This window comes from Lynx rufus, unplaced genomic scaffold (genome assembly GCF_022079265.1).
Source record: "Lynx rufus isolate CCGP_SWC_20201006 ecotype Redwood Valley unplaced genomic scaffold, mLynRuf1.p SCAF_38, whole genome shotgun sequence".
NCBI lineage: Eukaryota > Metazoa > Chordata > Mammalia > Carnivora > Felidae > Lynx > Lynx rufus.
In genome coordinates this window covers 2,318,634-2,385,907 of record NW_025814854.1, presented here as the reverse complement: position 1 = coordinate 2,385,907, position 67,274 = coordinate 2,318,634, and the positions used below count along the sequence as shown (strand labels likewise).

Here is a 67,274-nt window from a genome sequence, read left to right as displayed (position 1 = left end):
TGGTCATAATGCGTGATACAGTCACGGTTCGCGGGAAAAGCCAGGGACAGCGCGGCTCAGGACGGCGACCTGGCCTTGCGGACACGTGTGCTGCCCTCGGGAAAAGCACGAGACAAACAATGACCGCTGGAGGCAGGTGTGGAGAAGGAAGCAAGCAGCAGGGCAGCCGTTTCCGGGGCTCAGAGAGGCTCAGACAAGGAAGCCGAGACCGACACTGACTGGGAGGTGCCAGGAAGAGGGAGGCAAAGCCCGGACACGGCTCGGGGCCCACACAACGGGTGCCGGTGAGAGAACCAGCCGGCTCACGGACAGACGGGGGCGAAGCGCGGGCATGGGGCTCCAGCCCGAGAGCTACGAGGACCGACGCAGGACGCTGTCTGGGCTCCTGGGCACTTCTGGAAGCACCCGTGAGCTCCGACACCCGCTGTGGCTCCGCGTGCTGGGAGCCGTCCTTTGTGACCCCGCGTCCTCCCTTAACCGTCTCACCCCTGCAGCCACACAGCACCCGCCTTAGAGGCGCTGGTCCTTCTGTGCAAGCAGACCACTGATTGGGGTCCCCCACCGCGCCCACTGCACCCCACCTCTGGGGGCCGGGCTGTCCCTTCCCGGCACTTCGCGCCCCCCAACCAGCCCAAAAGGAAGCAAGCCGGAGCCCCAAGCCCCAGAAACCCCCTCCGTGGCCGGAGGACAGAGGCCACGATCCTCAGGCTGGCCCGCGGCGCGTCATCTACACACCCGGCTCCCCCCTCCGTCGCTGCACGCGAGGTGCTGTGGGACGCGCCCTCTCCGCGGACTCGGCCCGGGTGCAGACGCCAGCCCCCCGCCTGCACTGGGACTCCTTAGCTGGCTTCTGCGGCCGCTCTCATTCTCTGGGAAGCTACCTCCGAAAAGGGCACCCGAGCCGGCTCTATTTCTGTTTGTCCGTTTCAGTTGATTAACAGAGTCAGAGGCAGCACTCGCAAAGGTACACGAGTGCCCTGGGGACGTCGTATCGGAGCGCCACGGAGGAGGCGGCTCAGCACAGCGGAGAGCTTCGATGTCGCGGCGCGGAGGCCACAAGCGTGGGGGTCGAGGCGCGGGCAGGACCACGCTCCCTGCGAAGACGCTGGGAGGCCGTGACCCCCGCCCTCCGGGGGTTTCTGGCGGCTCCAGGGCCAGTGGGGGCAGGACCCTGTGTCTGTGGCCACACCCCTTCCTCTAAGGCCCCGCCCCGTCCAGTACCGGCTCCTCCTTCTCATCCCACGTCTGGTGCGGCGCCCCATTTCCCAGCAAGGTCACACTCGGAGACACTGGAGTGAGGGCGTCAACATCTGGACCCTTAGGTGACACAGTTCAGCTGCTAATAAGCCACAGATGTTTTACCATGGCAACGCGCGGTCTAAACACCAATCCCGCCGTTTCTTTCACCCACGGAGGGTCCGCGCCACCAGCTCCGCTCCGTGGCCGCGTTCACCCCTCAGCGCCGCACTTACTTCTGTCGACATCTAATAACCCGTGTACCATGGTACCCAGCACGTTCCAGAACATTCTGCAGACGGTGAGGAAGAAGAGGGTGCAGATCTTGGCAACACGTCCCTCCCTATACCAGGTCCCACACGTCCGAACCGCCCCAAATGGCTACATGACCCCTTGACTAGGCCGTCACTCCCAGCTCAGTTCCCCAAAGTTAATAACCCTGCTTTCCTCACACACAGTCCCTGCCCCGTGCAAACCCCTGCCCAAACCCCCCCAAAGAACGATGAAACTCGACCAACACGCTTCGTTTGGTCAGAGGCCTGGGGCCACCCTTCAGCCCTTCTGGACCCCCAGCCCCGCTCAGGTGTGGGTGGCGGCTTCCTGAGCAGGGCACCTGGACGCAGGGGACACCCACACCCCGCCCCTCAGCAGCTACTGCTGCACCGGCTCAGCTCCCCCATCCTCTCTGCTTGTTCTGGTCTCTGAGATCAGGGTGGAGGCTTCCTCCGTGCCTGTCACCTTGGCTCTCCACTCACACGGAGAGGGAGAGGGGACTGCCTCCCCGCAGGGGGCCTCACACGGCCGCAGTCCCCTCCAGGTGGCCCCCAGCAGCGGGAGCCCGGCAGACGGACCAAGCCCCTCTCTGCCTCCTGAGTCCCAGGTAGAGGCCTAGCTGGCACCCCACCTGGACCCCCTACTGGCTGCAAGTCAGACACCTGAGCTCAAGTCCGGGCTCTGGACGGCCCACCCCAGCTCCTCCAGGCTGGCTTCCAAAGCACAAAATCAGAGAACAGCCGAAGTACCTGCCTAGCCTGTCGTGCCCGGAGCCTGCACCAGAGTTCACGGTCAGCAACCATCCCCAGTAATGAAAGGCTAGGGCCGGGCCCATTCTACAGCCCCAAATCACTAGGTGCCCAGGGTGGGTTTTCACAGAAAAAGACAACAGTCAAGCCCACCGATACCGTTCGGCGGCATGCATTCCTAAAGGAGCACCCTGCAGACTCAGGAGCTCACCGCTCACACAGCAGATCCAGGCCCAGGTCTCGAGTTTTCTCTCAGAGAGCACACGAGCAACCTCGCCGCTGCTCCCAGCGCGGGTCCCCAGGTACCCACGGGAGCGGGGACACCCTCAAGGGATGCTCCAGCCCCAGCCCCCCACCGACCAACCCGAGCAGAGGCTGCCACACAAGTTGTCTGGGAATTCTGGGCCCCTGACACCATGAGCAATAATGAACGATTACTGTTGTTTGAAGCCACCGACTCTGGAGGCTTTGGTAACGCTGCGAAAATAAGTAAAGCAGTGACACTTAACCAAGCGAATGGAGCCAAAGTTTGGAGCCAGACCTAAGCCTCACTCCTGCGTCACCCAGATGCTGGGCAGGAAGGGGAGAGGAAGGTGCTCACACTCACGCTGCGGGGGGATAAGCCACGCAGGCGGTTACTGCGGACCGCGAAATCACAGCTGTCGCCATCGGTGGAGCAGAGGGGCAGGGCTCCGTCCCAGGGGCTCGGCGCCTTCCTGAACGGACACATCTGGATGTCGTATCAGCGGCTCCTAGAAAAGCCTCGGCTAAAGCTCTGTGTTGGTGCCACAAAGCTGGTGGTGTTGATAAACTGTGCAAGACCATTGAAACCTTTTTGTAAAGACTTCAAAGCAAAGAGAGAAAAAAGTCATCCGTCCTAATGAAGCGACATCTTGCTAACATTAACACCCACAAGAGGGTCTGGACAGCCGAACGCATAACTTAAAGGTGCACGAAAACGTCTTTGAAGTGATACCTTTGCAAATCAACAAAGGAAAGAAAACTCACATCTGAAAATAGAGATTACCGTTGTCCCCTGTCTACCAATAGGTGGGAACTGCCCCACGTGGAAGAAGAAAAGCCACAGCAAGTAACTTCATTCTGAGAGCTAGGCCCTAAGGAGGGCTCCAGTTGGTTGGAAGAAAGACCATGTTCAGACTCGCTGGGATCTCCTAAGCAGGTGACTCCACCTCTCTGGGTCTACTTTTCTGCACTGAAAACAGTAAAGAATCACCCGCTTGATGAGGCCACAAGGAATTAAATGACATAACACATGTGAAAATGCCCAGGTCCCTGGGACACACTTAAATATGGCCACTTAAGACAAATGCTCAAAAGACTGTGAAACTCAACTTTCCTTCAGGAAATATCACTCCAGAAAAAGCCAAAAGGGTGTATATAAAAATTTCAATTTGCTGTTTTTTAAAAAAGTTGTTTTCGGGGCACCTGTGTGGCTCAATCAATTAAGTGTCCGTCTCTTGATCTCAACTCAGGTCTTGATCTCAGGGTCATGAGTTCAAGCCCTGCATTGGGCTCTGCCCTGGGCATGAAGCCTATTTAAAAAAAAAAGAAAAAAGAAAAAAAAAGTTGTTTTAGAATTTTGCAAGGCACCTGTGAAAACTATCTCTAAGTGTTCTCCTGGCCCCTTTATCTACCAGTAAAAGGATGACAATCTCCTTGTGTAACTAAGAAAGGTCCCAATAGATCCACTTAAAAAAATATATGACAATAACTTTGGTGTTTTCTCCATTACATGTTTCCAGTAACAGTGAGAACCTGTTCTCTTTTCCATGGTGCCCAAATCCAACGCAAGCCAAGAAAATATAATGATCCATCCAAAGGGCAGAATCGTTTTGACGGCTCCCATTCCCACCACACGCTGCCCCCCTAGCAGTATGACCCTCAAAGTGCCATCCCAGGGCACGACAGAGGGACAGAACTTCGGAACCAAGTTCTAAGCTCATGGGGCAGCGAGGAAAGCCAGGGGAATCATTCAAGCCACGGGAGGGCGCCACAACTGACCCCACCACTGCTCACGGCACAAAGGGGACTTAGGAGGTGGACGATGGCACCAGACCTGGGAAATAATATGAAGACTGGAAGTAGGAGAATTGTCTGAAAGAATCACTGTCTAGAATTCCTGCACAAACTGCCTCAATTTTCTTTTAAGCCACTGTTTCTAAACAATTGCTACTTTTATTTCTCTTTCAGGGCAATTTCACTTCCCTTCCTGGACCTGCTTTGATCGGGGACACACTCAAGAGGCCGTGAGGTGACAGCTGACTGTCTGAAGCAGAATGTATGAGCTCAAATCCCTTAACGTGGTGGAATGAACCCAAACTAACCCATCTTCAAAAGCTCTTGGTGCCCAGAGACCTCTCTAAACGTAAGGGAGGGGTCGAGTTTGAGTTTCAGAAAGAAAATCCAGAAGTATGTCACGTGGGGGCGGCTTTGGGACCAAGCAGAGGCACCCCATGAAATGCAAAAGCTCCCGAAGCCCCGCTGGAGACGTGATCGGGTGGGACACAGGTAGGGCCCGGCAGCACAGTGACCCGCCCAGGCGCCTTGCTCTCACCGCGCAGCCTCCGGACTCACACCTGGCCAGTCTACGCAGGGCAGGCGGCTTTGGAGTCCGCTCGGGTGGCCGTCCAGGCCCCCGGGGTCCCCTCCCTTCACGGGTTGGCACGTCCACCTTCCTGCTCCCTCTCGCTCCAAGACGACCAGCCCCGGGGCGCAGGACCTTCCGGAGCCGCGCGTGTCCGGTCCGCAAGAGGCAGCGCGGCCCCTGACAGCCGGAGGGCGGGGTGGGGGAGGGACGCGGGGGACCCGGGTTGGCCTGAGGGCCCGTGCGCAAGGCAGGAGACCCCACGCCGGGTCGCGAGTCCCGGAGGCCCCGCGCTCTCGCAGACCGCCCGCCTCGCTCTCCGAGTCCAGCCGCGAAAGCGCTCGACGCTGACGCGGATCTGGGAAAGCACGGGGCCGCGCCGGCCGGGATCTGCGCGCTGACAGCGGCGGGGACCGCGGGGCGCAAGTTCACGCGCGGGCGCGCACACGCGGGCGGGCGCGCACAGCCGGTAGGAGCCTCGCCCGCCGCGCTCCTCCCGCAGGGAACCCAGCGCCTCAGCCCCGACGGAACACCCGCGCGACCGGCGCCCCGCCCCTCCCGCCCATCTCATTGGCCGCCGCTGCCCCTGCCTCCGCCGCGCGCCCGGGGGGCCGGGCCTGCACGCAAGGTCAGGGCGGACCTGCGAGGAGGGCGGGAGCGGCCTCTCGGAGCCCCGCCCTCAGCTCCGCCCGCCGCCGGCGAGGACACCACCCCGGCCCCGCCCTCAGATCGGAGCCCCGCCCACCGCGCGCTCGCCAGCTTGCGCTGGAGGTGAGGTCGCCGGACGCGGCCGCGAAGCCTGGCGGCGGTGGCGACCTGCGGCGGCGGAGGAAGGGGCGCTCGATCAGGGCCAGCGGGAAGGGTCTGACCCCGCCGTCAATCTGGCCATTTAGGGTCCCCACTCCCGGACCGTACGCCGCCGAGGCCGCAGCCTGAGTACCCATCCCTGCCCTGCCTGCGACCCGCGGTGTGACCTTGGGCAAGGCGCTGGCCCTCTCGGGTCTCGTCCAGATTTGCCCCGTGTGAGCGGCAGAGAGAAACGGGGCTCCCGCCAGCCTGAGCACAATGGCCCGCTGTGTCTGGACCCCTGGGGGTCTCTAGGGTGTGAGGCTGGGCGGCCAGCAAACGCCTACCCTCCCAGAAGGGGTCCCTGCCTGGTCGGAGGCGGCCCCTGACTGCCCCAGGCCCCCATAGCAGGCGCTGTATCAAGCTTCAGGGGCGGCCGGGAGCTCCTGCCCTTCTGCATAGGCGATGCCTCTGTGGGTTTCATTCAAAGGGCACAGGCGGGAGGACACTCCTCACCGGGAGGAGTCACTAGGGCTGGGAGAGGCCTTTGGGACCAAGTGGTCCAGAGCTTAACCTGGGGCTGGTGAGGAGGAGAGGAGAAGAAGCTGCCCGCCTGCCACTGGTGTGCTCACCCCGGCCTGGGGGCAGGGGCGGAATTGAGGAGGGGGCTCCACTGGCCGGGCCCTGTGCAGGCCCTGAAGCCAGACAGATGCAGGAGGCCCCAGGGCAGAAGAGGGAGCAGCATTTAGGAAGTCCCCAAAGGAGGTGGAAGCGTGAACCTCCCAGCAGCGTGGGACTGGGCAAGGGGAGGTGCGGGTTCTGGGCCTGGCGAGGCAGGGCCTGGCCTGTACAGGCTCTGGGGCCAAGCCGGCTGCTGCCAGGCTGGGAAAGATGCAGCCTGTGGCCGTCCGGAAGAGCAGGAGTGCCCGTGTGGCTGGTGCAGGGGCAGCACCGGCGACACCGGAGGGCCGTGGGGTAGGTGCTGGCACACAGGTGCCCAGGCCATCTCCACTGGCAGGCCTGCAAAGCCACAGGTCTGCACTGCTGTCCTTCTCGGCCCTCCGACACTCAGCACCAGCCAGGGTGGCCAAGGGCCAGTGGCTGAGTGACCCAGGCCAGAGCAGGGCTCAGACACCTGAGGGCACCTGTGCCGGGAGAGGTCTTAGCTTGCCCTGACCCCTGACGACCACCTCGAGTCACCGAGGGCACCTTTGTGTTTATCGAAAAGGCTGCCCCTCTCAGCCCTTATCTGGATAAACCCTAAAGGCTTCCAGCGGAACAAGACAGTCTGTGCCACATTAATGTCTCTCACCGGCTTGGTGATGTCACGTAAAACTCCTGCAGCCAGGGACAAAGTTGTGGGGAAGGAGTGGCAGCCTGGAGGTCACCACTGGGTCTTGGTGCCCAAGTGTGGGAGTCCAACGCGATGGGATGTGTGTTCCCACGGGCCGTGGGTTTTGTGTCATGGCAGTCACCTGTCAGGCTCCCACTAGGCATTAGCCACGGGACGGTATTAGACCGTCCCCGTGTTACAGATGAGTAGGCTGAGCTGGGAGCAAAGGGAAGTCCCGAGAAAACTGAAACTTTAGGTCAAAGAAAAAATTGTGTGCATTGTTGGTAGGAATGCAAGCTGGTGCAGCCCCTCTGGAAAACAGTATGGAGCGTCCTCAAAAAACTAAAAATAGAACTACCCGACGACCCAGCAATTGCACTACTAGGCATTTATCCAAGGGATACACGTGTGCCGTTTTGAAGGGACACATGCACCCCCACGTTTATAGCAGCACTATCAACAATCGCCAAATTATGGAAAGAGCCCAACTGCCCATCGATGGATGAATGGATAAAGAAAATGTGGTGTATATATATACAACGGAGTATTACTCGGTGATCAAAAAGAATGACATCTTGCCATTTGCAACTACGTGGATGGAACTGAAGGGTATTATGCTAGTGAAATTAGTCAGAGAAAGACAAAAATCATATGACTTCACTCATGAGGACTTTAAGAGACAAAACAGATGAACATAAGGGAAGGGGAACAAAACTAATAAAAAGCAGGGAGGGGGACAAAACAGAAGAGACTCATAAATATGGAGAACAAACTGAGGGTTACTGGAGGGGTTGTGGGAGGGGGGATGGGCTAAATGGGGAAGGGGCACTAAGGAATCTACTGAAATCATTGTTGCACTATATGCTAATTTGGGTGTAAATTTAAAAAAATAAAAAATAAATTGTGATATATAGTATTAATCTATTTGTCTTTAGACCAACGCTGCCATAAAATGTGATATTTATTTTGTTTTGCTTTTTGGAGGAAGGGCCTTTGAATAATGTGGCCCTGCTGGGGTGAAGCCAGAGGAGGGGCTCCCCTCCCTTCACCCCCGTGGGGCTGGGCCTTGGGGCCTGGCTTCCCCAAGATAGGGGGAGGGCTGCAGGCTTCTTGTGACACACGTGCCACGCTCTGTGGCCACAGCATCACCCAGGGGAGACACAACAGCGTGTGGAGTTCTGCAGACTGGACGGAATCTGGACCGCAGGCTAGGCGAGGGCGCTCCAGGTTTGGTGGGCGGAGTTAGCCCGCTGGCCCCGCTGCCTGCCTCCTGTCCCGTCGGGGAGTTGTCGCTGATGGAAAGTCCGAGGGGAAGCAGCCAGCCTCAGCCACATTTAAAGTGACTTTTTAGGCCGTCGACTTTCTCCGAGAAGATAAATGTCCTCACAGGTTGACACGGTTTCGTAATTCTCTCCATGCTTAAGGGGATGGCCTCTCACTTGACCTTTGACACAGGAATTAAAAGCCCCATTTGAAGAGGAAGCCAGGACCCTGCAGGCGGGGGTCCGAGAGGAGCCGAGTGGGGCCGAGCCCCCGTTTTCAGCTGAGCCCCCACACCCCGCTGCCGCTGCAGCCGCCGCCAGGACGGCTCCCACAATCCCCCTCCCGTGCCCCCTCTGCGCAGCCCTCAGCCTTCCTGGCATTCAGCTGCCAGCTCGCCCACCTCTCAGCAGCCCTCACTAGGAGACCCCTCAGACAGGCCACGGAGGCCTCGCCAGGCGAGGAGATGTCCCAGCCTGCCGACGGCTCTCGCCGGGCTCCATCGCATGCTCAGACTGCCGAGGCCATGACTCACCCGGAAGCAGGAGTCGGGTCACTTTCCTCTGTGCAGCCTACTTCTAACAGACAAGTCTGTGACGGACTCGGCGGGAGGTGCAGACGGGGATGTGAGGCCCAGTAGCCTTTCAAGTGACTTGCCCCCTCTTCTCCCAGGGTGAAGACGCACAGTATTTTCAGGCATTCATTCCACGTACTGTCCACAGATGTTCACAAAAGAGGTCCTGCCGTCCAATAAGTGCGGGGAACACTTGGCAACTCCACTTTATACCGACTTCCTTATTACAGGACTTATCAGAGCCTTCAGTGTGCTAATGTCACCGGGCAGCTCTAAGGAGATGTGGAACACAGCTTTGCCAGAGTCCTTTGAACTTGTGATGCCAGAGCGCCTGTCAGACCAGACTCTGAGGGAAGCTTGTTAGAAATGCCACAGGGGGGCGCCTGGGTGGCTCCGTCGGTTAAGCGGCCGACTTCGGCTCAGGTCGTGATCTCACAGTTCGTGAGTTCGAGCCCCACGTCGGGCTCTGTGCTGCCAGCTCAGAGCCTGGAGCCTGTTTCGGATTCTGTGTCTCCCTCTCTCTGCCCCTCCCCCGTTCATGCTCTGTCTGTCTCAAAAATAAATAAACGTTAAAAAAAAAAAAAAAAAAAAGAAATGCCACAGGGGACCTAAACGGTTTTCTGACCGGAAGGCAGAAACAGAACTCCTCATTTGAGCCAGGAGCAAAGCTCCAGAAGGGAGAGGCTTACCCGGGGAATGCCCTGGCCTACCCGCCCTCCTGTGCTGTGGCCGGTGCTCACGGGAGCAGCCTACCGTGCTGATGCAAGCTGGTGGCCCGTCAAGTGTCCTTGCGTCCAGTCTTTCCCCTCAGGCTCACGTCAATCCTGGGCATCCCCTCTTCCCATTTTACAGATGGGAAAACTGAGGCTCACGGAGAGGTCGCAACGTGTGTGCCCGAGACGGGCCCGGAAACCAGCCACTCAGAGCCTGGGTCTGGGTCCCCCTCAGGCCCTGCAGCAGCCTCGACGGACACCAGGGTGGCCAGGGAAGCGGGCCGTCGTCCGGACCGCGAGGGGGCTCGGGCGGGTCCGGGGCACCATGCCTGCACCTGCGCCTTTGAGACGCTGGGGCCTCCCCTCCCAGCCCGCTGCCCGTAGAGCTTTGGGCTCTGGGCCTTTTGTGCGTCGTTGGTTTGCAGAATGCGTCCTGTGCTCTGGCAGAGAGTGTGGGAAGGCCCTCCTCCGGGGAAGTGCGCACGGGCTGGGTGACAGGAGGACCTTCGTGGGGACAGGGACACCCAGGAGCAGCAAGCGTCCCCGTCTGGGAGCCCGCAGGGCAGGAGCTCCGCCAAGGCCCTCAGGCAGGTGAAGCGTGGGGCCCAGGGCTCAAGGGGAAGCTTTCCGTGACAGTTTTCACCTCTTGCAGTAAGAGACGGCTGGACAGACAACCGTCCAGACACCTGCAGCCCACGCGGGCTGCTGGTGAGCGAACGGGGGGCTTTGCCCCAGCCGGGCCTAGAAAGGGGGAGGTCCTCCACATCGCACCCGCCACTGCAGGGTCCCCGGCAAGTGCCAGCCGGTGACCCCCGCCTCACACAGCGCCACGGGATGCACCCTCGGCCAGCCCGCTTGCGGGAGCTGTGCGGGAACACGCACAAACCGCGTGCACCAAGTAAAAGGCCGAGATACACCTTGTCAACACACAGAGACACCTGGAGAAGCCCGGGCGAGTGGGGAGGGAGCCGGGCGCAGGTATGGAGGTGAGGGGAGCCGAGGCACCTGGGGGAGCGCCAGCGAGACGACTCCCAAGTGACCTGCACACACCGTCACACCCGGTGGACCCAGCTGGCGGAAGGCACACGGGGGGGGGGGGGGGGGGTGAGCAGATCCATCGGTTTGAACGTCAGTGTCCTTGAGACCCAATCTGTGTGGTTTTGCTCATCTCGTTAAAGATGCTCGCTGTAATTAGTTTCCTTTGATTTTCTCCCAGGCTTGTTCAGGAATGCTATTTAAAAAAAAAAACAAATCTAGGGGAGCCTGGGTGGCTCGGTTAAGTGTCCGACGTTAGCTCGGGTCACGATCTCGCGGTGCGTGTGTTCGAGCCCCGTGCCTGCGGAGCCTGCCTGGAATTCTGTCTCCCTGTCTCTCTGCCCCTCCAGTGCTCGCTTGCGCGCTCTCTCTCTCTCTCTCAAAATAAATAAACTTAAAAGAAATTATAGGGGCACCTGAGTGGCCCAGTTGGTTAAGCGTCCGACATCAGCTCAGGTCATGATCTCACCATCCGTGAGTTTGAATCCCACGTCGGGCTCTGTGCTGACAGCTCGGAGCCTGGAGCCCGCTTCGGATTCTGTGACTCCCTCTGTCTCTGCCCCTCCCCCGCTCACACTCTCTCGGTCTCTGAAAAATGAATAAACCTTAAAAAAATTTAAAAAAAGAAAAAAGACATTATCAACACATCTGTACTCCTCCCCCCTTATTTTGTCCTGCTAAGAACTGCTTTGCTTTGGTGAACTTGCCCGGCATGCCTGCCTCACACACGCAGCCACTGCGAATTGTCCTCATCTCAGTGAGTAGCTCGTCTGTGCTTCCCCCTAATGACGTTTTATCCCCCCCCCCCCCTCCTGTGAGCAACTGAGGTAGGAAAATACACTGTTCACCGTGGTGGGAAAAGAAGAAAAGCTCAAGTAGATACATCAGCATCTAAGTAGGCTTCAGAGCAGGGAGCGTGACCAGGGAACAAGCAAGCACTTTCCAAGGATAAGACAGGTCCTAGTATCAGGGCTTAAAAACCTGCGAGGTACAGAGGCAACAGAACAGCCAGACCCACGACCTTACCCGCAGGTCTCCGCACCCCTCAGCCTGTAGACCTTACACCCCAACGCCGAAGCAGCGCACAGACAGCCCCATCAGCTGCTTTCACCCGATCGACAGGGCGGCCACGGCGGAACGCGCTGTCCAGTGCCCCTGGAACATTCTTCAGCACAGACCGCACACGAGGCCACAATCTAACACTCCTAAAAGGACAGAAATCCACAGGGCGTACCCTCTGACGACAACAGGAATAAACAGGGAGTCAGTAACAGACACAGATTTAAAAATACACCAAAGGCACAAACCATAAAGCAAAAAAAATGGTAAGTTGAACTTTTTCAAAATTGAAAATGTGGCTTTTCAAAAACCACTGCTCTCAAAATGAAATGGCAGGGGCGCCTGGGCGGCTCAGTCGGTTGAGCGTCCGACTCCGGCTCGAGTCACGGTCTCGCGGTCCATGGGTTCGAGCCCCGCGTCGGGCTCTGTGCTGACGGCTCGGATCCCGGAGCCCGCTTCGGATTCCGTGTCTCCCTCTCTCTCTGTCCCTCCCCCGCTCACACTCTGTTTCTGTCTCTTAAAAAATGAGCAAGCATTAAAACAAATAAGTAAAATTGCCTAGTATTAAAAAATAAAAGAGAAAAGGCAGCTGCAAGGAGCAGCAGGGTGGGTCTTCAAAACCCGAAAAACAGAATTCGCACACGACCCAGCAAGTCCACCTCTGGGTACAGAAACACAAAAGAACTTAAAATTGGGTCTCAAAGAGGTATTTATTTGCACCCTATTCTTGGCATTATTCACAACAGCCCCAAATGCCCACTGATGGGTCGATGGATGGATGGATGGATGGACGGACAAAATGTGGCCCATCCATACATCAGAATATTAGCCTGAAAAAGGAAGGACATTCTGAGACCTGTCACGACACGGATAAACCTGGGGACATTGTGCTCAGTGAAATAAGCCAGTCACAGAAGGGCAGATTCTGTCTGACATAAACACATATATATCTTCTCGCACGAAAAAGGGGCAGATATTGGAATATATGTACACGTCTCCCCATGTCCTATCAGTCCTCTTTCTCTTGAGAACCCTAACATAGATGCTAAAAACAATGGATGGGCAGGATATTTACGATTTCAAAGTACCCGCCCCGGAGACCCCTGCCCCTGCCGGGAGGAAGAGAGCAAGTTTGGAGCGGGCGCCCCGGCTCACTGCTGGGCGGCCGGCTTGGCCAAGGCAAGCGCCCCGAGCCCCGCGGCAATGCCCAGAGGGCCCGGTTCAGGTGTAGATGGTGGCCACCTGGCCGGGTGAGAGGACCTCGCGTGCCCCCGGCGTCCCCTCCTCCGGGCGCCTCACTGGCCGGGTTTCTCTCACACAGCTTTTTAGAAAGCAGCCTGGAGATGCTCTTGGCGGATGAGGACGACGGGAAAAAACAGCTTATACGCTGTGGGTGCCCCTGACCTATCGGCTCCGGCTTTTCTATTGTGTCTAACGTTCATTCACTTTTTTTCTCGAGTATTTTGAGAGCAGATCTAGGCTCACAGCAAACGTGAGGGAGGCACGGGGCTGCCCCACGCCCCCTGCCCCCCCACAGCCTCCCCCGCGACCCACATCCCCGCCAGGTGGTGCACCTGCTGGAGCTGATGCGTCGTCATCGCCCCGAGTCCACGGCAGGGTCACCCTTGGTGGTGCACGTCCCGTGGGTCTGGACGAGCGCGTGATGGCAGGCGCCCACCACCCTGGCGCCACACGGAGCTGCGCCGCTGCCCTAAAAATGCCCCGGGCTCCAGCTGGTCACCCTCCTCCCCCCTCCCCTCCCGCCGTAGCCCCTGTGGTTCCGCCTTCTCCAGAATGTCCCACAGCTGGACGCCCGCTCATCTTTGATACTTACGTAGTAAAGAAATGATGTGGCTTCTTTTTCTTTTTTCTTGGCTTCCGTTTCTCCCGTTTTACGATTACCGAATCATAAACAGGAGGAGCGGGGATATTACCCTCAGACACAGATGTGCATTAGAGCCCTGGGAAGAAGGGCCGGGTCTTGGACCCAAGCTGTGCGGCTTCCATCGCGCTCCAGTCCCGACAGCTTGGTTCCTGCCTGTTCCTCTTGCCCCGCCTTGGGGCTCAGGGTTCACCCCACTCCCTCCGCCCAGGGTGGTGCCCCTCCTGCCCAAACCACCCCCCACCCCCCCGGCCCAAGGCCGTCCTCAGAAACTCCTTTTAAGTTCACTCCCGCCTTGCGCGTCTCCCTTCCCCATCCCAGAGGTCATGCGAACTTTCCCCAAAAAGCGCCTTCTCCCATCTGTTTTACACTGAAATCCGTAGACATCTGAGGCCTCCTTGGGCTAGCTGCTCCCCGGGCGTGAGTGAGCCAGCCCTGCCCCTGCACCCCCCGCACGATCACCCCTGCTTTCCTTACTTGCACCCGACAGCCTTCACGGGTCACCGCGTGCCTGGTGAGCGAGCAGCGTGGGCCTGCGCAGGGGCCGCCGGCGCCCAGACCCGAGGGGGAGGCCGGGGGCTGCAGCGCCCTGAGCAGCGGGGACGGGGGACCCAGGCCACACGGAGGCGAGGCAGGGGCCAGGCCGCGCTGCTGCACCCCCAGTCCTGCGTGTGCTAAGAGCCGCTGAACCGTGCGTGCACTTGAAACAAGCAAAGTGCACGGAGCGCGGACTCAATCTCAAGGCTGTGTAAGAGGCGCACACCCTCCACCTCGCCAAGTCGCCATCAGCCTGGCTCCAGAATCCTCACTCCCTTGCCTTTACAAACAGTTGGAGGGCCCGGAGGTGACAGCCCAGACACTGCCTGTGTCTGTACCTGATGTCGCCCTGGGGTCTCGGGCCCGCAGAGGTGCGATCCGTCCCTTCTCTTGTACCGTGACGGACCGGGACCACAGGGCCTGTCCCTGGAGAGGACCACGGTCAGCACGTGGCTGCCGCGTCCTCTGGGCAAAGGCCGGCACGACCTCCTTCCCCGTGACTTCCTGCCTGCTGGCAGCTGGGTCCAGGGCCTGGGTCGGCCTCCGCTCAAACCAGGGGCGGCTCGAACGGCAGGCCGGCACCCGCCGCAGGGTCCGAGCAGCCAGTGACGCCGGTGCCTGTGCGAGTCACACGTGCTGACACTCCAGGTCCCTTTCCAACCCGTGCGCCGACCCCGTCAGAAGGTGGGGGAGGGCCACTAGAGCGTCCCCCAAACTGAGAAGGCACTTCGAGACCACAAAGGAAGCAGGCCACTCCGTGCCACCTGGTCTCATTCAGGGTAACTTCCTGACGGGGCATCGGATGGACGATGCGTACAGCTGTGGTCACTCCCTGAAAACCCAGACCCGAGTCCCAGGTGGTACAGAGCGAGGGGACACGCAGAGGGGCAGGGAGTGAGACCCAAGGGATCGCACGCACCCCGAGAGCTAACCTCGTATTAGATCTGGCGGGGCCGCCGGTGCCTCAGGAGGGGGACGACTGTCATCTGTAAGATTCACAGAGGCAAAAGCAAGTGTCCCCGCATTCTGGTCTTGGCGGGCACGTTTCGAGGGTGTGTCCGTCTCCAAGGGGCCCCGAGAGAGGTCATCCAGTGGACACATGCACAACGGAGGGCCAGACCCGGTCAGGAGGGTCAGCAGTCGGGCAGACCCCGTGGCACAGCTCAATTAGGTCGGGCCGGAGACAGGTGGTCCCCCCCCCTGGGGCCCTCATCATCTTCCAAAAGGGACCCATTTCTGGCTTTTCCCAAAATATCGTTATGAGCTCTTTAACTTAAAACATTTCGATGGGTTTTAATTCGTTGCGTCTCTTGTCCCCACTGGAGATCAAACTGTCCCAGTTTGGGGCACTGGGGGGTCGCTTCAGATCACTGCTGAGTCCTGTGGGTGTGACCCTCCTGGACTTTCAAACCGTGGGGCGGTCGGCGGGACGCAGGCCCGGGCTCATCACGGACACCCCGCCCCGCACCTGGGATGAGCCATTTTTCCAAGAGGCCCTCAGAGTGAGCGATGGTATTTCAAGACCACGGTACGGGGGCAAAGGATGGTCACTGCGCTGGGTTGGTCACTGTCTCTAGAGCTTTTCGGCAGAAAGAGGTGGAGGGGAAACAAAGACGATACAGAGGAGATACAGACTACGGACATGTGGCCACGTACGCCCAACAGACTGGTGGCCGGTTACAGATAAGATACGGAGCAGAGGGAAGTATGGGTTGGACACAGGCTGCACGACGCCTTGACGCACAGCGTGCCCAGAACCCGTGGGAGGACATCTGGGTCATTCCCAGCTGGCCGCGACAAACACCACGGTACTTCCTGACGCTTTCCGTGCACACGGACACCACAGAGCCCTTCTGGAAGCCCTTCTCCTCTGGGTACCTGTGTCTCTCCTCCCACACGGAGGGCACAGCAGACGTGGGGGCCGGAAGACCCCGTAACGTCTCCCTGGGTTTTCCCAGTGGTGCGAGGAGTGCCGACACCCACGATAGGATAGGATCACTACAAACGTGAAACGTTTCTCTGCGTGGTCCGCCTTCCCCGCTCCGTCCGGTCAAGCGGCTGTCAGAGCAAGGACCCTCCACACCTGAGCTGAGGCTCCTCGCCTTGTGTTGGCACGCCAGCCAACCGCACGGGTAGCACGCTGATCGCCAAGAAAACCACATCCCTGATCGTGTCAGCCGTTGGAGCCCATCTTCCAGCACATTCCTCGGGAAGGGCTCCCAGGAGCATGTTCTCGGAATTCGGCCTTCTCCCACGTGGGTGACCTTCTGCACCCTTTACGCCAGAAAGTTTTCTGGATATAAAATCCTTGGGACATGTTTTCTTTCTTCAAATCTCTTAAACATGCTACTACTCCATTTTCTCCTGGCATAAAGCATGTTTGTCAAGAAGTCTGATCATCTAATGCTTTCCCTTGTAAGTAATGTGCTTTTTTTCCAAGATGTCCAAAGGTTTTCTTTCTTTCTTTCTTTCTTTCTTTCTTTCTTTCTTTCTTTCTTTCTTTCTTTCTTTCAAGTCTAGTAATTTTACAAGCATATGTCTTGGGGTTGGCCATTCTGGACGAATATATTCAGGAACATGGCATGCTTTCAAATCCTGTGTTTCAGGAAGGTCTTCGTGAACGGTCATGTCCCGCTAGGATAGCATCTTGCAAAATCACAGCACTCTCTCTCACAACGGGGACACCGGCACGGACAGTCGGTCCCTGTGGGGACCCACGCATGCCCGGGTGGCACTCCCGGGTTTGCCCATTCACCCGCTGAAGGGCATCTGGGTCATCTCCAGTTTGGGGATGTGAACGCTTGTGTCCAGGTTTTTGTGTGATATGTGTTCTCGCTTCTGGGAAAAACGCCAGGAACACAGCACACTCTCCCCCGTGCGCCCCTTCGGGGAGACCTCCCTCTACACCCTTTAGCCCACTTTTATTTTTGAGAGAGAGAGAGAGAGAGAGAGAGAGAGAGAGAGAAGGGGAGAGAAAGAGAGAGTGCGAGCAGGGGAGGGGCAGAGAGAGAGGGAGACACAGAATCCAAAGCAGCTCCAGGCTCCGAGCTGTCAGCACAGAGCCCGACGCGGGGCTCGAACCCACAGACCGCGAGATCACGACCTGAGCCGAAGTCGGACGCCCAACCGACTGAGCCACCCTGGTGCCCCTCACCCACTTTCTAATTAGACTTCTTTCACTTTTGTGTGGACTGTTTATATACTCCATACACAAGTCCCTGGGCAGATGTGTGGCCAGATGTGTGTCTGCAGTTTTTCTTTCCATCCTGCAGCCGGGTCTTTCACAGAGCAAAAGCTTTTAGTTTTGATGACGTATATCTGAAGAATGTTTCCTTTCATGGATCACGCTTTCGGGGTCAAGACTTAAGAACTCTGCCCAGCCCCAGGTCCCAATGGCCTCCTACAAGTTATTACACTGAGGTCTGTGGCTCATTTTAAGTGAACCTTTGTACAAACGTGAGATCTAGGTTGTGGCTCGTGGCTGTCCACCTGCCCGGCAAGCCCCCCTGAGATGTGCAGACTTCTAAAACGGCTCCAATGACCCACTCTCGTGCGATCCCCTCTCCCAGTGTGCCCGCCGGCCAGTGACTGGCTTCTTAATCAAACTAAGTGACAGGCTGTCACTTCCAAAAGTAGGCGATACAAGCCTGTGACTCCCACCTGGGCTGGCATCTGCTCGCTCGCCCTGCTCTAAGCAAGCTGCCATGTGGAGAAGCCCGCATGCCAAGGAACAGAGGGCAATCTCTGACCAACGGCCACGAGAGTGAAGCTGGAACAGATCCCTCCCTGGTCAAGCCTTCAGAAGAGACCCCAGCCCGAGCCAACATCTTGACTGCAGTCCTGCAAGAGACCGGACGAGAGGATCAACTAAGCCACAGAAACGGAGATACTGTTCTTGTGATCCACCAAGTTCCAGGGAAATCCGCTGTGCAGCAACGGGCCTGCCTGTGTCGACGGCAGGCCCCCACCCTGGCAATTCTGCCCAAGGAGGGGGAGGAAGTTCCTCAGGAAACTCAAACTCTGCCTTTTCCCTACGGAGCACGGCAAGTGCACTGATGGCCATCACACTGAAAACCACTCTCAAAATCACATTCAGGGCCACCGGGCGAAATGCCACTTGCTGCTCACGTGGCCTGGCATTCACTTGAGGGAGTAGCTCCAGGACCCCTCCCTGGGCACATCCGACCACCTCTCGGCCTCCAAGAAAGGGCTAGCACGTCTCTGTAATCGACGACCCTCTTCCTGAGTGCCTGCCTGATGACCATCCTCGCTCTGACTGGTAGCGAAGGAATGAGCCAACGTGCGGGGCTATGGGCATGCACTGAACGGGTCCCTCGGCAACCACAGCAGATTCTTAAACATGTGGCACCCGCTGTCTCCTTTAATCCTTAGAGACAACCTACGAGGTAGGCGCTGTTACCCCAGTTCTATAGATGGGGGCATGAAGGCCCCGCCCCACAGCTGGAAAACCCAGAGCTGGGACTGGGTGGCAGGTGTGCGCCCCGCCCCCACTGCACACACCGAACGGCCCCCAACGGGCCAGGCCAGGCAGAGAGCTGAGGACACGTACACAGTCGGTGCCTCTGTTGCAGCTCCAGCCACCAAAGCCCTTAGTGCCGCTATCTGGGGAGCTGGCTCCCTGTACTACACTGAGGGGATTATTTTCCTGGAAAATTTCATATGCGTCTTTGAAATGGGAGTTTTATGAGGTGGCGGAGGTCCTAAGCGAGGCCTACACGTTAGAAAGCAAACAAGACGGCCATAACACAGCACGAAACCACACACACACGCATGCAGGCACACACACGAAAACCACCCTTGAATAAAATCTGCAGACTTTAGGATCAAAAAGGTGGGGCGCCTGGGTGGCTCAGTCGGTGAGGCACCCAACTCTTATTCTCAACTCGGGTCACGATCTAGTTGGTTCGTGGGTTCGAGCCCCGTGTCGGGATCTGCGCCGACAGCTCAGAGCCTGGAGCCCTCTTCAGAGTCTGTGTCTCCCTCTCTCTGACCCTCCCCCACCCACACTCTCTCTCTCAAAAATAAACACTAAAACAACTTTTTTAAAAAGGCACACTTCCTCCCACCCAGCCAATCCAGGTTCAAAGAGGGCAGCTCAACTATTAACTTGCCAAGGCATTTTCAGTTTGCCAAGTACTGTGACAGGACTTGCCTAGCAGACTTTTCACATTTGCTAACCTGGAATGAAAAGACCCTGTACCCGCTCCATTGACCAGAGGGTCCGCCCACATGGGTCCAGACAGCCCGAAGCGCAGGCTTTTGGTTCAGGCAGACTGCGGACTCACCCGAGGGGCGCCGGCGAGGTCTTCCTACCAAAGGGAAAGGATCCAGATAGACCGGCAAGAAACAAGAATGGTTCACAATGCAGGAAAAAAGTAAGTTGGGGACGGAGGATGACAGCCCTGATAAGCGGACCCCACCTCTGCGTGGGGAGATAGGGAAATGAGTCACCAATGGGAACGAGATAGCCATCAGCCTGGAATTAATCATGGCAGACAAACTTAATTTAGTTCTGACACTTCTAGGTTCGATGTACAAGAGTCAAGAATAAAGACGACTCAATTCTAGCCGGTGGTTATTTGTAACCTCGTACAGAAAATACTAGATTATGTTAACAGCATTAAAAGGCAAGAACTAAAGCCTGAAAGGTGACTTCCCTGCCGCTTAAGGGCGCTCCAAGAATTCAAATGCAAAGCAAAAGCTAGCAGTCAAAATGATTCTTCTAGAACCTAAATCAGAAGGCACGTCCCCCGCTGCCCCCCTCACTCGAGAGTAAAGCCCAAGTCTACGTGTGCAACACCCCGGCTCCAGCCAACCGGCCTCCTCGCCCTCGTTTAAGGCCAGTTCCGTCCACCCTCTGGCCACAGGTTAGGGACAGTCCCCTCAAGGCCTCCAAGTCGCCTCCTCCCACGCCAGCCCAAACAAAGGCCCGAATCTCCTCCCCCAGAGGGGCTTTCAGTCTGAAGGCCTCCGAGCTAGAGAGACGTCGGATCTGCCGTCCGTCCCCAGCCCCCACCACACACGCCGCACGGCAGCGGGCCCGTCCGGAGCGGGTGGAGACACAGGCGCCACCAGCCATCGGCTCCCGCTCCGTCAGGGGGTCTCCACGCTTCCCGGCTCTGCCTCTGGGCTGCCGGGTCCACCCTGTGAATTCTCGCTTTTCCACAAAAGGCAGCGTGTGTTCTCTGCAGCCGTGAGCCTTCCTCCGCCCGCTTCCTGCCAGGTGAATGGGGAGGATCCAAAGGCCCTTTGTCATTTCCTGCTGCCCGCGCCTCTCAGTCCAAACTCGCGGCTTTCTAACAACCCCATTCTCTCAAAAGCTTTCCGGGTCTCCGGGGAAACCTCTTGGGGTACGATTCCCGACACAAGAGCCACAAGCACAGGTCTCCTCAAAACAAGCCCCCTGGGTCTCGGGGGCCTGCAGAGGGACAGCTCCGGAGCGCCTCGGTCCTACCGTTCGGCGGTCTCACGCCGCACGCCCACAGCTTCATCACAGACCCGACCTTCCCGGCCGCCCCGCGCCGACGTCTGCTCGAAAGCCACTTCTGAACGTCAGCCCCGCGTGCCACCGGGAAGGCGGAGGGTGAGGCGGCCAAGGGGTGCCGCTCCCGTGCACCCAAGCCCCGTCACCGGCTTCCCGCTCCACCCCTGCCTTCCAGCCTCGGCGGCAGGACGCAGAGGTGCCCTCGGCACCGCCTCGAAATCCTGTCCGGACCAGCCGGTCCGTCATCTTCCACCTCCACGCTGAACTGCTGCCACATGGCCAGGACCCACTCAGCTCCGGTTCCTAACATTCTCACATCTTCCCACCCACCCCCACTGGGTCTCCCCACAGCCCGAGGCAGGCCCCAGAACTTTCCTCCCCAAAGTCCCGCCAGCTCCCCACCAGCTACAAACTCTGTCCCACACGTGAGGGTTTTGCTAACAGTCTATACACCGAACTCCTACCTCAGGGCCTTTGCGTCTGCTGCCTCCTGGGGTGGACGTTCTTCCCGGAGAGCACATCTGTTCACACGCCACCTTGTCGGGCCTCTCTCACCCAGCCTGAAAAAAATGGCAACCTCCCGCCTCCCGGGCATCCCCCTGCCCCCTGCCCGTCTCCACTCACCCCTTAACCCGACTCCGTATTTGCTATCTTGGGTCCCCATGGGAGTGTGAGCGCAGACTCTGGAGCACCCCGTCTCCTGCACATCTCCAGTGTCTACTAGAACTGACACACGGCACGGGCTCAACAAAGGGCACGAAGAGGGCCTCCCGCCCTTTTGAAAAACCGTGAACAAAGTTGCCAAAACCCCCCCTTGGCCTGAGGCAAGTTCAGCATCACTTCTGAGGGACCATCCTTAGGGCACGTGGCCGTGGCCGAACAGCAAGGTCCGTAGACAGAGTTTCCAGGGTTTCAAGTGTACGAGTACCGAGTACGTGCGGTGGGGGGGGGGGGGGGGGGGGGGGGGCCACCCCTCGAAACCCAGGTCCACTGCCCGCTCCGCTCCAGGGTAGAACGTGCAGCCTGGGTCTGTCTCGGAAAGAGGGAAAGGCCGCGACACCCCAGGTGCCCCGTAAGCGTCCAACCTGGGTCCCCCAGCTTCTCTGCACATCCGCCGGTCACACGCCAAACGCGGCCGGGCCCTGCCGCGTCAGGTCTGGATGGTTCCAGCCTGACAGAGATGCCCCAAGAGCTCCAAACCCATGAGGTCCCCTCCTCACCGGGTAGTTTCCTGATCCTGGGTCAGGCTTCCTTCACCCCCATGGGCTTCCTTCACCCCCATTTGCCGTCCCCCAGCGTCACGTGACAAGGAGATAGATACTTAGATCCTCCAAATGCGGGAATTACCTCAGCAGGCGCCTAGCTGGCAATAAATCAGCTAAAGAAGGTTCTTTTCTTTTTATTTTTGCAATATCGTTCCATACAAAAGCAATAGAAACATAACAGTCTTAACAAGAAGTTTACAATTGAGTATTTGAACAGAAAATCTGTACACATTGTCATTTACAGCAACTTTACATGGTGAATTAACTGATTGTAAAAAAACATCCATTCTAAGCCCCTCTGCTGGCAGCCTTACTCTTGGAGTGTTACGCGTGGAAGGCCTCCCTAGTGCTATTTACAAGTACCAAATTAAGACTGTATAACTTACATAAAATCCATTAACTTAACGGCTCAATTTACTAACTTTGACTATTCAGTGCTCTGGATGAGGCAAAAAAAACACACCTTGACATACTGACAAAAGACCCAAAATTTAAGTTTCCGTAATGATATTCAAGTTATCCAATTATGAGAACACTCAGTCAGCTACCGGAAAAGAGAGCCGCCACGAGACTGGTCCTGTGAGCGTGTGGTTAAACCCAAACCAGCCACCTGACAAGTGGAGACCGGGTGTCTAACTTACTGGTGGAGAACCAGTTAAAAGTAGGTTTGTCAGGGTAACTTGGAGAATGGCAGAGATTAAGCAATTAAGTTTTCAAGTTCAATTTTCCTTGGATTTAGTTCCATTTACAATTTAAAACATGCAAAATACACTCGCTATACATAAAATTAACGCTTCTTAAGAAAATAAGGCAAGAATAACAGTTCACCATGAGCTAATGTGATAATGAACTATGAACAGAAGCCATCCGGTTACAAATGCAGGACACATGCTTGGCCGGTCCCCAACCTGCCGGGCAGAGGCAACTCTCGCTCCCAGTGGCCTCTAGGTGGCACCAGTTAGCTCATGGCTGAGAAATCTTTCAAGGGCTCCGTTAAACAAGCTTCCAAGTCAAATTCGTCCTCCACTCCGCAGTCCACGTGCCTGACTTTAGTGGGTGTGCCAGAGTACACATCCTAGAAAACAGGAGCACGGTCACGGCTAGCCCCCAAGACACGTGGGACTCGCTGCCGCTGGCACCAAACCCAAAGCTGTGCGCCCCAAGGCAGGGGGTGCCTGCCTCCTCCTGAGCCCACGGCCCCAGAGGCCGAAAGTCCATGCGCGCTAGGATGCTTGGGAGAGAGAATTCAAACCATCACCTACTTCAAATTCACGGGCAACATCACACTTTCTTGGAGGTGGATTTGTCAAATCCCTACCCGCTAAGCAACGCCCACCAGAGGCTGACTAAAAGCTGACACCTTTAAGGCGTCCGAGCCCCGGCCCTTTGACCCCTAGGGGGCCGCAGAGTGGACTCAGCCTACCATCACCCACGCACCGTGCCTCGTGACGCAGAATCGCACCAAACCGCAGGGCACGTGCTCGCCGGCCAAGGAGGATCTGTCTTGGCTGCTCCTTCTCCAGCCCACCTCACCCCCAACACGGGGGCCACTTCCTACACCCACATTTGGGAATCAAGTGAGAGAAAACGCACGTCAAGCTCTTTGCCTTCGCTCACTCTTTCTGATAACTGTGCTGCCAAAGGGACCGTTACGTACCATACACAAGGCACTGTGTAAAACAAAAGTCCAGATATGAACACCCACGTGCATCTTTTACAAGCACAGAACAGATGCTGAAAAGCTAGACAAAACGCAAACAGTGGCTCTCAAGGCAGGATTTGGTAATGGTGTGTAATACATTTCTGAACTGCTTCAATAAACAGGCGTTGCTTTTTTCGTTAAAAAAGTTTAATTACAAGGTCATACAATCAAACCTTAGAGTTTACAGTTTAGGGCATTTAAACCCACTGAAGTCCAATGTTTCATCCAACTTAAACCAAAGTTGTAAATGAAAGTTAAAACAAAAAAAAGTTATTTTGGGGGGGCGCCTGGGTACACCCCCCACCATGGTCATATTCTTGCCTAAAGGGTTCAATCTGAATCTAGTCCTTAAAGAAACAGAACTCCCAAATGAGGAATTCCGCATTTTAAAAACTAACCTGAATCTCCCCAAAAAGCCAAGGTCATGGGGGAAAATGCAGGAAGACTATTCTAAGTTAAAGAACATGTAAGAAATGGCAATTCAGACAAGTAGTCCTTGATTCAACTGTGGATTAAAAAAAAAAAAAAAAAAAAACTTACAAGGACATCATTAGGGCAACCAGAAAACCCAAATGTGGATGCTGATGAGACAGTGTTCTGTCAACATGGCATCTCCTGAGCACAGTGACACCGTGGCTGTGTCCAGACTTGGTGGAGTGGGTAAGGGATACACACAGTTCTGGGTGTTCACAGCATGAAATAAGGTACCCAGCCCAGGCTTCTCTTCCTTTAGCAAACCCAGCCATCTCTGAACCACCTCCTCCTGGACCCCCCAGGACCTCCCACCAGGAGGACCCCTGCCTCTGATCTTTGTGGTCTGGCCCCCCCTCCCCTTGTCCCCTGGGCCTGAGCCATCTCCCTCTAACTTCTGATTTGGCAGGTGGCATGTTCAGAATCTGTTTCTTGAGCTGGGACAAGGGTTCCTCTTCATCCAAACTAAGGATACCACCAGTTGACATTTTCATGGGTTCCTTTTTAGTCCTGCATACGTGTGAATAAATATCCATAAAACTGGGATCATTCTACCATCAAGTAACCTGTTTTTACTTATCTCAATAATTTCCCGCATCATTAGTCTTCAAAAACCTTATGACAGAAACATAACTTTGCTAGTCTTCTATTGTTTGACATTTGCCTTATTGCTCACCTCACAGTCACAAAGAGTGGGTCAACAGAGGGTCCACAAGACAGGATGGACCTATGCTGGGCTTACCAAGGAGGTGACCCAGATGAAGGGAAAAAAGGCAACTATGCACGTTTATTTTATAGGCTTCTGAACTGTTCAAACACAGTGCAGGACGACCTCACACAGGATGACCTCACGTAAAGCATAACTGCTCGTGCGTATATCTGCTTGTATACACGCAGAAAAGTCTGGAAGAACATGTACCCAACCAACAGCGACCCAATCAATACTACCCAACTGACAGCTGAGATAATTTTATATACTGCTTTTAATCTTTGTAGTTTTTTCCTCCAAAAACACATCGTTTTTAAAAACTGGAAAATATGGAGGAAACCCTAGGCCCAAAACACACCTTTATTTTATAACAATTAGCAAACAGTTCTTGTACTAACAAATCACCAGCACAAACTGTATACAGCTTAAAATTAATGCCTGTGACAAGACCTACGTAAGCACTGGAACCAAAAGGAAAAAAGCCTTACGTTTTTCTTCTTAAAGCTTATTTTCATTGTGAGACAGAAAGAGACAGAGAGAATCCCACACGGGCACAGCACTGTAAGCACAGAGCCCAAGGCGGCGCTCGATCCCAGGAACTGTGAGATCATGACCCAAACCGAAATCAAGAGCCGGATGCTCGGGGCGCCTGAGTGGCTCAGTCGGTTGGGCGGCCGACTTCAGCTCGGGTCATGATTTCGCGGTCTGCAGGTTCGGGCCCCGCGTCGGGCTCTGTGCTGACAGCTCAGAGCCTGGAGCCTGTTTCGGATTCTGTGTCTCCCTCTCTCTGACCCTCCCCCATTCGTGCTCTGTCTCTCTCTGTCTCAAAAATAAATAAACATTAAAAAAAATTAAAAAAAAAAAAAAAAAAAAAGAGCTGAATGCTTAACCACTTAACCGAGAATGAAGCCACCCGGGTGCCCCAAGGCTTTTTACTTTTAAACTGAAAATGGTGGGGGCACCTGAGTGGCTCTGTCGGTTGAACACCCAACTCTTGGCTTTGGTTTAAGTCATGATCTCACAGTTCCTGGGATCGAGCCCTGTGTCGGGCTCTGTGATGACAGCACGGAGCCTGCTTGGGATTCTGTCTCCCTCTCTCTCTGCCCCTTCTCCACACATGCGTGTGCTCTCTCTCAAAATAAACTTTACACTTGATCTTAGCCAAAAGGCCGAGAAGCAATAATAAACTTCAAATTAATTAATTAAATAAGAATAAGTAAAATGAAAACGGTAGGACTAACTAGGTGGATCCAACCAAAAACCTAGATTAAGGCCAATACAGAGGGACTCCACTCAATCTGATACTCTGATGACAACAGGAGAAAGGGATAAGGAGCCCCTTACTCATAAGCAGCAAAATCAAACTCTGGCCTCAATGTCAGTTTACAAAGTGGCACACATTGTCAACAATTAACTGGAAACCAAGAAAAGGTACTTACAAAGTTATCCTGAGAGCTTGTCTGGGATTCAGAGCTGCTTTCTGCGGACTCCGTCTCCATTTCCCCGAGGTCCACAGGATGTCTGCGAAGTGAAACCAAACAGGTAAGTCAGCTACCGAAGCCAGGAGGCACGTGATGCAGGAAGGTGCTCCAAGGCTGCTCACTAAACACGAGCACAATCAACACCATGCTGCCCTCTGACAACGGTCACTCGTGTCTCCTCTGCTCCCGAAAGCATCGAGACAGTTTTCAGTGAACCCTCCCTGCCCCAGTGCTGCCCAGTCAACCAGCACAGGGAGAGCTGGCCACAGTCACTGCAAGCGGAGACATCCACCTGGCTCAGAGCACACAACCTGCCCGCTCCCAACTATGGTGCAATTGTTTACACCCCCGAGGGCATCCTACCAGGTAGAAGCAGCAATAATACGCCCAATGTGGGGAGGCAGTGGGGGCGGGTGCACACCAGAACAAACCATACAGCAGACGATCACTAATATTTCCAATTTTCCACTCATAAAGAGCACAGAACAACAGCGGCACAGTGGGAAAAAATTGTATGACAGGATGACATCTGTGAGACCAACTCTGTAAAGCCATGTTAGAAATTATCTCGGGGACTCCTGGCTGGAGTCCGGGGCAGCGGACTATTCTGCTCTCAGAAAACTTCCAGGGGCACTTAGTACGAGGCCAGCGTGCCACACAGGTGATCAAGCGGTATCGGTCACTGCACACGTCGCAGAAACAGAGGCCAAGAGTGCAATAAAGACATACATTTCTTGCAGATCACATCCTTCTTCGGGTGGAGGATCCCAAAAATGCAGCGCCACCTTCCAGAGTTTGATCTGCTGGTCCCACGATCGCCGACTATACTTCTTGAACTTGTTGGGGGTCTTGGGATGGATGCCAGGTTGGCGAAGGTGTCTGCAGGAAACAGGGCGGTTATTCCGACACACACTTTGCCCACATCAGCTTGAACGTTAGCCGAACTATGAGATCAGAGTTACCAAAAAAATACAGATCAACGGAGACTCTATAAAATGAGCATAACTAACGTATACAACAGCACTGCCCCTTTGATTCTACTATTCTTCTGCTACGTGTGCTCCAAAAAACTACATCTGAAGCCTAGTCCTGCTGAGAAATCGACGCTCTAAGCTTTGCAACCTGCGTGTGAGGGAGCAGGGTAGGAAGAGCGTGCTGCTTGGACAAAATGAGGCAACGCTCATGCTTTCCTCCAGTAACATCTTCACAACCTGCAACCCGAACTTTACTTTCTCCCCCATCATGCACGTTAATAGCTTTACATTTATAAGACCACTAGAAGTCTGACGTGAAGTAAGACCTGAAATGTCTTCCAACACCCTGAACTACACAGTGTATTTTCTTATCTTCAAGTCCCCGGGGATCCCATCCGTGCCTCTTCACTCATGTAAGTGCCTCAGCACTTACTGTTCACTGGTCCTCAGCAGACGTGAGCTACGCCCAGACTCAGATTCACCCCTGAAGTAACCATCCAGGCTGCAAAGCCCCGTGCTCCATCAGGATGTGCCAGGGAGACAGGACTACCTTGGGACTTCTTTAATATAGCGGTCATAGGCGATGGTATTCTTGCCGTAGTTGATCTGTTTCTGCCTCCTCATGAGCACGCTTTCATCTGTCTCTAAGTCAGCTGGTGCTGCGGACCCCGACTCCTTCGAATCAGAACTGAAGAGGAAAGGAACAGAACACACCTTAAGATCACTACGTAAGAGAACGGTGAAACACCACCATGAAAGAACATCTGTCCTCTGGATTCCAAACCATGTTAATCTTAAACAGTCTAGAAATCTTTGTGTGTGTGGGAATTTACTACACAATCGGTACAGCTTCCAACGCAGTGAGGAAAGGACTAACCCAGTACATGCCACTGAGACAACCAGCACCTCATGCACAGTTGTTTCTACTAACAGACTGCAGGCCCATCAAATTAAAAAAGAAACCTTTACGTGGCATTTACCTTCCCGACGAGGACTTTCTCTCTCTCCCAAAGTCATTTATGAGGAGTTTTCTTTTATATCTGAAAGCAAAATAAACATCGCTGATTTTAAGGCATAACTGAATTAACTGAATACAATGCTTTTAGAACTGAAACAGCCCCCAAGAATAAGGTCTTCTTCCTGAGCAGTGTAGTCTAGATTAATGAGTACAGGTAACAGCACAGTTGGGTGGCTTATTTTTTTTTTTTTTTTGAAGTTTTATTTATTTTTGAGACAGAGACAGAGCACGAATGGGGGAGGGGCAGAGAGAGGGGGAGACACAGAATCCGAAGCAGGTTCCAGGCTCCGAGCTGTCAGCACAGAGCCTGACGAGCCCGACACGGGGCTCGAACTCACGAACCGCGAGACCGTGACCTGAGCTGAAGTCGGACGCTCAACCGACTGAGCCCCCCCAGGAGCCCCTGGGTGGCTTATTTTCAATCTCCCTCAGTCATCTTCTCTCATAGGAAGAGAAGTTATACACCAAAATCACACCAAGTGCTTAGGGCAACCAGGCTCTATGAGCAACTGCCTCAATGCCCTTGGGCACCACCACATGTGATAAGGCAGAGGTTCTCTGAACCAAATAAAGTCCCTAACAGTTTCAGGTTAAGTCGTAAGAGCCCAGTTTCAAAGAAAATAAACAAAAGTTGAAATAAAAAGTTGACTTCTAATACCACAACTAGTTAGCTACTAACAAGACGCGTGTGCCTGAGTCCCGCGAACCTCCTCCTATACCTGGAAGGAGAACGGCACCACCACCCCCGTTGTGTTCCCCGCAAACTTCACCAGGCATTTGACTTCTATCATCACAACAACTACCAAACCCCAGCTCTGCCCGGGTATGTCGGCCCAAGGACTGTACACAATCTACCACTGAAACCACGAATCCCCTCAAACCAGAAGCTCATTTGTCTGAAGTATGTCATCACTGCATCTCCTTCCAAAATCCCCACCCCCAAGTTTGCTGAGGCATCCAACAGTTTGGGCACCGGAAGTAATGAATGAGTTTACTTCCTGTGAACCCAGGAAACATCAATTCTATGCCAGCCTGTGACAACACAGAGAGGAGGCCCTCGGATCACTTTCTCCAGGGCTTCACTCTCTGTGACTCTAGTTGAAAAAGACTGGCTTCAGGTAGGACTAAAACTCACTTCCCAATTTTCAGAGAGCTGGTGTGTGGTATGTGTTACCCTCTTGAGAGCACAGTGAGTTGAATTCTCGTAAAACATACAGCGGGCCACCACCATCGGCAGCTCAGACCACCCAGGCCTTACTAAAGCAGCAGCCTTCCATCAGGAAAGGTGTGACCTAGGAACAGAGTGGCCCAAAACTGAGCAGGCCTGTTCTGCAAAGCAGAACAACTTTCAGAGGCAGGCCTGTGAGACAACTGAGGAGAAGGAGCCACCAAAGGAGTGTCCAGACAGACCAGGATCTCCACACATAGCACGAGGGCCGCGGACAGTCCCTGGCAAGGGGAGAAGGGGGGGGTCAGGACATACAGGTGAGGCCATGACAGCTGTTATAAACCTCAGGAGCATCGCACAGAAACTACACAGACCAAATCAAACATCCCAGCTCTACAGTTGGGAAAATCGAGATCTACGTCAATAAAACAACTAATTCAAAACACTGGAGGGGCACCTGGGTGGCTCAATCCATTAAGCGTCCAACTTTGGCTCAGTTCATGGGTTCGAGTCCCAAGTCAGGCTCTGGGCTGACTCCTCGGAGCCTGGAGCCTGCTTCGGATTCTGTGTCTCCCTCTCTCTCTGCCCCTCCCCCACTCATGCTCTGTCTCTGTCTCTCTGTCTAAAATAAATAAACATTAAATCTTTTTTTTTTTTTTTTTTTTGAAACAAAACACTGGAGCCATACCTGTTAACTTCCAGCTCACCTTTCCAAGAGGTATACTGCCCCCCCAACACACACACAACACGTGTGGTCATAACCAGCTCCCACACTGCCTGTGCCTTTCTTAAGGAGGCAGCTAGAAATACCATCAAGCTGCAGATTCTGTGTTTCCCTCTCTGTTGCAGACGTGCAACAGGCAATGTGGCCCTGCTTCTCTGCAGAGAGGACACATTTTCATAAGAATTAAGAACCAATGGACTCAGTTGAACATTCTCCAGCTAATTATGAGCCACAGTATTTTAACTCAAAATTCATTCAGCTGGGGTGGATGGCATATATCAAGGGGGGGAACAGAATTTGTAATCAAGAGAAATAAACGGTGTTTAAGAGTGCATATGAGTACAGGAAGTGGCTTGGCCTTTGTGAGAACTCGGGACACACACAAGAATTTTGGGTACAACTGCAAGGGGTTTAGAGGCCCCCAGGTGGGGACCCCTCACTGCGCTCTCCCACTTCCAAGCTGACGTCTGAGCCAGGTGTCAGACAACACACTTCGCTGGGGTGGCAGAGCACAACGCGGTAGGTCAGAGCGCATCACGGCGGAAGGACGGCCGCTACGGCAGGCGTCCTCAAACTCTGGCGAGCAGCCTCATCTGGAGGGCTTCTTCAAGACCTGGCCGGACCCCACCCAGAGTTTGCCATTCAGCGGGCCTGGGGTGGGGCCTGAGAATGTGCACTCCTAAGAAGTTCCCAGGTACTGCTAACACTGTGGTGTGAGGACCAAACTCTTAAAAATCATCATCCTAAGACACATCTCAGATTTAACACATAATTGAAACCACAATAAACAACATTCCAAAACGGTCTGCAACGTATACCTTGCAATTTCCTTGTTAACTCGGGTTCTCATCTCATCCTCTTCGACTGCACTTGCCCAGTCTGAACATCTAGAACGGGGTTTGGGGCCCTCGGGAGTGGTAAAACTGCAATAAGATAAAAACGCACATGTGAACCACGGCACACACTTTCCGTCTCCTTTCAAACAGTACGTCAGGAAATGTTCACGTGCTGTTTGGAGGGTGCCAAGGGAAAGGGCTCTGGGCCAATCTCTGCTCCATAACTTACTAGATCACTGAGTTTAGGCAATTTACTGAAAGCCTCTCTGGGCTTCATTTATCGAACTTCTGGGCACCTACCATGTGCCAGTGTTGGCTAAATCAGGAGGAAAAAGTCTACTGGGGGGAAGGCAAAGTCAACAAGGCATCTTCAGCCCTGAGAACGGCACCTAATACAATTTCCTTTATTTGTAAAATGAGAAGCTACTTTTCAGCATTTTAAAAAACCCTTAGGTAATACTTCATACTAAGCAAAGTGCCCAGCACGTGAAAGGTACTTAATAAACAGCGCATACTAGTTAGTTTCAGATGCGCGTAATGATTCGGAATATACCACATAATTAAAACAAGAGGGTAAGAATTTACAACTGAGTCCCCGCTACAAGAACTTAGCGCACTGATAACAGTGCCCCCCCCCCTAGAGTTGGGTTAAGCGTAAACTAGGGGTTCAGTTCTATCTAGAGATCAAGGAAACCTTCGGCCAAGATAAATCTTTGGTCAAATTAGGGAATTTGAAATCTGGCAGTCAGAATTGCTGGTATGTCCATTATCTGTAGATTAGACATGAACTGATTTTTTTCTACTGGCCACCACGGGCGAAGCCAAGCTGGACACGAACTTCAGCTGCAGCTCTAAGCAGCCCTCAGTACCTGAGCTGCAAACCAAACGGCGTGCTTTGGAAGCGCAACTGCGGTAACAAATGAATAATCTCTTTGCGCAATTATCGTTTATTCTCTTACGGTTTCCTCACCTAGAAAAACTAAAATTAGATTTCTGAAAGAAAATTTCCAGAATCTAAAAATGCGTGGCAGTGTCTGAAGTCAAATTAATGAACCAAAAGTTAATGTGACTCAGTAACCGTATCCCAGATACAGAGAAGAATCAAATGGGGGGATTGTCCAGAGCTGGACATGGACTTCTCACTAGTCTATCAAGGGGTTCAGGTCTCCACCATGGCAGTTTCCTGAACTTTTAAAGGGTGCTTACAAATGACCTTTTGCTACATCACATATTTTTGTAGAAAAGAAAATGCCTCTTGCAGAACTGAAGCCTCTTCTTATTTTTTTTTGACGTTTATTTATTTTTGAGATAGAGAGACAGAACACAAGTGGGGGAGGGGCAGAGAGAGAAGGAGACATAGACTCCAAAGCAGGCTCCAGGCTCCCAGCTGTCAGCATAGAGCCCGACGCGAGGCTCAAACCCACGAATGGCAAGATCATGACCTGAGCCGAAGTCGGATGCTTAACCGACTCAGCCACCCAGGCACCCCAAGCCTATTTTTCAGATTAAGTACATCATAGTCACCAACCTATCCTGTCTCAGAACAAACACGTTTTTTGGGAAGGTGCTGGAACAGAAAACAAAGCCTATTTTACACAATAAGCTAACCTCCCTCCACAGGAACTTCTCACATCCCGCGACAGAGCTACTGCAGGCACCTGTATGCACTCCCCACTCCTCACCATGGCGGACTGGGGAGAAAAGCACTGCCAACGGCAGACACAAGGGCATTTCTGCCACGTTAGATGAATAAGGAGGCCCACGTGGCTAATGAGCTACAGGGGAACCCACAGGGACACCAAAGACTTTTAAGGCAACGTAAGGATTTAACATTTCGTCCTCAGCTAAATGGGAGACCACTGGAGGACTCAGACCCTGACCTCAACGATGTCTGACAGCTTCTGTTCACATCCACTCCAGCCCTGTCCAGGGCCTCTCCCACACTCAAGACCACTTCCCAAGTATCTTTTCTAGTCCTAAGTCTCTAAAAGGCATAGAACTCACACTTATGCAAAACGTGCGTGGCCTCCCCATCCACACCCTCAGGTCTCAATACCTTCCTGACACCTTCTCTTGCTCACGGGAGAAGCTTCGGCCTGACTATGGACTCCCCCCCATGCCAGCTCTGCTCTACCCACAACCTCCTCACCTCAGCACATGGTTCCACAAGAAACAAAGGTGTTCACAGCTAACACTGGAGTCATCCTAGACCCCTCTGCACCCAACCCATCAGCAAACATCAGGAATCCTGCCTTAAAAAGTCAAACGTGAGGGGTGCCTGGGTGGCTCAGTCGGTTAAGCGTCCGACATCAGCTCAGGTCATGATCTCACAGTCCGTGAGTTCGAGCCCCACGTTGGGCTCTGTGCTGACAGCTCCGAGCCTGGAGCCTGCTTTGGATTCCATGTCTCCCTCCCTCTCTCTCTGCTCCTCCCCTGCTTACATGGTCTCTCTCTCTCTCTCTCTCAAAAACAAACATCAAAAAAAATTTTTTTTAATAAAATTAGATTTTTTTTAATTTTTTTTTTCCAACGTTTATTTATTTTTGGGACAGAGAGAGACAGAGCATGAACGGGGGAGGGGCAGAGAGAGAGGGAGACACAGAATCGGAAACCGGCTCCAGGCTCTGAGCCATCAGCCCAGAGCCTGACGCGGGGCTCGAACTCCCGGACCGCGAGATCGTGACCTGGCTGAAGTTGGACGCCTAACCGACTGCGCCACCCAGGCGCCCCAAAATTAGATTTTAAAAAGTAGAATATCAACCACATATTTCTTCCCATCTTTATTTTTCACCATCCCCTTCCACCTCAACCTAACAGCCCACCCACCTTGTCCCCCTCCATTCAGGCTTCAAACAGGCCAAACGCATCCCCACCCGGTGGGGGGGGGGGGGGCCTTGGCACACGGATCCTTGTGGGCCGGTTTGTCCCGTCACCACACAGAGGTAACCCAACAAAGGCCTTCCTTCCCTGTGGCCTCTCAAGAGCACCCTAGCCCTCGTCCCTGCCCTGTCCCCACCCACACCCCGTCCCTCCGAAATACCCTGACCAGCTGAGCCACCCGCATCAGAGTACAAGCACAAGGAAAATGAAAGCGTGGTTTCCGAGGCGTCCTAACCTCCCCAGCACACAACACGCTCTAGAAACAACTCACGTGAATGCTGCAGCAAAGGCTCATTCAGAGAGAAAATACCTGGAGTCATCAGAATGAAAAGAAGGGTCTAGGGAGGAAGGGAGGAATTTGATGTTCCAGAGAGTAAAAAACGCGCCCGAAAAAAAGAGGAGGAGAAGAAGAGGAGGCGGAATCTAGAGGTGCAGACTCTGGTTCAGGTCATGATCTCACAGGTCTTGAGTTCAAGCTGTCAGTGCAGAGATCCTCTGTCCCCCTCCCGTCTCTGCCCCTCCCCCACTTGCACTCACATGCACGTACTCTCTCTCAAAAATAAATAAAACTCGGGGCGCCTGGGTGGCTCAGTCGGTTGAGCGGCCGACTTCAGCTCAGGTCACGATCTCGCGGTCCGTGAGTTCTAGCCCCGCCTCGGGTTCTGTGCTGACAGTTCGGAGCCTGGAGCCTGCTTCGGATTCTGTGTCTCCCTCTCTCTCTGCCCCTCCCCCACTCATGCTCTGTCTCTCTCTGTCTCAAAAATAAATAAACACTAAAAGAAAAAAAAACTTTCTAAATAAATAAAACTTAAAAAGCAACAAGGATCTGGAACTCAAATCTCAGTCTGCGGCCTGGCACCTACGCCGTTTTCACTGCGGTGCGCCGCCCAACTTCTCTAAGCTGAGTCTTCTGAGACCCAACCGAACCAGCTGCACTGAAACGTGCTAAAAGCTTCCCAGTGTCCCTGAAACACAAGAAGGCTCGCTGGCTGAGGCTGAGACCCGTTTTTGTTGACACTTATCACCGGAGGTCCTGTGGGAACGTCACCTACCTCAGTCACGTGACACAGGGTGCTTCACACAGATAATGAAAATGCGGGCACCTTAACCAAACGTTTGGGGCAACAGCTGCCTTCACTAGAACTAGTCAGGCGCTACGCCAGAGGTGACACGACTAGCCAGGTGCAGTGACCCTCACTCGCCGTGACTACCCAAGTGTCGTAGGACTTGGCAGCGCCACCACTCAAAGAGTTGTGACCCCCCCCCCGAGCACCCAAATTAATCAAAGTCCAAAACCACAAGCCCCTTAAATAATCAACTAATGCGAGGCACAGACACCACGAGCGGATCAGGGCGGTAACCCCGAGGTACTCATAACCAGCCAGGACGGGGAACCCAGGAGCCTTAACCAGTCGGGACGGGGGGACCCCAGGTACCTTAGGCAGTCAGGACAGAGTCCCCCCAAGCGCCTTAACCAATGAGGACGGGGACCCCAGGAGCCTCGAGCAGCCCGCTGGGGCCCGGGCCCACCTGTCGGGTCTGCAGTCTCGCGGCGGCTTCGCGGGGCCCTCGGCGTCCTCGGGCTTCCTGCGCCTCCCGTCGGCTCTGCGCTTCCGTCCGAGGCTCCACCTCGCGGGGGGCGGCGGGCTGCGGACGAGAGGCCGCGTCGGTGGGGGGGTGGGGGGGTGGGAGCGGCCTCGAGCCCCCCGCCGCCCGCCCGCCCGCCGACCCCCGGCCCGGCCCGCCCGGAACGCCCCGGGACGCGCGGCCCGCCTCACCTGGCGTCGCCGTCGCGGCGGCTCCCGCAGCCGGAGGGGCTTCGCGGCCGGCAGGCCATATCGAGCGCAGCGGCGGGGTGCTGTGGCGCCGGGCTGCGTCCTCGGGCGGGGGTCGGGGGCCGGCAGCCACGACCGTTCCCGCGCCGGCGCTGACAAGCTCTGCGCGCGCGCCCCGCCCCCAACCGCCTTTATGCGCCGGCGGCCCCGCCCCTCCGAGCTCCCGCGCGCGCCGCGTCGGGCGAGACCATCGGGCCCGGGCGGGCGGGGGAGTCCAGACGGCAGAACCCGCTCCGCGGGCTGCCCGACCCTGGGCGGGGCGCCGCCGGCCCGCAGCCCCGACGTTGCCTTCGGGGAGGCGGCGGACCGACGCCGTCCGAGTGGACGAGGAGAGGCCCGAAGAAAGGTTGCCCCCCTCCTAGAATTGGAGCGGCCGCGCCTCCGCGGGCGGGGGAAGGGGGTCTTGGCGGGAGATTGGGGCGCGCGCGCGCGACGCGGGCGCTCCCGGGGGGGAGGGGGGGGGTGCGGGCGGGCGGCGGGTCTCTGATTGGTCGGCCCCGCGGGGGCGGTCTCTGCGCTGGCGGGAAACGGGAACCCGGAAAGGGAGGCTGCGCTGACGCTGCGGTCTCGGCCCACAGCCGCCGCACCGGCCCGGCGCCGCTGGCCCCCGTCAGTCCTCCCCGCTGCGCAGTTTACTTCCGCCGCTTTCAGCGCCGCCTCCGGCTCTCTGACCCTCCCCCTCCCCCCCCCTCCGTGCTCCACGGGCCCTCCATGACCCCGACCCCTGCGCTTGGAGGCCTCACCCGGGACCCACGCCCTTGGGCCACCACAGCGAACCCACGGGGGCCCCTACATCTAGAGTGCCTGCGTGCTGACCCCAAGGCCCCTGGCCACAACCCCCTCCCCAGAACCGCAGGCCCAGAACTGCTGGGCCCACCCCCTCGGGAGCCCTGGAAACGGACTTCTTGAGACCCTGGCCTGCAACGGGAAAAACGGAGGGTAAGGTTCCTACAGCGCCTGCCTCCCTTCTCATTTTAAGCAAAAATGGGTACGTTGAAGTGGGCACAGTGCTGCTCCTTCTCAGCTGGCTTCTCCCCGTTACCAGTTCGAACATCAAGAAAAACAAAATATTCCATTTAAGTCGGTATGTTTTCAGACTATCATTTTATTAAACACCGTATCGCTTAGCTACAATACGTTTACCTTTATAAAACTAAGTAACTTTCTTTTGTAATAAAAATAACCTGACCTAGCCCTCCTTTGGCAGCACCGGAAACTGGGCTGGCTGAGGCTAGGCTTGTCCTCCCCTCTGATGGCCAGCCTTCATTTGCAGAGTACCCTGGGGGTCCACAAAACTAAGCCACCTCCACTGCCAAATCCCTGGGGTTCCGGTGTGGCCTTGGGCAAGTCCAACGGCTGGGTCCATCACCCCCTGCTTAAAACAGCCAGGCTTAGGAGGCTTAGGACTACGAATGTGAGGGCTCCAAGCGAGGACCCCCTCCGGCAACCACATCTGTCGGAGCTGGGCCCGGGACTGCCCTCTCAACTGTGCCACCAGAAATTGGGAAGAGGCACACATCCCTTTCTGACACAGGAGGACCCTACTGGCCGGCCCTGTGCCGTGTCCCAACAAGCTTGTTGCCTGGACGCAGGACGTCGCTGTGTGTGTCTTCAGCTCAGTGCCCCCTCTAACCAGGAGTCTGAAGCTTAGCCTTTCCCTGGACTCACGGGGGCAGCAGGAGGCAGGGAGGTGCATGCCTCTCCAAGAGATAGGCAACCCCACAAGCATGCAACTAAAGAGCGGGAGTTGAGAGAAGCCAGCCCCTCACCCAGCCTCTAACAGGAAGCCCAGGATCTCCCCCAGGCAGGGAGCAGGTAGGGGCCACCCCATCCAGGAACAGCCACCAGGAAGCCCCAGACAGTGCTCTCGCCCTGGACTTGCACCCCAGGCCTCTCCGTGCACCGTCAGACTCTCCCCCAGATCATCAGAGCAGCCCGGTGGCGTGCGGAGGAGACACAACACCACAAGGCCAGCAGCCAGCTTGGAGATGGGAGCCCGGAGGACAGACTGCAACCAGTTTAGATAAACCTGGGTCTGGTACGTAACTAAGAGGCAAGTGTGCTGCATAAAATTAAGGCAAGTGGTTCAGGGTAGAGCCACAGGGGCAGCCTCCCGGTCTCCCAGAAGACAGCTCAGGTGGCCTCAGAATGCTCCAGAAGCAGGCCCCACACCGCACCGAATTCTGTGTCCAGCACCTGTCCCACCTGGTGAAACAGGAAGCAAAGGAAGCAGAGGCACAGAAGCCCCATCCCACGGTCACTGCCAGAGCTGCAGCAGAAAACCTCCTTTTTAAACAAAACCCTCCTCCTACGTCATGCCGGAAAAAGAACCCTTGGCTGACAACACAAACGGGCCCGCAGGCCTGGCTGCTCCTCACGGTGGCTGTGGGGTCCCCAAGGCCACTCCCTCGCCCAGCCGGCCGGCTCAGCGCACGGCGCACACGTCCAGGATGCAGAAGCGAGCACGGCAGGTGGGGCAGGGCACGCGGCTAGCGAGCCAGGTGTCAGGGCGCTGCGGGTCCTGGCGGCTGGCGAACCACTTGCCCATGCAGGTGAGACACCACATGGGGCGACAGTAACACTGCTGGCACTCGCCCTCGTCCGCCTCCTGGCAGGTCTTCACCAGCTTCACGCTGGCACGCGTCTGCATGCAACCAATGCAGGCCTCCAGCTCCTGTGGGCGGGCCCAGAGGGTCACCAGCAGTGTGGCCGCGCGGCCTTGTGGGGCCACCCCCACCCCCCGACCCCCCGACCCCCCGGCCCCGAGGGAGCCTGGCCTGTGGGAGTCCACCTACCCCGCCCGGCCCTCACCTGGCTGCTGGGAACCGAGTAGGCCGGATTGACCTCCACCAGAGAAGCAAATGTCTCCAGGAACAGGTCGCCCAGGCTCTGACGGATGACCACGTTGGCCGCACTGCGGATGGGCGCGCGGACTTTCTCACACAGCTCGCCATACTCCGTGGAGTTCAGCCTGCACAAGGTGGGGACTGCTGGGCTGGGGCCGTCGAACCAAGGCCCTTCTGCAGGGCGGGGCTTCGTTCCTAATGGGGATGCCAAGGCGCCTCTAGGGTGACAGGGCACCCACGACCTCCCAGAACGCCAGGGGGCTCAGACACAGCCCAGCTGCCTGATGAAGACCAGCCAGCAAAGACAGCCCTGAAGCCAGAGCCCACGAAACCAGCACCACCCACCTGCCCCAAAGGGATGCAGCCAAGGGCAAAGAGGGACCGGGGGGGGGGGGGGGGGGCGGGGGTTGCAGCCGAAACACAGAACACCTGACCTTCAACGGGGTCAGGCCCCAAGTGGGTCCCGGGAGAGGGACAGCAGACTGGCTGCAGCCTGAATGGGATGGGAAGACCCCAGCTTGGGCCCCAGAGCCAAGGCAGCCACCAAGCCTTGGTCCCGTCCCACCCCCAAATGTCCCCAGTGTGCTCCCCCGAAAAGAGCTGTGGAAGGCGGCTCAGAGTGCACGGAAAAAGCAGCAGAGAACACCTGGGAGCGCGAGGGGGTGAGGCGCCCGGAGGGAGGGTCCCGCTGGAGCGGTGGCCACAAGAGCCCGCTCTAGCCGTCATGGCCTCCCAGAGAGGCGCTAGACTGGAACCCGGGCACCGGCCGCCTCTGGCTGCGCCAGACTTTCACCCTAGCCACAGGCACACCTACCGGATGTCGAAGGCCTGCACGGCAGGGCTGGTGCTGGCCACGTGGATGGTAAGGAGCTGCACAGGCAGGTTGGAGTCTGGTGAGAGCTCGTGCTGCTGCGATTCCGTCACGGTCAGGTGCACATCCCGCTGCTGAGCCACGTGCACACGGTATGTGGTCACCTTCATCACCCACGTGTCCGTCACAATCACGCGAGCACCAGGTGCCCCTGTGGCAAACTTGTCGATCCGCCGGAACTCGGTGTTGACGGAGGAGGCGACGGCCCACCAGCCTGACTGCGGGAGGGCATAGAGGGCCAGGGTGCGGGCCAGTGGGTGGCAGGCCCACCGATCCCAGGACCAGTAGTAGATCAGGGTGCAGGCAACGGTGGGCAGGGTCACTGCCAGCAGGAGGAAGAGCCGCCAGGTCTCCGGGGCCCGGCTGGGGGAGTAGAGTTGCTTTTCTGAAGCTGCAAAGCACATGCCCACGTAGTACCCTACAAAGGATGGGGAGGGTCTCAGCAGAAATCGGGACTGCCAAGCCATTGTTCTCCCCTCCCAGTGCCCACCAAGGGCCACAGTGCTGTCCCTGTACCTCCGGGGGGAGGGGTGCTTCCCCTCATCCCCAGCCCCGGGCCTGGCCCTCTGCCCTGTCGGCTCCCACAGCCAGGCCATGGTACCCCAGGGCAGGCGAGCCTTACCTGCCTCCACGGCTGGCCCAGTTCAACCCTTGCCCGTGACAACGGTAAAATAAACGAGGAAAAAACATTTTTAATTTACATCTTCAGTTTTACATAAGTAGTACACAATTACTGAAATAGGAAAAACTAAAAATGCCAAAACGAATACGAGAGTTTTGTGTCCCCCCCCATGGCCGAGCTGCACACTGGCCCTCCCAGGGGTGGGACCTTGGCCTCTCAACCCCACCCCTTCTGAGGAGGCAAATCACAGCGTGGCCCATCCCGGAGCACAGATGTCCTGTGCCAAAGAGTAAGCAAAGAATAGCGGCGCACAGCACAAAGTCGTGGGGACGCTCCAGGGCCCCTGCAGGCCAGATCCGGGCCAATGTGCATGTCAAAACAAAGTAAATAGCGAAGGCCTGTGTGGGCACGCTTAAGGTTCCAGAAATAATGGTAACCTGTTTGCTGTTGCTCAGGTTGCTACATTTAAGGTAACTTACTAGGTAGCAGCAGGTAATACACAATAATGTTTCAAAGCTTTTCAAAACAAGTTCCTAAAAGACAGACTCCAGGACTGGCCACAAGGCCAGGCTGCATCATCTCCTCCACCTGCATGAGTCACTCAGCTCCCCAAGTTCTGGTTTCTGTCCGTCTGCAGCATGGTGACGGCTCAGCTCCTCACAGGTTATAGGAAAGGTGTAGATAAAGGGACTCCAGAAAACTGTGGGGGTCCTTAGTTCCCGGGGCAGAAATCCAACCCACGACCCTCCCGGGAGCCCAAGTTCTGAACTGCACTTTCCTCATCTGAGGGGTACTAAGGGGTACTAAGGGGGTACTGGGGTCTCAGGCTGGGAAAGCCATACAGTTACCCTGACAGCAGGTGGAGAGCCCAAGCTCGTCACGGAGACCACCAGCTCACCACGAAGACCCAGTCTCCATCCTGCCATGGGCTCCCCTCTGCTCACCTTCCCCATTAGGCAGGCAGCTCTCCTGTTCATGCCTGGCCTCAGCCAAGCCCCTTCCAGGTGGCTCTCCACACCTAGCCCAGGCTGCTGCGCCCTGCTGGCAGCTAGAAACTCCGGAGTCCGCGGAGCCATAGACAGGGCCCCCTACCAGCCAGCCACCTGCCCTTCCAGACCTGCTTCTGCTCTGTATCCTCCAGGCAACTCCCCCGCACACAGGTAGCAACCGGCTTTCCAGCCGATTCCCGGTGTCCGACCGGCTGGCAAACAAGCCTCGGAGAGGCCCGATAGCACCTGGATCACCGCCCAGCCCAACCCCTGGGCAACGTGTAAGCGTCTTGCCCCCGCCCTCTGCACCTGTGACACCCCCATGGGGTTACCCATCTCTGCCTCCTTCTCACTTCCACCTTCCGTTGGAATCTCACCGCCTCACGTAATAGCTCACGACCTGCCCTGGCTGGGCGAAGCATCACTATGCTCCCCGCTAGTATTCTAAGCCTACGCTTCCGCCACCTGCGAGCGACCAGCTGCCGCCAGCACCTTCCTCTCCACTCCTGGGAGCAGCGGACGCGAGAGGCCCGGCTCAGAGCGCACGGGGCGGCCGGCCCACAGCCTCGGCTCTCGGGGTCAGCCGTTTCTCCCCAGCTCGGGGCGACCGGGGATCCGCTCACTCTCCCCCGACTCTTCTCCACAGGGAGGTAATCCCGCGCGGCCCAGCCCACCTCTGGGATATCCCGGAACTCGGCCGCGAGCCCGAGGGGCCACTTCTGTCCACCAAGGGGGACACAGGTCGGCGCCCCGCCCCGGGGACTCTCTGGGGGAGGGTCCGGCCTGCTCACCGAGCGGCAGCAGCGAGTGGCACAGCAGCGTGGCGGACGTGCGGCGCAAGTGGTAGGATACAAAGGCGGCGTCCTCGCTGCCCAGCCAGCCCGACAGCAGGTTCTGCACCGTGAGCCCGGCTGAGTGGAACTCAGTGGGCGTGAACACGAAGCACACGGCGAACACCAGGTAGGCCAGCGTGAAGGTGACCTCCGGGCTGTCCATCGCGCTGTCGCGGCCGCCAAGAAGCCGGCAGGGAGAGAGGCCCGCAGCACCCGACGGGAAACAGACCCGACAGCTCCGAGCCGGTGGGCGCCGGCAGGTGGGCGCCGGCCGGCGCGGGGCGCTCTGGGAGATGGGTGTCCCCGCCCGCGGGGCATTCTGGGCCATGGGTCCCCACCCACAGATCGGCGTGGGACGCTCTAGAGGACGTCACGTCGACGCGGGGCCCCCTGGGGAATGGAGTCCCGCCACCAGGTCTACCGCGGGGCACTCTGGGAAGTGGAGTTGCAGCGCCCCGCACAGCACAGCCCGAAGTCGCGAGTCCGCGACAGTCCTCGCGAGGGTTTGGCTCTATCCCACGACCCGCCTTGGGGGCGGTGTTTCCGCTAGCCCCATTTTACAACTGGGGAAACTGCGGCTCGGGCCAATGGCCGTCATGCCCTGGCCTTTCCGCGGAACCCAATCGCGTCCGTAGCCGAACCCGAGATCCCCGGGCGACGGCGAGCCCAGGTCACCTCCCCGCCCAACCCTTCCCTTCCCCTCCGCACGCTAGACGAGCCGCGATTCCGGCGGCTTCCGGCGCCCAGCGTGCCCCGCCCCCGGAAGTGGAGCCGCCGGCGCCCCGTGCGTCCCGCCCCCGGCCGCGCGCTGATTGGCCGCGGGCGCCAACCGTCGGTATTTGAATCGGCGGCGGGCGGACGGTGTTCCGGACTCGGCGGCGCCTCCCGCTCCTTCGGCTTTGTATGGCCGCCGGCAGGTAGGCGGCGGCGGCGGCGGGATCCTGGGCTTGGGGCTCCATCCCCGCCTCTTCCCCCGGTCCCGCGCCCCGGCTCCCGACTCCGCGACAGCAGGGCTACGCCGCCCTTGACAGGACCTCCTCCCTCTCCGGCTCCTCCGGAGGCTCCCGTGTCCCCTGTCCACGCACCCCTTCACCCTTGAGCCCAGCCCGCCGGCTTTTACGGCCGCCGTTGCAGGGGCACCTTCCTGCCGGGGCCCCTAGCAGCCCGCGTGTCCTGTTGGTCTCCGGTCACAGCCCGGGAGTGGAGCTGGCTGACTTCTTCCCCGCTTCCCGACGCCTGGTGGGCTCCTGCCTACTGGTGCCTCCCTGCTCCTTCGTCGCCCTCTGGGAGGTCCATGTGTCAGGGTCCTTCGCGGCCTGGTCCGCTGGCCTCCCCTCCCATCACCCCCTGACCTCGTCCAGCCTCAAATACCACCGGTAGGCGTGCCTTGCAAATGTGCACCTCCCACCTTTAACTTAACACCACCGGCTCGCTGCGTGGTGTCCGAGACTGGGCTCCTAATCCGCAGCCCTTCCCGGCTCTGCGGGGCAGCTTCATGCTATTTTCTCCACACCCCACCTGGGAGCCATGGCTGACTCCAGCTGCACCTGCCGCAGAAACCTAGGCTCCAGCCCTCCCGGTATTGCCGATTCTCCCCACCTGCTCAACGCAGCTCCGCCCCCCCCCTCCCCCCGTTTCCTGCCCCACACTTCAGCTCACAAGGCCGTCTGGGCTGGCGGCCTCTGCTCCCGGCCGCCATCGTCAGCGGAAGCCAAACCCGACAGACCCCGCCAAGGTCTCGCCACCTTCCTCAGGGGAGAGAATGCCAGAAAGGTGTCCTCTAGACCCCGCCAAGGTCTCGCCACCTTCCGCAGGGGAGAGAATGCCAGAAAGGTGTCCTCTAGACCCTTCCCTCATTCACCCCACAGCCATCCTGCCCCCTTCTTGCTTTCCCCAGTTGTTCCCCAAAAACCTGAGTCGTCCTTGCCTCCTGTTTCTCTCCCACTCCCAAGTGCCTCGTGGGCCTGCTGGCCAAGCCAGAGCCTATCATTCCACCCCTGACCGTCTGCAGGCGCTTCTGACCCCGCGCTTCCCTCCTGCCCATTCCGCAACCTCCACACACACGGCCCCATCCCCACATCTTCCAGGGCATCTTGTTACCCTGACCTCGCCTCTTCCCAGGCCACCTCTGCTCCCTCTGTTCCAGCCACCCTGGCCTTGCTCTTCAAGCTGCAGCCTCCAGCAAGACACCTGTGATGTTCCCTTGGCTAGGTCCTCCTGTGACTCCTGGGTTGGGAGTGTGATGCTGGTAACCATCATGAGGACCCTGGGAGGGCGGAGTGGGACTGTTCTAGAGCCCCCTGGGCCTCAGTGGAGGTCCCTGGTGCATGTCTCTAGACTCCCAAGTCTCGACGTAGAAGCTCCTCAACCCCTACCAAGTAATTCTTCACCTTGCTGGTCGCTGCCTCGTCCCGCTCTTCCTCTGGGCCTTGGCCCTGGTGTACCCCCAATTCCCAGCCTGTGGTGGAAGAGAAGTGACAGCACCCCTCTGCTTTCCTGTTTTCTGCTAGCTTGGCAGCCTTCTCCAGCTGTGCTGCGGCCTCGGTGCCTTCAGCAGAGGCCTGAGGGGAGACCCAGGTTTCTGAGAGGCCAGCACACCCGTCTTCTGACTTTTACCCACAAAACCCAAGTTGTTTTGAAAACCCGACTCTTCCTCTTGGCGCTGCAGGCCGAAGGCCCTTCTAGCTCTTTGTCTTGGGAGGCGGCAGGTCCCCTGATGCAGTACAAGGACTGCCTGGCAGAAGATGTGCTGCCTGAGATGTGACCCACCTGCGCAGGAAAGGGACATCTGCCTTGCAGGGCTAGCTCGTTGTCGTGTCTGTTCATCCGGACTACACAGCCCTCACGCTGACACGCACTGTTTGCTTTTCCAGGATGAGTCTGCAGATCTGCAACGATGAAAACGTCACTGGTGACAAAAGTGCAGAAAACTGTGAGTTCCTGTTTTCGCCACCAGAACCTACCGGAAGATTATCTGTGCTTCGTCTGTCCCAGAAAGAAAATGTGCCACCCAAGAGCGTAGTCAAAGCTACGAAAGTAAGCACGTTTTGCCTGCGTCACATCTACCGCGTGTCACATGTCAGGCCACCCTGGGACTCGTTCTCCTGAGCACGTCAGGGTGGGCAGGGGGGGCACTGCCGGCAGAGTGGTGAAGACGCCAGCTGTTGAACGGGTCTCCTCCTTCCCCAACAGGTGACTTTTCAGACTCCTCTGCGAGACCCACAGACGCACCGCATCTTGAGTCCTGGCATGAGCAGCAAGCCCGAGGCTCCTTTTGCTCTGGAGGACACTGTTGGGCTGGAAAATTCTCACCAAAACCGGGCCCAGAAACAGAAGTAAGTGTCGGTGCTGCTTGGCGTGCTGCCGTTCGCAACCACTCCAGCAGACGCGGCAGGAAAATTCTGTCTGGTCGAGTTCCTCCTGGTTTCCTCTCTAAGCGTGTGCAGCGCGGTGCCCAGCGCGCTCGCGTCGGGAGTCATTTGTTAGTAGAAAAGCAGACGATGAAACGCTTAGGATAAGGTTAAGTTTCATGTCTGCTCCCTTCCTGTGCCTTCGCCAGCAAATCGGCCTGGGCTTTTCTTTCGTGAAAGGTCTGATCGCATCTTTAAGGAAGGACACTCTGGCTTCTTCCTGGTTTCACACCCCCCTGGTCACCTCTCTGCTTGCACGCCCGCTTGGACACTCTCGCTGTCAAACCCTGCTGTGTCTGCGGGCAGAGCTCTCGACCTTGCCTTTCTCTGCAGTGAAAAACCTTGATCCACCTGTGCCCTGTCCCTGACTATGTAGCTAGTGGTCCCGGCTGAACAGGGAAGATAGGCTGGCACAGAAAACCTTAACTGTGGCTATTCGTTTGTCTACGTCTCTCAGAAACCCATGTGACCTAGTTGGCCCAGCAGTGTTGACTTATGAGGAAACGCTTGAGAAAGTTAATCCCAGGAAGAAGATCGACTAAACATTCTTTTCTTGTCTTTAGCTCATGTTTTCTTACTAAAATCTAGTGACAAAGCTCACAGGTTCCTTAGCGTTAACTAAGTCTGTTTCTAAAAAGCCAACAGTGCACCAAGGAAGTTGACACCAAAATGACCAATGGAATTGTCCAGAAACCATTGATGGGCAATGCCAGCCTGCCTCCAGGGGATGTGAGACCAGCCTCTGAAGATAGGCCGTATTCCAGTGGACCCACCTCTGCTCCCCTGGCCAGCCTGGGTCCCTCAAGCTCTCCCCAGATGCCAGAAAGTCTTGAAAATCAAGTGGCATCTCTAGGACGAACGTCTAGGAGCCCTGAGCAAGCCTTGGAGGAAAATGCTTGTTCTTGTTTCTTCGAGAAAAGTATCATATCCACCTCAGAAATCCTAGAAGACCCTTCCCAGATGGCTCTCCAGGACAGAACGGAAGGTCCTCGTGGGGCTGCCAGAGAAAGTTCCAGCCAGGTCGCTGCTTCCTCAGCCGGGGCTACTTTGCCCCCTGCTACTCTCCTCAAAGGAGCAGGTGGAGAAGGGCCCCTCGAAGACCTGCCTGGCGAGGCCCCCGCTGGCCCTGAAGACACTTCTGGTCCTGGGAACACCTTCCTGGACGGCCCCCTGAACGCTGGAGGGGCCACGTCCCCAAGTCCTCAGAAGGAAGAAGCCGACGGCCAGCAGGCTGCCTCTTGGAGGCGCGGGCCCACAGGGCTAGAATTTGATTTGTCTGCCAATGCCGTCAGCAGAGGGAAAGCGGGGAAGGGACCCAGCCTTAAGCCTCCCTCTAGGATACCAGAGCCGAGGCAGGAAAAGGCACCCGAGGAGGCAGGTGAGGGGCCCGTTCCCCTCCCCCGGGGGTCTTACGACCTGGATTGGAGCAAGCTGGATGACCCGAACTTTAACCCATTTGAAAGTGGAGGAGAGACCCTACCCCCAGAGTGCCCCCAGAGCAGGCCCGCAGGGACTGTGACCAAGCAGCCGCAGGCCGGCCTGGAGGCCACGGGGCACTGCCCCCTGAGCCAGTGAGTACTTGGTGGTGGTGGCGGTGGGGTGGCTGGTCACTCAGCACACCAGAGGACCCCAGGCCAGAGATGCCACTTACACGTGCCCCCGAGGAGGGGCCTGGGAGCATACATAGGCTGCACAAGGCAGCTGCCGGTCGTGGGTCCTGAGACTGAGGAGGGGGCTCACGGCCACCTTAGATGGCTGGTGAAAGATCACAGAGGGGAGTGCACAGCGGTGCCCCGTTCCGTCCGCTCCACAGGGGTGTGGGCAGCTCTTGTGCTACTTTTTTGTTTTTTCAATTTTTTTTTTTTTTTTTTTTTAAATTTTAGAGCGTGTGCACAAGCAGAGGAGGAGAGGGGCAGAGAGAAACTCTTAAGTAGGCATCACACTCAGGGCAGAGCCCAATGGAAGTCAAGAGTCAGATGTTCGACTGACAAAGCCAACCAGGCACTTTTTTTCCCCCCAAGTCTTTGTGCTTTCTTAAGAGCATTATCTGTAATGAACCTAGAAACCTAGAAAGATTTCTAGCAAGTTCTGTCTACTTCCAAAGCCGGTGGAGTGGCCATCCACACTTGGGGTGGTGTTTCATGCTCTCTCGCACTCTCTGGGGACGGCTGCTGAGTGGCCACCAAGTGCTGGGTCCCCGAGAGAAGCTTAGCTGGTGCCCGGCCCCCACACTTGTACACACGGCCTTGGTGGGCATCCGGGGACTGCCCCTCTGGCACGTGCACCCTACCTGCCCGGTATTGGAACCACACCGGGAGGGCCTCCCGGCCCCAGCACCCACTTCCCCTCCCTCCAGTGTGTTTTCCAGTTTCCTAGTGAAAAATGAAGGCTTGGGGTTTGCTTTTTGAGTTGAAACAGCCCTGGAGCTCCTGGCCCGGGTGTCCTTTGAGGTTTGTGGTTCTTGTGCAGTTGAGGTGGGCCGGGCTGCAGGCCTCACCCCTGCACCTGGCTGGTGGGGGGACAGGGGCGCAGGCCCGGCTGACCCCATCTCTTCAGGCAGGTGCCTTCGGCCTCAGCAGATGACATACCCGTGACGCAGACCGCGGCAGGGACCCCAGGCGCAGGGGGCGAGGTAGGGCCGCGTGCACGTGTGTGCTGTCATCACGTTCATACGGGGGCCGGGTGGGACACAGTGCCCAGACAAGACTGGGTGACGCAGGGGTCCCCTGCAGGACCTTCGGCTGCCCCAGGGTGCCCCCACGGAGCCATCCTCCTTCCAGGAGGGAGCCGCGGGCCGTGCCAGTGCGTCAGCGCCGCCCCCTCCTCCGCACGGGCCGGAGCCCCCCTCGGACCTGGATGAGGAGCACTTCCGAGACCCCGCTGAGGGTACGTATGTTGTCCCCGGTCACTGGTCTGTCCCTGCTGGCGGCCTGCCGTTCCGTCCGTGCCTGTACCTGGCGGCGGCTTCCCGGCAGCTCTCTTTCTGGGCTGTAAGTGATCCACGCAGGGGCTTCGGGTTGAGCAGAAGGTGGTCGTTCTTGGGGCACAGCCGCAAACCCAAAGGACTTCTAGGAACGGAGGTCGGAGGCTCAGGGGAGTAGACGGGAGTCACGCAGGAGGTTCTGTGCAGATTCACAGGGTTGCAGAGTTGCTGTTAGGACAGAGCACCCAGGCTGATGTACCGGAAGCTCTGAAGCTTCAACACGGGTGGGATCGAGTTGCCCTAGTAGACGTGACACAACCTGCTGGGGTCTCCATTTCGGTTGCTTAACCTCCGGGCAGAGGGAAGACTGGCAGTGGCACGTAGGGCTCGTCTGTGGCAGGATGATCGAGAGTCCTCACCGTACGGGGGTCCCGAAACCGCGGACAGGCTCGGCTAGGGCAGGCCCACGTCCCCACAGGGACCCTGGAGTCCCGTGACGCGGGGTCTTGTGTCTGGTTCCTTTCACCGAACGTGACGTTCTCAAGGTTCATCCACGTTGTAGTGGGTGTCAGCGCGCCCTTGTCACGGCCGAGATCGTTCCACTGTGTGGATGGACCACGCTTGCAAAGCACTCAACGGCCGGTGGCCGCGTGGGCCGTTTGCTCTGGACGGCTGGTAGAAGGCTGCCACGAACATCCGTGTACACGGATTCGTGTGGACGTCAGCTTTCCGCCTCTCTTGGGCGTAAACCTGGAAGGGGTCCGGGTCCGGGGTCGCGGTGTGTGAAAGTGCCGGGGCCGCCGCCAGGTGGCTTTCCAGAGGGGCGGCACCATTTGGCGACCGTACATCCGCGGTGTTTGGGGGCCCCCGTCAGCACCTGCGCGTCTCGGACTTCGATGCCCACCGTCCTGGGGGTGGTGAGGCGCCACCTCGGCGCCTCCCTGGGGACCAGCATCTCTTCACGTCCCCTCACAGGTTTTGTGGAGGGCCTGCTGGGTACTCTGTTGTTTTCCTGGAGCGTTCCTCTTTGTTACCCAGTCAGGGTTTCAAACCTGTCCCCGCTAAGCGTTTCCTGTGAGATCTAGGGCTTGGAGAATGTTCTTTCTGGGGGTTGTCTTTTCTTTCTCGGTCCTTTGAAGCGCAAACGTTGACCTGGAAGTCTGATCTACCTGTTTTTTCTTTTGCTGTTGGTGCTTTTGGCCTGAGGTCTGGGAAACCATGGTCAAATCCAACACTGTGAGGATTTGCCCACCGGCTTCCTAAGGCTTTCGCGTTGTTCTGTTTGGGTTTTCGATTCATGTGGGTTAATCCGTGTGGTGTGAGGCGCCCTTAGGCTTTTTAAGGACGGGGGGGGGGGGGGGGTGGTGTCATCAGGAACTCCAGGAGTCTGGGCAGTGGTTCTAGAGAGCACTTCCCGACTTGGGCGGTCCGGTCCCTTGGGAACCCCGGGGTGTCCTGCCTGGAGAGCTGCCACTCTGCTCCCTGCGGCACACAGGACAGCCCCGCGGCGTGACGTGGCCCCAAGCGCCGTTAGAGGCCAGGAACCCCGCTTCAACGTGAAGGGTGGTCGCTCCCGGCCGCAGGGGTGGTGGGGGAGGGTCACGCCCCGCCCCGCCCCCCCGCCGACGCGCCGCCTCTCAGTTCTAGGCACGGGGGCCGACGTGGACTATCTGCAGCAGTTCGGGAGTTCCTCGGTGAGTCCCCGGCGCCGCCCCGGCAGCCTCTCCCCGAGCGCGGCTCTCCCAGAGCGGCCCTGTGCCACTGTCACACCCCCGAGGCCGCGCGGGTCCTTGCGCGGGCACCGGCGGCCTCCGCACCTTCCTGGGATGCGGGGCCGGTGTTGTGACGGCCGCGCGGGTCTCCCGGTGGCCCCTCGGGGCCCCGTCTCGGGCCCCGGTGTGGACGTGAACCCCGCCCGGGAGGTGGCGGCTCCTGGTGTGCTGCGGTCCCCCTGTCGGGGACCTCCGCGACCCCGCTGACGTGCCCGTCCCTTCAGTTTAAGGAGTCAGCCCTGAGGAAACAGTCCCTGTACCTCAAGTTTGACCCGCTCCTGAAGGACAGCCCTCAGAGACCGGTGCCCGTGGCCCCGGACACCAGCAGGTAGCCCCCGCCCCCCACCGTGGCCGTGGGCTCCGTGCAGCAGGGGAGGTTTCCGGACCGAGTGGGGACACTGTGGCTCGGCCTCGGGAGCCGCCAGGTGCGGGCGGGACGGCCGGGGGGCCCTGCTCGTGAGGCTCTGTGGGCGCTCGGGCGCCCTCTCCGTCCCGTGTCTGTGCGGTGCCCGCGTCCCCGTGCCCGTCAAGAGGCCGAGCCCGAGCACTTGCAACAGGCCGTGCGACCCACGAACCCGAGGACGGTTCTTCTCTGGGCTTGGGGGGAAACAGGTGCGATTACCTTCCCTTGTGGGGTCTCAGCACACAGGACGTGGCTGCGCCGTCCTCGGGAAGCCTGCCCGAGGCGAAGCTGCTGGACCTGGACTTCCTAGGAGCCCCGGGCGCTGCCGTAAGTGACGCACGAATGCATCTTGTCGAGGGCCTGACTTCATGCTGGGCGGGTGGGGAGGGGGCGGTGAGGGCCCCTTGGTCGCCGTGCGGCACCAGAGGCCCCCGGCCTCTGCGGGCCTCTCCCCCGATGGCAGGGTAGAGCTGGAGGTGCGTGTCAGAGCATGTGGCCCAGCTGCTGTGTCCCCTCTCCCCACCCCCGCAGGTGCTGGACGCCCCTCCGTGCATCTTCGGGCCTGGGGGTCCCCTGCTGCCCACGGGCCCCATCGTGGGCTCCATCGTGGAGGTGCCACAGTATAGCCAGAAGGACATGGACGCGGCGGTGAGGACGAGGCGTGGGGCGGCCGGCTCCCCTCGTGCGGCTGCAGGGAGGGTCGTGGGTGTCGGCTTGCTGGGGCTCCCGTGTCCCCACCCGGCATCTCACAGAGCACCTGTTTGCACACGGAGGGTCTCGGGTGTCCTCCGAGGGCACTGCTTTGAGCCACCCCGGGGGTCGTAAAGCAGGACCGCTGGACCTTGAGCCCCCGAGTCCCCTCGCTGCCCCCCGCCGTCCCCTGGGCAGTGTTTAGCCAGGCCTCTGCTGGGAGGCCTGCGTGCGGGGCCCAGATGGGGACATCGTCTGCCAGCAGCAGCGTCCTGTCCAGCCCCCTGGCCCCCTGGCCCCCTGGCCCCCTGGCCCTGCTCGGAGCTGGCCCCGTCCCTTCTGCCGGCTGCTCTCTCAGTCTCGCCTATAGCGGGAGGCATCCCCCACAAACAGGCATACTTCCCGGGGGCCGCGGGGACCCCGGCTACGTGCCTGCCCACCAAGGGGGACCCGCCCGTCTCTGACAGACGATGCCCCCAGGGGACTTGTGCTCCCCCTGGGTACCAGCTGGCCTCGCCCCTGCAGGGCTCTCCACCGCCCATCCCCCCTCACCCCCTCACCCCTCCCCCCTCACCCCTCCCCCCTCACCCATCCCCCCTCACCCCTCACCCCTCACCCCTCACCCCTCACCCCTCACCCTCACCCCTCACCACCTGCCGTGTGGTCTGTGCAGGTGGAAGCCACACGACAGGAGAACGTGCTGCTCAGGAGCAGGTGTGAGACGCTCCACGCCAAAAACCTGGAAATGGGGTAAGGCCCGTGGCCGGCTCCGCGCAGCTCGGGGTACCCACTGCGGGCCGCCACAGGCACGTCTGTTCTCCCCGCAGGAAGATAATGGACGGGTTCGAGGGGATCGTGTACCAGGCGATGGGTGAGTGCTGGCACCTTGCAGCCCCGGCGGTACCGCGGGCCTGGTGCTGGTCAGCCCCAAAACGGGCCAGACCCTGGGCGGGTACCTGGGGCCCCTGCAGGCATCAGGGCAGCGCGCCGCCCCGGGCGCTGTCTCTGCGGTCTGCCCCTGCACCCCTAGGGGGCTGTGTGTCAGGTGGGGCTCGGAGGGGGCACCAGTCTTCACCCGGGGCAGAGTCTTGAGCCCCGTGGAGCCCCCCCCCCCCCTCCCCGGCAGTGGGGACAGTGGGGACAGACCGGTGGCTGCAGGCTCCGTGGGGCCCTAGGTTCCTGTCGCCTGACCCGCGGCTGCTGTGGAGGCAACGGCTGTTCCCGGGCGCTTGTGCCCCCCCCGGCCCTGCTCTGGAAGGTCACCCCAGAGAGGGGCCCCGTCGCCCAGTCACTAGCGGGACCATGCGGGACCATGGGTGGGGTCGCCCGCCTCTCCACCCCTCCACCCCTCCACCCCTCCACCCCTCCACCCCTCCACCCCTGCTTGCCCTCGCCTGTGCTCCTCTGATCCCCAGTGCCCCTTCCTCTTTTCTCAAGAGGAGGCTCAGAAACAGAAGGAACTCGCAAAAGCTGAGATCGAGAAGATTCTGAAGGAGAAAGAGCAGCTGACTGCAGACCTGAGCTCCATGGAAAAGTCTTTCTCTGACCTGTTCAAGCGGTTCGAGAAACAGAAGGAGGTGATCGAGGGGTACCGCACGGTAGGTGGCGGCGAGCAGGCATGTGCCTGTCCTCCCCCAGAGGGTCCCTGGGGGGCTGTGGTCAGCCCCCGACCAGGCCTGTCCTGGGTCCTGACCTTGTCCAGGAAGCTGCAGTCTCGCCACAAAGATCACTCAGCTGGGCGCCGGGCTGTGTCTTTCCTCGCCGGTGGGCCCAGGTGGGGGAGGCCACCGTGTGCCTAGGGACGTGCGGGCACGTGAGCAGGGGCGCCGAGGGGCCCAGACTGGAGGCAGAGCCCCATGGGCCCCAAGGAGTAGGAGGCTGCCTTCTGGAGGAGGGCCTGGCCCGTTGGGCACGGTGGGCCTGCAGGAGGGCAGAGGGAGGCTCCCGCGTGGTAAGAGGGACGGCCCGGTGACTGCGAGATGCTGGGACCCGGCCTGTGCCGGGGGTGGGAGCGGTAGCCTGAGGCCCCTGAGGAGGGCCGGACGGGGCCTGGAAGGTGCCACCTGCCGGGCAGGAGGGAGCCAGCCACACAGAGAGCTGAAAGGCAGGGCCTGTTGCCGTGAGGAGTGGGGACTTGAAGGGCCCTGGAGGACGGGGACCAGGCCGAGCTCGCGCTGTCTCACCATGACTCTGGGGCAGCTGGTGGTGTCCCTGCTGTGCAGAAGAAAGTCCTTAAAGCTTGAAACTCCTTGAAAGATAGCTGACTAGATAGCACAGGAGACTGGAAACACCTGAGCCAGGGTCACAGTCCATAGAAACAGACCCACAAGGTGGCAGGTGAGGGACCCGGGTGGGGTGTGCCTGCACCTCTCAGCTGTGGTGGGGGAAGCCACCCGGGCCGGTAACCCCACCCCCCCAGCTGCCTCCTCCCCTCCAGGCCTGTCCACCCCCGCACTGCCCTCAGGTAGGCACTGCCACAGGCCGACGGCGCCTGATCCCCGTAGTTACGAGCGTCCTTGCGGCAGAGCCCTCGGGAAAGGACCAGGTGGAGGTTCGGGCCCAGGACTAAGGCGGAGCATGACTTGGGGGACACGGCTGAGCCCGGCTGCCGTGAAGCACCAGCACAGGGGGTGCGGGGGCCTGACTACAGCCCCCAGGGCGGGGGGCCGGGGGGGGGGGGAAGGCAGCCTGACGCGGGGGGGGGGGACCCGAGAGCCGTCGGGCCATACGCCTTGCGTGGAGGGAGCCGGCAGAGAACCTTCTACGACCGGGAGACGGTTTAGGAGCTAACGCTGTTCTTAAACATGGGGCCAGGGGACGGCGTGGGACCCCGGGGGCATGGGGCCTCAGCCTCTAGCCTTCCCCCTGACCGCACCCCTGGCCACACCCCTGCTCCTCATCTGTGGGTTCTGTCGTTGCCTGAAACCAGGCAGAAGACTGGCCGCACGGCTGTCCCCACGCGGCCCTTAGGTAGACAGCCCTGTCCGCGTGTCCTGGTGTCCGCCCGTGGTCAGCGGAGAGACGGGGCCGTACCCGTGGGCTCTGCGCGCCGGGCAGGCTGAGGGGGGTGGGTAGGGGGGCCGCGGGCGGCCACGGAAGCCAGGAGGGGAGGCCTGCTGCTGTGTCCACGCAGCCTGCCTTGTCAGAGCTATTGTGTTAACACCCCAGAGCCCCTTGGTCGTGGGCGCATCCACACCTGACCCGGGATCCCCCAAAAGCCAGGCCTGACGGGCTCCAACAGAGTTAGCGGTTCAGGTCTGCTCATTCTTTCAAGAACGAAGAGTCGCTGAAGAGATGTGTGGAGGATTACATAGCGAGGATTGAAAAGGAGGCCCAGCGGTACCAGGCCCTGAAGGCCCACGCGGAGGAGAAACTCCAGCGGTGAGTGGTGGCGGGAGGGGCCCAGCAGGGCTGGGAACGGGTGGAGAAAAGTCCAGCCAGCCTGGGGAGGGAGAGCCTCCGGCTCCCCCGGACCCCGGTCCTTGACCATCTCAGCCCCGCCCTCTGCGTCTCCAGCGCCAACGAGGAGATCGCCCAGGTGCGCAGCAAGGCCCAGGTGGAGGCCTTGGCCTTCCAGGCCAGCCTGAGGAAGGAGCAGATGCGCGTCCAGTCACTGGAGAAGACGGTTGAGCAGAAGGCGAGCACCCGGGGCCCCGGCCCCTGGGTGGGACGTGAAGGGAGGGACCCTCCTGGCTTGGGGACCTGCCCTGTAGCAGGGGCTGGTCGCCAGTCCCTTCTAGCACTGGGCCTTCTAGTTCTAGGCCCCGTGGTCTACTCCCGGGGCCGTCCGGCCGGCTTGGGCAGTGGCAGTGGAGCACGTGACTCTTGATCTTGGGTCGCGAGCTCAAGCTCTACGTTAGATGTGGACACTAAAATCTTTATATTAAAAAAGTCAAACCCCTGTTTATTTGTTTTTCTCCTTCAGACTAAGGAAAACGAGGAACTGACCCGAATCTGTGATGACCTCATTTCCAAGATGGAGAAGATCTGACCAGGAGGCCCCTTCCCAGCACCCCTGCCCCGTCTGTCTGTCTGTCTGTCTGTCTGTGAAAGGTGTCGTGTTCTTTCTTTTTCTTAACTTCAGCTCGTTTTTAAATTAGATTGCTTTAACAAGAAGACTAATAAAGTTTCCCTTCAGTTCAAGTGTTGGAGTTGCTCTGGTTTTGATGACATTGCAGGTTTCTGGCTTCGGCTGGAGGCTAACCCCACCCCGCACTGCTGCCCCCGCGACCCTGCCTTCTCCTCCACGTGGCCACTCGGTTCCCATGGTCCCCACGGGGGACTGAGTGTCCACCTCGCGACCACAGGTCAGAACCCAAACGGACAAAGGTTCTCATGTGGAAAAGCAAACTGTCAACAGCCTGGGTGACGGTCAGCCTGTGTCCCTTGCAAGACTGCTGTCCCTGCGGATGGAACTCTGGCCAGGGGTCACGGGCACTCTAGTGCAGTTGACAGACATCTGCTAGAAGGCAGGTTTCCTGGGCTGGAGCCCCCGGCCCCCGTGGGCCGGTTCTGCGAGCGCCACCTCCTGGACACCCCCCCACCCACCCCCCGCGCCCGGAGCAGACCTTTGTAACTGGCGAAGCCACGGTGTCCGAGTCCCTCACCCCTCCGGCCCCCAGGCTGTCCCAGGGGAGAGCCCGCTGGACCCTCAGACATTGGCCTGAGCACGGACCTTCCCTGCATCCTTCCCCTACCTGCTCGCTGACCACATGGTAACGGGATGGGCCCGAGAGGGGGGTTCTCGGGGTGGGACACGGGCTCAAAGCAGCCCCCAGGAGCCTTTCTGAACCGGGCGGCAGCCGGGCCTGCAGGGGCATCAGGGGACCCCGGCCCCTGGACGTCGACGGGCGGAGAGCTGGCCGGACACCGGTCTCCAGGGCTGCTGATACGTGACTTGAGTGCCCCGGAGCCGTGTCCCTAACACCGCGATCCCCACAACCAGCCGGCGGCACAACGCCTCCTTGGCTCCTGACTTGGTAGGTCTGGGCAGGCTGAGGACCCACACTCGTGACCTGGTCCCAGCTGGCGCCGGTGGTGCCAGGCCCAGAACGCCCCGTCCTCAAGCGGGCACAGGGCCCAGGCGAGGAGACCCGCAGCCGGACATGGGCAAGGAGACGCTCATGCCCAGGCCTGGAGGAACTGCCCACGAAGGGGCATTTTCTCTCATGAACAGCGAGCGGGCGTCCCGACACAGAGACCCAGGCCGAGGCCTGCCCGGCCGGAAGGCCTCTGAGCGTCTCTGTGCCCCGCACCCGGCTGAGACTCAGGCTGGCGAGGACCCTCCCCGGAACGGACCTGAGGGCGGGCACCAGTGACCTGCCAGCCACCACCAGAGGTTGCTGCCCGGGCCAGGGCCCGAGGCCTGGGGTAGGAGGTGACTGAGGGGCCAGGACCCCTGACGTGGAGGACACGTTTGTTCTCAGAGCGTGTGCAGGAAAGTGCCCGGCTCTGGGACGAAGGCCGGGCTGGGGGCAGGGACCGAGGGGCCACTCTGCCCCAGGCTCCAGGGCTCTCACCTGGCTGGGGCCGCCGGGGGTTCCTTCCGCAGTCTCCTGTGTTCCAGAACCTGCTCCGGGCTCTGGCCGGCAGGAGGCTGCCTGTGGCCGTCACCGCCTGCTTCAAAGCCACCTTCTCTGGCCCCGACCAGGTCCGTCTGGGAGCCTCTCGCTGGCCCTGCCCAGTGCTCAGTTTAGGGGGGCTCGGCCCCTGGAAGGCGTCTCCTTAAGAGCAGATGTGGGTGTTGCAGGAGGTGTGGGCGAGGATCAGGGGCCCACCTGAGCCCCGAAGCCGCTCTCTGGGCCCCCCTTGTCATAACGGCCCCTTCCCCCGAATGACCCAGGCTTCTGCTCTCGGCGTACAGTCCCCCACCCCCGTCAGCCCTAACCCTGTCCACCCCTCCACCTGCCCCTGCACGAGATCCTGCCCCATCCCACCCCTCCCCTGCACAAGGACTCCACTCTTCTCTCCCTCCCAGGAGGAGTTTCAAGAGCCAACTGAGAGCCACGGGGACCAAGGGCCGTTGGCAGGGAAGAGGCCAGGCAGGGCACGGGCTGCAGACACCAGTCTTCTGCGGGGGACAGGGATGGCAGGGGGGCGAGCGCCTTTAGGCTCAGCAGCTGCTTCTCCTCAGTGTCGTCACCCACCCACGGGCGCGTGCGGCCGAGGGGGCAGGGTGGCCACGTGGCCGTGAGGCTCCCGTCGCTCTCTGCAGGCTCAGGGCCGCTCGAAGGGGTCTGTGGTGGCAGGGCCTCGGCCGGCGCAGCCCGCCCGGCCTCTCTGGCCGCTCTGCGCGCCGCCGCGGGGGCCCTGACCCCCACCGGGGCCTCTCTGAGCCGGGCCGGGAGTCTGCCCAGAGAAGGCCACTTGGGGCAGCTGGCCGTGCTGAGGACACGGGCCGCCAGGCAGCATCCTGGGCCAGGAAGCTCTCTTCGGGACAAAGGGGCCTTGTGCGGCTGAATGGGTGTTTATGCTGGAGCCGGAGTTCGCCCTGGGCTGCGAGGCCCGGCAGGCCTGGCACCGGGCTCGCCCGGGGAAACGCGGCCGGGCCAGCACGCAGCGGCGGGGCTGAGCTTCCGCACCCCTGTGTTCCCCGCGCGTGATACCCACGACGCCCCGGGACCTCCTGCCGGGACGGGGACGTGGGCAGATGGGGAGCCGTCCTGGGGCGCTGCCTCCAAGTCCCCGGTGCCGGGCAGGAGGGAAGTCGTGTCAGCAAGGCAGCGGCGGCAGCCACAGAGGCCTCGTGGACGGGGCACCCCCGGGGCCGCCTCCCGGGCGCAGGGCCGCCCCGGCCTCCCGGGGCACGGAGGTGAGAGCCCCTGCCGTGGTGGCCCGGACCCCCCAGCCTCACTAGAATCCCACTCCTTTGACTGTTTGTGTCCCCCAAGCCCCTATGTGGAAGAGGGGGGCCTCTGGGGCGGATGAGGTTAGATGAGGTCGTGAGGGTGGGGCCCCGAGGTGGCGCCAGTGTCCTCACGGAAGAGGGGGAGAGGGGACAGGTGTCTCTGTCCTCCGTGTGAGGACACGGCGAGAAGGCGGCCGTCTGCAGGCCACCTTCTTGGCTCCAGCCTCCAGGACCGCGAGAACGAAACGTCCGTCGTGTAAGCCGCACGCAGCCCGTGGGCTCCACTGAGGGCGGCCGAGCGAGGAGCGAGCGAGACGCCGGCGACCTGACTGCCCAGCCCGAGGCCCGCCCACCGCCCCGCCTGTGACCCCGCAGCTGCCGCGTCCACACCCCTCCGGGAGGGTCCCTCGGGCGGAGATGTGGGCGACCTGGCCAGGGGCTGCCACGTGGCTCGGTTCCCATGGGGGAGGGGGAGGGGGAGGGGGAGGGGCGGGGAGGTACTGTCCCCGCCGCCCCCTGGAGTCGAGCGCCGCCTCCCCTCACGGCTGCCCCCGGCCCAGGCTGAGCCCCAAACTCTCCTTGGCCCCTCGAAGGGAATGAGCACTTCCACGTGGCCGAGCGGGGGCCCCAAAGGTCCTCCTTTGGGCTGGCCGCCCACCTGTGCCACCCTGCCCTCTGGGAAAGACCAGGTCACGTGCCACGTGCGCCTGTGTGACCGGCGTGCAAACCCAGGCTCCGAGCCCCCTCCCCGGCCCCTCGGGCCGAGGGGCCGCCGTCACTTGTGTCCTGTTGGGAGGAGGTCCTGGCGGGCGGGGGCCAGCAAGCCACCACACCACTTAGGAACCGGGAGCGGGGCCGAGGGGGCCGCATGGGACCAGGGAAGGGGGGGGTCCTGACTCAGCCGAGGCCGTCTTTGGGGGAGCCTGCTGGGGTGTGCTTAAGACGCGGGGGGCACCGTCCGCGCGGTGGAGACATGCCAGGAGGGGGCTGCGCGGGTGGGGACGGCCCCGCGCACCCTGGCCCCAGCGTCTGGAGGGCCCCATTCCCGGGACCCCTGCGCCGCCCCGTCCCCGCTCACGACGGGGCCCCCACGCTCTCTGCCCGGGCGGTGGAGGCTGCGAGAGCGCCGCGGGGCCAGGCGGCCTGCAGGGGGAGCCATTGGGCCGGCCCGAGCCTCTTCCAGCCTCGGCAGCGACCTTGTCCGAGCGGTCCGGCCCCACCTCCAGGCAGGGGGCGGGGGGGGGGGGGGGGGGGGGGGGCATCGGCGGCCACCTGCCCGGGCCGCCCGCCCAGCTGCCAGGGGCCGCCTGTCCCCTGTCCCCCCCCCCCCCCGTCCTGTGGACCCCCGTGCGCCACCTGGCTAGGCCCCCACAACTCCAGCCGCTGCAGGGGTGCCGGGCGAGGGCCGCCCAGAGAGGTCCCTGGGGGCGGAGCCTGTCACCCGCGGGCCCAGCCCCTTCCCTCCCCCCCCCACCCCCACCCCCAGTTCCGGGTGGGGGGGAGGGTGGGCCTTGCACTGGCGGCCCCTTGAACCACCACCCGGGCCGGGGCTCACGCCCCGCCACCTCAGCGCTACTTTGGGAGCTGGCCGGACTCCCCAGAGGGACACCCCTGTCCCCCGCCTGGCCCCGGGCCCCAAGCCGGACGGGCCCCAAGCCGGACGGGCCCCAAGCCGGACGGTTCGCAGGCTTCTGTAGAGTGAACAAGGGTAGACAGAGGGGCGCTAAGAGGCCCCCCAGCTTCCCAGCCCCCCTCGCTCTAGGACAGGGGTGAGGTGGGGACGCCCTGCCCCCCGGCGCACAGGCCTGGGGCGACAGGAGTGTGAATGAGGGAGGGGCTGTGTGAGTGAGTGTGTAAGAGGGTCAGTGTGGGAGACAGGATGCGAGGGAGCGTGTGTGCAGGTGAGTGAATGTGAGTGTGAGGGGGGGGGTGTGGGGGGTATGTGGGTGAGTGTGTGAGGTGTGAGGGAGTGTGTGAGGGGTGTGTGAGCAAGTGTGTGGGTGAGGGTGAGTGCGGGGGTGTGGGCGAACATGTGGGTGAGTCTGTGAGGGAGTGTGTGGGCGAGTGTGGTGGTGAGTGTGAGGGGGGTGGGGGGTTGGGGGGAGTGTTGAGGGAGTGTGCAAGGGGTGTGTGGGCGAGTGTGAGGGAGGGAGCGTGTGGGCGAGTGTGAGGGACCGTGTGGGTGAGGGAGGGAGGGAGCGTGGGCGAGTGTGAGGGAGTGTGCAAGGGGTGTGTGGGAGAGTGGCCGAGTGAGGGCGAGTGTGTGGGCGAGTGTCAGGGGTGTGGGGGGAGTGTGAGGAGTGTTGAGGGAGTGTGCGGGGGTGTGTGGGCGAGTGTGAGGGAGGGAGCGTGTGGGTGAGTGTGAGGGAGTGTGTGGGTGAGTGTGAGGGAGGGAGCGTGTGGGTGAGTGTGTGGGAGTGTGTGGGCGAGTGTGTGGGAGGGAGCGTGGGCGAGTGTGAGGGAGGGAGCGTGTGGGCGAGTGTGAGGGAGGGAGCGTGTGGACGAGTGTGAGGGAGGGAGCGTGTGGGTGAGTGTGAGGGAGGGAACGTGTGGGTGAGTGTGGGCGAGTGTGTGGGCGAGTGTGTGGGCGAGTGTGGGGGAGGGAGCGTGTGGGCGAGTGTGGGAGGGAGCGTGTGGGCGAGTGTGAGGGAGGGAGCGTGTGGGTGAGTGTGAGGGAGGGAACGTGTGGGTGAGTGTGGGCGAGTGTGTGGGCGAGTGTGTGGGCGAGTGTGGGGGAGGGAGCGTGTGGGCGAGTGTGGGAGGGAGCGTGTGGGCGAGTGTGAGGGAGGGAGCGTGTGGGTGAGTGTGAGGGAGTATGCAAGGGGTGTGTGGGAGAGTGGGCGAGTGAGGGCGAGTGTGTGGGCGAGTGTGAGGGAGTGTGCAAGGGGTGTGTGGGCGAGTGTGAGAGGGAGAGTGGGCGAGTGAGGGCGAGTGTGTGGGCGAGTGTGGGTGAGTGTGTGGGGGTGTGTAGGCGAGTGTGAGGGAGTGTGTGGGCGAGTGCGGGCGAGTGTGTGGGAGGGAGCGTGTGGGTGAGGGAGGGAGGGAGCGTGTGGGTGAGTGTGAGGGCGAGTGTGAGGGAGGGAGTGTGTGGGCGAGTGTGAGGGGAGGGAGCGTGTGGGCGAGTGTGAGGGAGCATGTGGGCGAGTGTGAGGGAGGGAGCGTGTGGGCGAGTGTGTGGGAGCGTTGGGCGAGTGCAAGGGAGGGAGTGTGTGGGAGAGTGTGTGGGAGCGTGTGGGTGAGTGTGAGGGAGGGAGCGTGTGGGCGAGTGTGTGGGAGCGTGTGGGTGAGTGTGAGGGAGGGAGCGTGTGGGTGAGTGTGAGGGAGTGTGTGGGTGAGTGTGAGGGAGGGAGCGTGTGGGTGAGTGTGTGGGAGTGTGTGGGCGAGTGTGTGGGAGGGAGCGTGGGCGAGTGTGAGGGAGGGAGCGTGTGGACGAGTGTGAGGGAGGGAGCGTGTGGGTGAGTGTGAGGGAGTGTGTGGGTGAGTGTGAGGGAGGAAACTTGTGGGTGAGTGTGGGCGAGTGTGTGGGCGAGTGTGTGGGCGAGTGTGGGGGGAGGGAGCGTGTGGGCGAGTGTGGGAGGGAGCGTGTGGGCGAGTGTGAGGGAGGGAGCGTGTGGGTGAGTGTGAGGGAGTATGTAAGGGGTGTGTGGGAGAGTGGGCGAGTGAGGGCGAGTGTGTGGGTGAGTGTGAGGGAGGGAGTGTGGGCGAGTGTGAGAGGGAGTGTGGGCGAGTGAGGGCGAGTGTGTGGGCGAGTGTGAGGGAGTGTGCAAGGGGTGTGTGGGCGAGTGTGAGAGGGAGAGTGGGCGAGTGAGGGCGAGTGTGTGGGCGAGTGTGGGTGAGTGTGTGGGGGTGTGTAGGCGAGTGTGAGGGAGTGTGTGGGCGAGTGCGGGCGAGTGTGTGGGAGGGAGCGTGTGGGTGAGGGAGGGAGGGAGCGTGTGGGTGAGTGTGAGGGCGAGTGTGAGGGAGGGAGTGTGTGGGCGAGTGTGAGGGAGCATGTGGGCGAGTGTGAGGGAGGGAGCGTGTGGGCGAGTGTGTGGGGAGCGTGTGGGTGAGTGTGAGGGAGGGAGCGTCTGGGTGAGTGTATGGGAGGGAGCGTGTGGGTGAGTGTGTGGGAGCGTGTGGGCGAGTGCGGGCGAGTGTGAGAGAGGGAGCTCGTGGGTGAGTGTGTGGGAGGGAGCGTGTGGGTGAGTGTGAGGGAGTGTGCAAGGGGTGTGTGGGAGAGTGGGCGAGTGAGGGCGAGCGTGTGGGCGAGTGTGAGGGAGGGAGCGTGTGGGCGAGTGTGTGGGAGGGAGCGTGTGTGGGAGTGTGGGGGCGAATGTGAGGGAGCGTGTGGGTGAGTGTGAGGGAGTGTGCAAGGGGTGTGTGGGAGAGTGTGTGGGAGCGTGTGGGCGAGTGCGGGCGAGTGTGAGGGAGGGAGCGTGTGGGCGAGAGGGAGGGAGGGAGCGTGTGGGCGAGAGGGAGGGAGGGAGCGTGTGGGCGAGTGTGAGGGAGTGTTCAAGGGGTGTGTGGGAGAGTGGGCGAGTGTGTGGGCGAGTGTGAGGGGTGTGGGGGGAGTGTGAGGAGTGTTGAGGGAGTGTGCAAGGGGTGTGTGGGCGAGTGTGTGGGTGAGGGTGAGAGGAGTGTTGAGGGAGTGTGCAAGGGGTGTGTGGGCGAGTGTGAGGGAGTGTGGGCGAGTGAGGGAGGGAGCGTGTGGGCGAGTGTGTGGGAGGGAGTGTGGGCGAGTGTGAGAGGGAGCTTGTGGGTGAGTGTGAGGGAGGGAGCGTGCGGGCGAGTGTGAGGGAGGGAGCGTGTGGGTGAGTGTGAGGGAGTGTGTGGGCGAGTGTGAGGGGTGTGGGGGGAGTGTGAGGAGTGTTGAGGGAGTGTGCAAGGGGTGTGTGGGCGAGTGTGAGAGGGAGAGTGGGTGAGTGAGGGCGAGTGTGTGGGCGAGTGTGAGGAGTGTTGAGGGAGTGTGCAAGGGGTGTGTGGGCGAGTGTGAGAGGGAGAGTGGGCGAGTGAGGGAGTGTGTGGGTGAGTGTGTGGGAGTATGTAGGCGAGTGTGAGGGAGTGTGTGGGCGAGTGCGGGCGAGTGTGTGGGAGCGTGTGGGCGAGCGTGAGGGAGGGAGCGTGTGGGCGAGTGCGTGGGAGGGAGCGTGTGTGGGAGTGTGGGGGCGAGTGTGAGGGAGTGTGTGGGCGAGTGTGTGGGAGCGTGTGGGCGAGTGTGAGGGAGGGAGCGTGTGGGTGAGTGTGAGGGAGTGTGCAAGGGGTGTGTGGGAGAGTGGGCGAGTGAGGGCGAGTGTGTGGGCGAGTGTGAGGGAGTGTGCAAGGGGTGTGTGGGCGAGTGTGAGAGGGAGAGTGGGCGAGTGTGTGGGCGCGTGTGAGGGCGAGTGTGTGAGGCAGTGAGCGAGTTCCAGGGCTGCGCTCACACAGGGGTGCCAGGTTCCCTTAGGCGGCATCCCCCCACCCCCGCCCCCCCCAAGGGCCGTCGGTGTCCTGATCCCCCTCCCGGTGGCCCTGCTGCTGTCCCCCCCGTCCCCCAGCGGATGCAGACTGGACCGGAGCGCGCACCCAGCGCGGGGCGCGGGGCGCGGGGCGCGGGGTGGGGGGGGAGGCGGGGCGGGAGAGGCAGGGAGAGGTGTGGCGCCCCGCTTCCCGGAGGAGGGGGCTCCCGAGCTGGGCCGCCGAGAGAGGCCGAGTGACGAGTGACGCTGCTGCCGTGTCCCCCCCGCCCGCACCCGCCGCTGTCCAAGGGCACTGTGCCCGGCGCTTGCGGGACGGGCCGGCCCTGCCTGGCGGAGGGGCTGTTCCGGCAGGACCCGCTGGGCGGGGGCGGGGGCGGGGGCCCGGGGGTGGGGGGGGGTGTCGCACACGGCGGCCCGGAGCCAGGACCACCGCCGGCCCCCCCCTCCGCCGGGGGCCCCAGCAGGGGGCGGTGTTTCCCCGGTGTGTCGGGCCTTGGGGTGGGGGGCCCCCGGGGTGGAGCGCGGGGCGGGGGTGGTGGAGGAGAGGGGGGTGCCGCGGGGTGCCGAACCGGGAGCGTCCCGCCGGCGGTGGCGGCGGCGGCGGCGGCGGGGCTGAGGGGGACCCGAGGCGCCCCAGGGCTGCAGCCGGGCCGGTCTCACGACGCCATGGGGCCCTGGCCCATAGCCAGCCGCTGGGGCCCCGCGGGACCCTCTCTCCGGTGGGCACGGATGACCAGCGGGCAGCGGCTGGCGCTAGGGGGCGGGGCGGGGCCGGCAGCGCTGGGGAGACCCCCACCCTGACCCCGAGCAGCCCCTGAGAGGAGGTGGGCCCCCAGACTCTAAGATGGCTTCACAGGCTTTGTCACCCGTTCACTCCCACGACGGATGCTCGGACGCTCTCGCAGAGCGCCTTCTCCGTTCCCAGCGCTGTTCCGGGCCTCGGGGGAGAGTCTCCGCCCTGACGAGCCGGCCTTCCGGCTGAGGGTGGGGAGCGGGGACAGACGGCGAAGGAGTAGGGTCCCCGAGGTGGGCGTGCTGGGGGTGAGGGGCACAGACTGGGGCGGAGGGGGTACAGGTGCATCTTGGGGGATCTCCAGGTGCCCCTCCGGCCAGTGAGGTCCAGCGGCTGCTTCCCAGCACCCCTCGCTGCCGCACACCGCGGACGCTAACCCACTTGTGTTAAGCTTCCCGGGCTGGGGTGCTCGCCCCCCTCCCACGCCGGCCAGGCCGAAGCTCCACCGCCCACCCCCCACCCGATGAGTTCACGGGCAGAGCAGCAGGGAGCCCGGGGGAGGGGCCAGGGTGGTCTCGGAGGGGCTGGTCCCGCACCCCGGCCGGAGGAACATTCCCACGAAGAGCCTCCGGCAGCCCCCTCCCCCAGCGGCTCAGCCAATGAGCAGGTGGGTGGGGCAGAGATGAGGCGGGCCTGGCTCCGTCCCCTGCCCCGGGAGCGCCGGCGGGCACTTCACCCTCCCTGTGCGACACAGAAGTCGTGGGCCAATGGCCCTCAGGCGGCCTCCCGCTGGGATCCAGACCCGCACCCCTCAGACGGGCTGGGGCCGCCGGGTGTGTCTCCCCACCCCCCCCCCCACCCCGGGCACCAGGCCAAGTGGCCAGAGCAGGCCGGTCACGGGCCTGCCCCTAGTTGGGGAGTGCATGTTGCACAAGCGCCACGCCGGGAGGCCCCAAGGAATCAGAAACACACGGCCCAGCCAGCTCGGTGTCCCCGCGTCTCTGCATCAAGCCCGAGGGCATCTCACCCACAGAGCAGAGCCGGGCGGGGCCTTTGGGGCGGGACCTAAAGGCGGGCCTCCGCCAGGCCTCCCTGCCCCCACCCGCCTGTCCCCGCCTGGGACGCGCCATCCAGTCTCTGTGCCCTGCTCTGGCCTTGTCAGCTCGAGGTGGGCCCTCAGAGCTGCAGGTCAGGGGTGCTCACCGGTGAGCAGTCCTCCTGCCCCCGCAGCCTGGCCCCTGCAGGACCCGGGCCTCTGGGCTTCAGAGAGTCCTTCTGAGCACCAGTCCTGGCCTTCCCGGCAACCAGGGGGCTCCCGGCACTGGAGGACACACCCCCCCCCCCAGCAGGCTGACCCTGCTGCCGCCTCCGGAGCAGTGGGCTCGGCGACCAGGCCTTGGGACCCTGTCACGCTCTTTGTGGGTACAGCACTACGGACCAGCCCAGCGCGGCAGGGCTTCCTGGAGGAGGGGGCTCCTGAGCGGGGCTCTGCGGGGGGGGGGGGAGTGGGCATTGCCAGCAGAGGGCCTCTCTCCGAGAAGATGCTTAGAACGCGGGTCAGTGCCTCACGCGCCCGGCCGCCTAGGGGTCGCTGTGTCCCCTGGGGAGGCCCCGCCCAGCCCCAGGGCCACCTGGGCCGGGCAGGCATGGGCCGGATCTGTGCCCGCCCTGACGTGCCCACCGCGCGGCTGCTTCCCTCTGGGGGTGCGCCCTACTCGCCAGGTGCCGGCTGGCCTGCCAGCTGCGTGATCTCACTGCGCTCCCCCTCGGTGAGGCGGGCGGGCCGGGGCAGTACCGTACCCCACAGGCGACGTGACTTGCCTGAGGTCCCACAGCCATCTCGGCCACACCCGCCCTGCCCTGCCCTGGAATACCCGACGTGTCTTCACTTGGACAGGGACAACCCGGAGCGGGGCCCTGCCGGGGCCAAGGACGGCCAGGTGGCCGGTGGGCACGGTGGGCAGAAGCACAGGCGGGCGCCGTAGCACCAGAGAGCGCAGTGACAGGACCCTGGCTGCGCCAGGGGCGCGGGACACGAGCGGCTGGGCCTTGTCCTGTCAGGACGCCTGGGAGGGCAGGCCTTCCGGGTCTTGGGCAGAGGGCGGGCTCCGGGGCTTTGGCGGCCAGCCCTCCTCTCGGCAGCAGGATGAGCCGGGCTCTCCCGTGGGCCACTGGCCAGGCCTTCTCGATGATTCTGGGAACCCCCTCCCCATATGCTCAGAAAGCAGGAATGTGCCTTCGCCCTGAGCCCAGGCTTGTCTGGCATCAGGAGCCCCACGGGGCCCAGGCTGACATGCCCCTCCCTCCCGCCAGGGACAGCTGTGCAAGGCTGCCTCCCTGGAGGAGGTGCCCTGAGCCTCGCTGGACACCAGCCCGAGGGGAGGCTGGCAGGCAGGGACTCTGGACAGAGAGTTAGCTCGGGCCAAGGAGGAGGCAGGAGACAGAGACCGCGTGATGAGGCGTTGGCCTCTAGCTGTCTTCCTGACCAGGCTCCGGACCCCATCTTCACACTAAAGTCCCCGGGCCCTAAAACTTGGGCTCCTGACCACCACCTGCACGGACAGGGACAATAGGCAATGGGGCCACATCCTGCTGCCGGTCAGGCCAGCTCCCACCTTGCTCCTGTCTCCAGCCTGTCCGCACAGCACTGCGCCCACTCTCCCACCAAGCCCTGCTTGGCGAGCTTGGCCAGGGCCTTGCCCACGGGGGTCTGGGGGAGGGGGCTTCTTGGAGAAGTCCCTCCCCAAAAAACACCCCGACATAATGTGCCCTTCCAAGAACTTCTGCTTACAGACCCCGGGCTCCCCGAAGCAGCCCAGAGGCTCAGGGAGAGTCCGGCAGGTGAGGGGCTTGGACGCAGAGTTGGGGGTGGGGGTGTGCAGAGGCGGCGCCCTGGCCTCAGGACCCAAGTCCACAGGAGGAGCTGGCCTCAGGGAGGGACAGTGTGGGCCGAGAGGGTTCTCAGAGGGTGGATGGCCGGGGCTGTGACCTTTGGGAACTGGCCCCCACTTGGGTGTGGGTTGTGGGCACCGACAGCCCCGGGGGCGGGGGGGGGGACGTGGTAGGGCCCAAGGGGAGGCAGCCGCCTGCGCCCCGGGGGAGGGATCCTCGGAGTGACCGTGGCTCCCTGAGCCCCTCCTAGGGCCACACCAGGGCCGGGCAGGCGGCCCGCAGCCCGAAACCGCTGGAGCGTGTCATTCGGGGCCCTGTCCAGGCACTCGCCCTGGGTTGTGGACGTTACTCCGCCAGCCCCCGGGGCTTCCTCCTCCCAGGGAGACCCTCGAGTCCCA

General features: G+C 60.1%; 3 protein-coding genes and 1 long non-coding RNA gene across 7 annotated transcripts; 1 reads left to right on the top strand and 3 right to left on the bottom strand.

Moving 5' to 3' along the window:
- Positions 1-7,908: 7,908 nt before the first annotated feature.
- On the bottom strand, positions 7,909-10,803 carry LOC124522658 (uncharacterized). Its single transcript, XR_006964822.1, has 3 exons — positions 9,570-10,803; positions 8,778-8,982; positions 7,909-8,426 (listed from the first exon to the last, which is right to left on the bottom strand). It is a non-coding gene; the product is annotated as an uncharacterized LOC124522658 (long non-coding RNA).
- Positions 10,804-21,930: 11,127 nt separating this feature from the next.
- On the bottom strand, positions 21,931-35,721 carry SLBP (stem-loop binding protein). 3 transcript variants are annotated; one of them, XM_047094204.1, is made up of 8 exons: positions 35,554-35,717; positions 35,306-35,422; positions 30,878-30,982; positions 28,130-28,189; positions 27,700-27,837; positions 26,905-27,054; positions 26,134-26,215; positions 21,931-22,887 (listed from the first exon to the last, which is right to left on the bottom strand). In XM_047094204.1, the coding sequence occupies exons 1-8, from the start codon at positions 35,610-35,612 to the stop codon at positions 22,771-22,773; spliced, it is 828 nt and encodes a 275-aa protein (XP_046950160.1). In that variant the 5' UTR covers positions 35,613-35,717; the 3' UTR covers positions 21,931-22,770. The 3 variants fall into 3 exon arrangements, with proteins under 3 accessions (XP_046950160.1, XP_046950161.1, XP_046950162.1); XM_047094206.1 differs by lacking the exon at positions 21,931-22,887 and adding an exon at positions 22,896-24,495 and having other exon boundaries at positions 35,554-35,721; XM_047094205.1 differs by lacking the exon at positions 30,878-30,982.
- A 964-nt stretch (positions 35,722-36,685) lies between these two features.
- On the bottom strand, positions 36,686-42,411 carry TMEM129 (transmembrane protein 129, E3 ubiquitin ligase). Its single transcript, XM_047094175.1, has 4 exons — positions 41,730-42,411; positions 39,271-39,745; positions 38,422-38,581; positions 36,686-38,284 (listed from the first exon to the last, which is right to left on the bottom strand). Exons 1-4 carry the CDS (start codon positions 42,097-42,099, stop codon positions 38,036-38,038), a joined length of 1,254 nt encoding a protein of 417 aa, XP_046950131.1. The 5' UTR covers positions 42,100-42,411; the 3' UTR covers positions 36,686-38,035.
- A 2,219-nt stretch (positions 42,412-44,630) lies between these two features.
- Positions 44,631-55,112, top strand: TACC3 (transforming acidic coiled-coil containing protein 3). Of its 2 annotated transcripts, none has more exons than XM_047094172.1 (15): positions 44,631-44,807; positions 44,964-45,106; positions 45,820-46,752; positions 47,738-47,813; positions 47,914-48,067; positions 49,746-49,798; positions 50,101-50,204; positions 50,519-50,606; positions 50,811-50,927; positions 51,643-51,719; positions 51,797-51,840; positions 52,407-52,567; positions 54,244-54,350; positions 54,486-54,606; positions 54,895-55,112. In XM_047094172.1, the coding sequence occupies exons 1-15, from the start codon at positions 44,646-44,648 to the stop codon at positions 54,958-54,960; spliced, it is 2,406 nt and encodes an 801-aa protein (XP_046950128.1). In that variant the 5' UTR covers positions 44,631-44,645; the 3' UTR covers positions 54,961-55,112. The 2 variants fall into 2 exon arrangements, with proteins under 2 accessions (XP_046950128.1, XP_046950129.1); XM_047094173.1 differs by having other exon boundaries at positions 44,645-44,807; positions 47,962-48,067.
- The last annotated feature ends 12,162 nt before the right edge of the window (positions 55,113-67,274 follow it).

What these genes read in the sequence shown, in the direction of transcription:
- SLBP (XM_047094204.1), bottom strand. Translation starts at nt 35,612, where the DNA reads ATGGCCTGCCGGCCGCGAAGCCCCTCCGGCTGCGGGAGCCGCCGCGAC. An exon ending in AGAAAGTCCTCGTCGGGAAG is followed by an intron (nt 27,838 to 28,129) that starts GTAAATGCCACG and finishes TTTCCTCTTCAG; the next exon opens with TTCTGATTCGAAGGAGTCGG. An exon ending in GGATGTGATCTGCAAGAAAT is followed by an intron (nt 26,216 to 26,904) that starts GTATGTCTTTAT and finishes TTCACTTCGCAG; the next exon opens with ACATCCTGTGGACCTCGGGG.
- TMEM129 (XM_047094175.1), bottom strand. Translation starts at nt 42,099, where the DNA reads ATGGCCCAGAATGCCCCGCGGGCGGGGACACCCATCTCCCAGAGCGCC. An exon ending in CCACTCGCTGCTGCCGCTCG is followed by an intron (nt 39,746 to 41,729) that starts GTGAGCAGGCCG and finishes CATCCTTTGTAG; the next exon opens with GGTACTACGTGGGCATGTGC. An exon ending in GTGCAGGCCTTCGACATCCG is followed by an intron (nt 38,582 to 39,270) that starts GTAGGTGTGCCT and finishes CACCTTGTGCAG; the next exon opens with GCTGAACTCCACGGAGTATG.
- TACC3 (XM_047094172.1), top strand. Translation starts at nt 44,646, where the DNA reads ATGAGTCTGCAGATCTGCAACGATGAAAACGTCACTGGTGACAAAAGT. An exon ending in GTGGCCCCGGACACCAGCAG is followed by an intron (nt 50,205 to 50,518) that starts GTAGCCCCCGCC and finishes GTGGGGTCTCAG; the next exon opens with CACACAGGACGTGGCTGCGC. An exon ending in AGAAGACGGTTGAGCAGAAG is followed by an intron (nt 54,607 to 54,894) that starts GCGAGCACCCGG and finishes TTTCTCCTTCAG; the next exon opens with ACTAAGGAAAACGAGGAACT.